Below are 57,180 nucleotides of genomic sequence, written 5' to 3'. Positions count from 1 at the left end.
TGGAAGGGTTCCTTTCCCCAACTGCTCCAGGTCTCTCAGATTGGAAGGGTTCCTTTCCCCAACTGCTCCAGGTCTCTCAGATTGGAAGGGTTCCTTTCCCCAACTGCTCCAGGTCTCTCAGATTGGAAGGGTTCCTTTCCCCAACTGCTCCAGGTCTCTCAGATTGGAAGGGTTCCTTTCCCCAACTGCTCCAGGTCTCTCAGATTGGAAGGTTCCTTTCCCCAACTGCTCCAGGTCTCTCAGATTGGAAGGTTCCTTTCCCCAACTGCTGGTCTGAGATCTCTCCACAGGAGCTCTATGGGATGGAGATCTGGACTCATTACTGGCCAGTTCAGTCCTCTCCAGCGCTTTGTCTGAAACCATTTCTGGGGACTTTTTGACGTGTGCATTGGGTCATTGTCCTGCTGGAAGACCCAAGACCTCTGATGGAGACCCAACTTTCTGTCACCGAGCCCCACATTGCACCCCAGTATTCTTTGGTAGCCGAAAAGAAAAATCGCATCATCTGTGGCTGGCTTTACAGGATGCAACCCAGGTGATCCGGGCACAAGAGAAAGGCAGGAGGGGCAGCTGCCCCGGGCACAGAGAAGCAAGGGGGCAAATAATAGATGAATGGTGGCACACTTATCCTACAGCATAAATTAATAGAGTAGGGGGGGTGCTGGACGACTTTATCCTGGTACTGGCTTTTCAACGTGTGCTTTGGGTCATTGTCCTGCTGGAAGATACATGACCTCTGAAGGAGACCCAACTTTCTGACACCGGGCCCTACATTGCACCCCAGAATTTTTTGGTAGCTGAAAAGAAAAATCGCATCATCTATGGCTGGCTTTACAGGATGCAACCCCAGTGATCCGGGCGCAAGGGATGGGCAAGAGGGGCAGCTGCCTTGGGCGCAGAGAAGCAAGGGGGAAATAATGGATGGTGGCACACTTCCTACGGCATGCATTAACCTCTTCACGCCGGCCAAACGCAAATGTGCGGCCTCCCGGTATCTGGGCCTCTAGACCCCGAGTGACTTCACATTTGCGTTCTATTGAAAAAGGACATATGTGCCGAGAGTGTGAGCCCTGCGCGTTCCCAGCACACATGTCCGGTACTCACGGAAAGGTCCCGATCGGGACCTTTCCTGATCACGTGACCGCCATGACGGCACGTCACGGCGGTCACATGACCCTAAGCCCGTCCCGCCTCCCGGCTTCCCGCCCCGCCTCCCGGCTTCTGAAACTCTTAAAGGGCCGGGAGGCGTTGGCATGAATGAGTTAATAGTGGAGGAGGAGGGGCGCTGGATGACTGTATCCTGGTACTGGCTTTTTGACGTGTCCTTTGGGTCATTGTCCTGCTGGAAGACCCATGACCTCTGACGGAGACCCAACTTTCTGACACCGGCCCCTATATTGCACCCCAGAATTCTTTGGTGGCAGGAAAGAAAATCGCAGCATCTATGGCTGGCTTTACAGGATGCAACCCAGGTGATCCGGGCACAAGGGAAGGGCAGGAGGGGCAGCTGCCCCGGGCAGAGAGAAGCAAGGGGGCAAATAATATATGCATGGTGGCACACTTATCCTACGGCATACATTAATAGAGGAGTGGGGGGGGCACTGGACGACTATCTCGGTACTGGCTTTTCGACATGTGCTTTGGGTCATTGTCCTGCTGGAAGACCCATGACCTCATTGTCCTGCTGTAAGTCCCATGAGTTCATTGTCTGGCTGGAAGACCCATGACCTCATTGTCCTGCTGGAAGACCCATGACCTCATTGTACTGCTGGAAGACCCATGACCTCATTGTCCTGCTGGAAGACCCATGACCTCAATGTCCTGCTGGAAGACCCATGACCTCATTGTACTGCTGGAAGACCCATGACCTCATTGTCCAGCTGGAAGACCCAAGACCTCATTGTCCTGCTTTAAGACCCATGACCTCATTGTCCTGCTGAAAGACCCATGACCTCATTGTCCTGCTGGAAGACCCATGACCTCATTGTCCTGCTGGAAGACCCATGACCTAATTTTCCTGCTGGAAGACCCATGACCTCATTGTACTGCTGGAAGACCCATGACCTCATTGTCCTGCTGGAAGACCCATGACCTCATTGTACTGCTGGAAGACCCATGACCTCATTGTACTGCTGGAAGACCCATGACCTCATTGTCCTGCTCGAAGACCCATGACCTCATTCTCCTGCTGGAAGACCCATGACCTCATTGTCCAGCTGGAAGACCCAAGACCTCATTGTCCTGCTGGAAGACCCATGACCTCATTGTCCTGCTGGAAGACCCATGACCTCATTGTCCTGCTGGAAGACCCATGACGTCATTGTCCTGCTGGAAGACCCATGACCTCATTGTCCTGCTGGAAGACCCATGACCTCATTGTCCTGCTGGAAGACCCATGAGTTCATTGTCCTGCTGGAAGTCCCATGAGTTCATTGTCCTGCTGGAAGACCCATGACCTCATTGTCCTGCTGGAAGACCCATGACCTCATTGTCCTGCTGAAAGACCCATGACCTCATTGTCCTGCTGGAAGACCCATGACCTCATTGTCCTGCTGGAAGACCCATGACCTCATTGTCCTGCTGGAAGACCCATGACCTCATTGTCCTGCTGGAAGACCCATGACCTCATTGTCCTGCTGGAAGACCCATGACCTCATTGTCCTGCTGGAAGACCCATGACCTCATTGTCCTGCTGGAAGACCCATGACCTCATTGTCCTGCTGGAAGACCCATGACCTCATTGTCCTGCTGGAAGACCCATGACCTCATTGTCCTGCTGAAAGACCCATGACCTCATTGTCCTGCTGAAAGACCCATGACCTCATTGTCCTGCTGAAAGACCCATGACCTCATTGTCCTGCTGGAAGACCCATGACCTCATTGTCCTGCTGGAAGACCCATGACCTCATTGTCGTGCTGGAAGACCCATGACCTCAGTGTCCTGCTGGAAGACCCATGACCTCATTGTCCTGCTGGAAGACCCATGCCCTCATGTCCTTCTGGAATACCCAGGACCTCATTGTCCTGCTGGAAGACCCATGACCTCATTGTACTGCTGGAAGACCCATGACCTCATTGTCCTGCTGGAAGACCCATGACCTCATTGTACTGCTGGAAGACCCATGACCTCATTGTCCTGCTGGAAGACCCATGACCTCATTGTCCAGCTGGAAGACCCAAGACCTCATTGTCCTGCTGGAAGACCCATGACCTCATTGTCCTGCTGGAAGACCCATGACCTCATTCTCCTGCTGGAAGTCCCATGAGTTCATTGTCCTGCTGGAAGACCCATGACCTCATTGTCCTTCTGGAAGACCCATGAGTTCATTGTCCTGCTGGAAGTCCCATGAGTTCATTGTCCTGCTGGAAGACCCATGACCTCATTGTCCTGCTGGAAGACCCATGACCTCATTGTCCTGCTGGAAGACCCATGACCTCATTGTCCTGCTGGAAGACCCATGACCTCATTGTCCTGCTGGAAGACCCATGACCTCATTGTCCTGCTGGAAGACCCATGACCTCATTGTCCTGCTGGAAGACCCATGACCCCATTGTCCTGCTGGAAGACCCATGAGCCCATTGTCCTGCTGGAAGACCCATGACCTCATTGTCCTGCTGGAAGACCCATGACCTCATTCTCCTGCTGGAAGTCCCATGAGTTCATTGTCCTGCTGGAAGACCCATGACCTCATTGTCCTTCTGGAAGACCCATGAGTTCATTGTCCTGCTGGAAGTCCCATGAGTTCATTGTCCTGCTGGAAGACCCATGACCTCATTGTCCTGCTGGAAGACCCATGACCTCATTGTCCTGCTGAAAGACCCATGACCTCATTGTCCTGCTGGAAGACCAATGACCTCATTGTCCTGCTGGAAGACCCATGACCTCATTGTCCTGCTGGAAGACCCATGACCTCATTGTCCTGCTGGAAGACCCATGACCTCATTGTCCTGCTGAAAGACCCATGACCTCATTGTCCTGCTGGAAGACCCATGACCTCATTGTCCTGCTGGAAGACCCATGACCTCATTGTCCTGCTGGAAGACCCATGACCTCATTGTCCTGCTGGAAGACCCATGACCTCATTGTCCTGCTGGAAGACCCATGCCCTCATGTCCTTCTGGAATACCTAGGACATCAGAGATGACCTCTGATGCATGGTGGCACACCTATCCTACGGCCTACGCTGGACATCTCTATTGGTGGACAGTCCTACAAAAAAAAAGACACATCTCCATCCATTGGGTTTTAAACGTCTGCTGAGGAAGTCGTCTTTATGTTGGATATTTGCGCTCCATCATATTTTTTGCAGCATGATCTGAGGATTGGAGGCGGCTTCCATTACTTAGCATGTCTCTTCTGCCACATGTCTGTTCATTAGACTGCAGTTCATGCTCAGCCGACTTCACGTTTGCCCCCCGCTGCGATACTAAACTGGATTTTCCCATTGTTACCTTTAGGCTTTAATTATTATGCATTTTAATTAAATCCTGCCTTTTATTCATAAGCTACCAATGTTCTGATTGGTTCGTTAGCCACCGGCGCGGGGGGTCTGAAGAGGCGAGCCGAAGCCCTTGACGCAGTTATTCCTTCCCCCATCGCTATCATCGAGTTTTTGTATTTCCCAAGGTATAGCGCGGCTCGTCTGCCATCAAGAAAAAATCGCAAGTGAAAGTAAAAACTTTTTTTTTTAGTTTTGAAAAGAATGGGAAAATATACACCCTCCTTCAGGTTTTTATCCGCGACGGACTTGCTGAAAATTCATAGTTACAGTCATGGCCAAAAATCCTGCCGCCCCCCCCCCCCACCCCCACCCGTGCATTTCCGTCAGATAATGCACCACTTCGCCCAGGAAATTGCTGCGATGACAAATGTTTTGGCATTCCCGTGTTTATTTCTTTTGTTTGTATTGGTGTCTCTGCTGTCTCTGTGCCGATGAGGAGGGAAAGAGCCGCTGCTCTCATGCACATCGCTGGATAGAGGTCGGGTTCAGGGAAGTATTAGGGCACTGGGGGGGGGGGGGGAGCACACAGATTTTTTTTACCTTCATGCATAGAACGCATTAAGGTTATAAAACCTTCAGCATTTGCAACCACTTTTAGAAACGAAAATAAATCTTTATTCCACAAGAAGAAGACATAACACAGCCAACGCATTTTGGGGGCCTCAAAGGGGCCCCCTTCACCCTGGATCAAATGTTGAATGTAGTTTGGGAGGACTTGATGGCAGGGGCAGACTGACAACTCATGGGGCCCCCCGGGCAATAGGGGATCATGGGGCCCCTGTGTCCTTGCCCAAACTCAAAAAAGCCTATGAAAAAGGTACCAGGGGCATCTCATGGGGCCCCCTACTGACCCCGGGCCCTCGGGCAGTGCCCGAGTTTCCAAATGGTCAGTCCGCCCCTGCTCGATGGCACAATCAACAGAAATGCGTATTTGAAAAACGAACCATTGTTGCACTGCTGCTGCTCTATTGTTGCGTGGTTCCTTCAGCCCTGAAGAAGCGGGGTGTCCTTTAAGGCCCTGAAACATGTAGATATTACTTTGTAGAAGTAGCGACATCACTGTGCAGTACGTAGCCTGCAGAGAGCAGAGCTGTGGGAGGGGCCCAGCAGGCTCCACCCCCAGTACAAAAACCTACAGGAAGGGGCGGAGACCAGACCAATTCCTCTGTTCAAGGAGAGAGAGCAACAGTGAGTGGTCTTAGAGGAAGAAAAAGTCTGGATGACTGCCGGATCTGGAAGAAATGGACAAAGTACACCGAGATTCGGGAATCTACTGCACAGGACTCTGGTATTTGGACAATATTTGCTTATCCTGGACTTCAGCTTTAATCTGGCGCCTCCCGGCCCTTTAAGTGATGCCAGGAGGCGGGGCAGGGTTTAAGGTCATGTGACTGCCGTGAGTGGCAGTCACAGAGGTCACATGATCTGGACCTTTCCGTGAGGCACCAGTAAACGTGCCGGGAGCGGGCAGTGCGCACACTCTCAACTCGTGTGTTTTGTTTTTTTGTTTTTTTTAAAACACCTCTCGGTGTCCAGGCCCAGCCAACAGGTTAAAAAAACATCCTTTACCTCCAGTCAGTGACTCTGCCAAGGCTGAGATGATGTCATCAGTCTGCTGCAGGCTGGTGGAAGCATTTCCTCAGTCTCCCCTCCCCCCGTGATCAGACTGTACATTGTAACTTTGTAGAAGGAGGAGGAGGCATTTTCTCAGTCTCTCCTCCCCCGTGATCAGACTGTACATTGTAACTTTGTAGAAGGAGGAGGAGGCATTTTCTCAGTCTCTCCTCCCCCGTGATCAGACTGTACATTGTAACTTTGTAGAAGGAGGAGGAGGCATTTCCTCAGTCTCCCCTCCCCCAGTGATCAGACTGTATATTGTAACATTGTAGAAGGAGGAGGAGGCATTTCCTCAGTCTCCCCTCCCCCAGTGATCAGACTGTATATTGTAACATTGTAGAAGGAGGAGGAGGCATTTCCTCAGTCTCCCCTCCCCCAGTGATCAGACTGTACATTGTAACTTTGTAGAAGGAGGAGGAGACATTTCCTCAATCTCCCCTCCCCCAGTGATCAGACTGTACATTTTATCTTTGTAGAAGGAGGAGGAGGCATTTCCTCAGTCTCCCCTCCCCCAGTGATCAGACTGTACATCGTATCTTTGTAGAAGGAGGAGGAGGCATTTCCTCTGTCTCCCCTCCCCCAGTGATCAGACTGTACAATGTAACTTTGTAGAAGAAGGAGGAGGCATTTCCTCAGTCTCCCCACCCCCAGTGATCAGACTGTACATTGTAACTTTGTAGAAGGAGGAGGAGACATTTCCTCAGTCTCCCCTCCCCCAGTGATCAGACTGCAACATTGTTGCTTTGTAGCAAGTCCCAAGTTGAGAGGTTGCAGGAGGGGGCTGATCTGTGTCAGACAATTACGATGACAGGTCCACTTTACCGTAGATATATATATATTTTTTGTCCTTTGAGGATTTCAAGAAGTCAGTTTTTCGATTTTCTGACATTTTCTCTGTAAATATAATGAAAGGATCATCTAAAGGAATTCATCGGCTTTCACTGTAAATGGGGCAAAGCCGTCCCAGGTGATGGAAGGAACGGGAGGCCTCTCCTGCCAAGGAAGGTCATGCGATTTAAATGGATGGCGGTGTCTTCAGAGTCGCAATCATCACCTTTGCGATAAAACAGGATTTTGATAAAAGTCCTTTGTGGATTCATCGCTTTGCATTACTTATAGGAATTGATCGCCATCCGCCGCCGGCGCTCGGAGCTGTGACAATGGCGAGCGCCTAATGTGAACAAACAGAGGGCTCAGGTGACGGCTCTGGAAACGCACGGTGACATTGACATATAAGGCAGATTAATTCTCATCAGCAATTAAGAATCTAATTAATTAGCAGCTGCCAGAACTGGTTTATTCTCAGCAAATGAGGTGTGCTCTACAAACTTTTTTTTTTTTGCCCAATGTCACCTAACTTGATGACAATGATCGGCTCTGGAGGGACAAGCAAGGGACGAAAGACATGGATCTGTTTATTAACCCGACCCGTTCTCAAGGTCCCACTCAAAGCCCACTCAAGGTCCTCCACATCAGAGGTTGAGGTCAGGGCTCTGAAGCCCAATCACGTTCCTCCACATCAAATTGGTAAAACCATATGTTTATGCAGATGTTGGATGAGAAGATCTGGCTTGTGCCAATTCATCTCAAAGGTGTTCAGTAGGGTTGAGGTCAGGGCTCTGAAGCCCACTCAAGTTCCTCCACATCAAGGGTTGAGGTCAGGGCTCTGAAGCCTACTTAATTTCCTCCACATCAAATTGGTACAACTATATCTTTATGGAGATGCTGGATGAGAAGACCTGGCTTGTGCCAATTCATCTCAAAGGTGTTTGGTAGGACTGAGGTCAGGGCTCTGTGCAGGACAATTGAGTTCCTCCACACCAATTTCATTAAGCCATGTCTTGATGGAGATGTGGGATGAGAAGACCTGGCTTGTTCCAATTATTCCCAAAGGGGACCAGTTGAGTTCAGACTCTAAAGCCCACTCAAGTCCCTCTACACCATACTCATCACACCATTTTTTTATGGTGATGTTGAATGAGAAGACCTGGCTTGTTCCAATTCATCTTGAAGGTGTTCAGTAGAGTTGAAGTCAGGGCTCTGTGCAAGACACTTGAGTTCATTCACACCAAACTCATCAAGCCATGTCTTTATAGAGATGTTGGAAGTGAAGTCCTGGCTTGTTCCAATTATTCCCAAAGGGGTTCAGTTGAGTTCAGGACTCTAAAGCCCACTCAAGTTCCTCCACACCAAACTCATCAAACCACATCTTTATAGAGATGTTGGAAGGGAAGTCCTGGCTTGTTCCATTTATTCCCAAAGGGGTTCAGTTGAGGTAAAGTCTCTGAAGCCCACTCAAGTTCCTCGACATCGAACCATGTCTTTATGGAGATGTTGAATGAGAAGCCCTGGCTTGTTCCAATTCATCCCAAAAGTGTTTGGTTGAGGTCAGCACTCTGAAGCCAACTCGACTTCCTCCATATAAAATTGGTTTAACCATGTCTTTATGGAGATGCTGGATGAGAAGACCTGGCTTTTTCCAATTCATCTCGAAGGTGTTCAGTAAGGTTGAGGTTAGGGCTTTTGTGCAGGCCACTCAATTTCCTCCACACCAAACTGGTCAAACCATGTCTTTATGGAGATGTTGGCCAAGCAGACCTGGCTTGTTCCAGCTCATCCCAAAGGTGTTCATTAGGGTTGAACTCAAGGCTTTTGAGTTCCTCCACACCAAACCATGTCTTTATGGAGCAGGCTTTGTACACAGGGGCATCATTGATCCCCTCTTCCCATTAGAGGCAACCCATCATACATAAGAGGCACCCATACGTGGGTCCCTCTCACCACAGAGCCCCTTCCCCCCCGATAACAGAGCCCCCCCTCCCAAATGACAACAGTCCCCCACCCTCCTGTACCATGGCAGATCATGATGCTAATCCAGGACAAACTGGGTCCCATCCTTGTTGCACCCCAGGGAACCCGGCTGCACTCCAGATTGCCGCAGCACCTTGGTTGAAACACAACAGTCTAAAATGTCTCTCAACAGACAGATAATTCCTGCACAGATAATGTGTGAGCGTTGTACACGGCAGCAGTACTCTGAGCCCAGGCTATTTGATGAAGTCGTCTAGAGGGGCCATCCATTTACATCCTGGGTTCAAAGGATGTGGGTTAAGTAATGTTGGCTTCAGCCTCGAAGACTGAGGACATCTAATGGCAGAAAAGTACTGTGGAGGATAACTCCAGACTTTTTATCTTTAAATTCGTTTTTATGGGTTGGACCAGCCATTCTTAACTAGGGTTCTTTCAGAGGTGTCTAGGGGTTCCTCAAGCTGTGGCTAGTTGACCTCCCATCTGATGATGCCTTCATAGTTTTAAAGCCAATGCCACTTGGCAGATCCAGCTGCATGAAACCAATAATCTTTTCAGCCATAAGAGGGGCATCTTGACCACCACTTTAAGAAGCATTCTTCTCACTGACTGCCACTATAAGGGGGGCATTCTTCCCACGGGCCACCAATGTAAGGAGCATTCTTCTCACTGACCACCAATGTAAGGGGCGTTCTTCCCACTGAGTGCCAACGTAAGGGGCATTCTTCCCACTGACCACCAATGTAAGGGACATTCTTCCCACTGACCCCCAATGTAAGGGACATTCTTCCCACTGACCACCAATGTAAGGGACATTCTTCCCACTGACCACCAATGTAAGGGACATTCTTCCCACTGATCACCAATGTAAGGGACATTCTTCCCACTGATCACCAATGTAAGGGACATTCTTCCCACTGACCACCAATGTAAGGGACATTCTTTCCACTGACCCCCAATGTAAGGGACATTCTTCCCACTGACCACCAATGTAAGGGACATTCTTCCCACTGACCACCAATGTAAGGGACATTCTTCCCACTGACCCCAATGTAAGGCGCATTCTTCCCACTGACCCCCAATGTAAGGAGCATTCTTCCCACTGACCCCCCAATGTAAGGGACATTCTTCCCACTGACCCCAATGTAAGGGACATTCTTCCCACTGACCACCAATGTAAGGGCCATTCTTCCCACTGACCACCAATGTAAGGAGCATTCTTCCCACTGACCACCAATGTAAGGGACATTCTTCCCACTGATCACCAATGTAAGGGGCATTCTTCCCACTGACCCCCAATGTAAGGGACATTCTTCCCACTGACTCGCAATGTAAGGGACATTCTTCCCACTGACCACCAATGTAAGGGACATTCTTCCCACTGACCACCAATGTAAGGGACATTCTTCCCACTGACCACCAATGTAAGGGACATTCTTCCCACTGACCACCAATGTAAGGGACATTCTTCCCACTGACCACCAATGTAAGGGACATTCTTCCCACTGACCCCCAATGTAAGGGACATTCTTCCCACTGACCACCAATGTAAGGGACATTCTTCCCACTGACCACCAATGTAAGGGACATTCTTCCCACTGGTCACCAATGTAAGGGACATTCTTCCCACTGACCCCCAATGTAAGGAGCATTCTTCCCACTGACCCCCAATGTAAGGAGCGTTCTTCCCACTGACCCCCCAATGTAAGGGACGTTCTTCCCACTGACCACCAATGTAAGGGGCATTCTTCCCACTGACCCCCAATGTAAGGGACGTTCTTCCCACTGACCCCCAATGTAAGGGACATTCTTCCCACTGACCCCCAATGTAAGGGACATTCTTCCCACTGACCCCCCAATGTAAGGGACATTCTTCCCACTGACCCCCCAATGTAAGGGACATTCTTCCCACTGACCCCCCAATGTAAGGGACATTCTTCCCACTGACCCCCCAATGTAAGGAGCATTCTTCCCACTGACCCCCCAATGTAAGGGACATTCTTCCCACTTACCCCAATGTAAGGGACATTCTTCCCACTGACCCCCCAATGTAAGGGACATTCTTCCCACTGACCCCCAATGTAAGGAGCATTCTTCCCACTGACCCCCCAATGTAAGGGACATTCTTCCCACTAATCCCCAATGTAAGGGGCATTCTTCCCACTGACCCCCAATGTAAGGGGCATTCTTCCCACTGACCCCCAATGTAAGGGGCATTCTTCCCACTGACCCCCAATGTAAGGAGCATTCTTCCCACTGGCCCCCAATGTAAGGAGCATTCTTCCCACTGACCCCCCAATGTAAGGGACGTTCTTCCCACTGATCACCAATGTAAGAAACGTTCTTCCCACTGACCCCCAATGTAAGGGACATTCTTCCCACTGACCCCCCAATGTAAGGGACATTCTTCCCACTGACCCCCAATGTAAGGGACATTCTTCCCACTGACCCCCCAATGTAAGGGACATTCTTCCCACTGACCCCAATGTAAGGGACATTCTTCCCACTGACCCCCAATGTAAGGAGCATTCTTCCCACTGACCCCCCAATGTTAGGAGCATTCTTCCCACTGACCCCCAATGTTAGGAGCATTCTTCCCACTGACCCCCAATGTAAGGGACATTCTTCCCACTGACCCCCAATGTAAGGAGCATTCTTCCCACTGACCCCCAATGTAAGGGACATTCTTCCCACTGACCCTCAATGTAAGGGACATTCTTCCCACTGACCCCCAATGTAAGGGACATTCTTCCCACTGACCACCAATGTAAGGAGCATTCTTCCCACTGATCACCAATGTAAGGGACATTCTTCCCACTGACCCCCCAATGTAAGGGACATTCTTCCCACTAATCCCCAATGTAAGGGGCGTTCTTCCCACTGACCCCCAATGTAAGGGACATTCTTCCCACTGACCACCAATGTAAGGGACATTCTTCCCACTGACCCCCAATGTAAGGGACATTCTTCCCACTGACCACCAATGTAAGGAGCATTCTTCCCACTGATCACCAATGTAAGGGACATTCTTCCCACTGACCCCCCAATGTAAGGGACATTCTTCCCACTAATCCCCAATGTAAGGGGCGTTCTTCCCACTGACCCCCAATGTAAGGGGCGTTCTTCCCACTGACCCCCAATGTAAGGGGCGTTCTTCCCACTGACCCCCAATGTAAGGAGCGTTCTTCCCACTGACCCCCAATGTAAGGAGCGTTCTTCCCACTGACCCCCCAATGTAAGGGACGTTCTTCCCACTGATCACCAATGTAAGAAACATTCTTCCCACTGACCCCCAATGTAAGGGACATTCTTCCCACTGACCCCCCAATGTAAGGGACATTCTTCCCACTGACCCCCAATGTAAGGAGCATTCTTCCCACTGACCCCCCCAATGTAAGGGACATTCTTCCCACTGACCCCAATGTAAGGGACATTCTTCCCACTGACCACCAATGTAAGGAGCATTCTTCTCACTGACCCCCCAATGTAAGGGACATTCTTCCCACTGACCCCCAATGTAAGGAGCATTCTTCCCACTGACCCCCCAATGTAAGGGACATTCTTCCCACTGACCCCCAATGTAAGGGACATTCTTCCCACTGACCCCCAATGTTAGGAGCATTCTTCCCACTGACCCCCAATGTAAGGGACATTCTTCCCACTGACCCCCAATGTAAGGGACATTCTTCCCACTGACCGCCATTGTAGGGACATTCTTCCCACTGACCCCCAATGTAAGGGGCATTCTTCCCACTGACCCCCAATGTAAGGGGCATTCTTCCCACTGACCCCCAATGTAAGGAGCATTCTTCCCACTGACCCCCAATGTAAGGGACATTCTTCCCACTGACCACCAATGTAAGGGGCATTCTTCCCACTGACCACCAATGTAAGGGGCATTCTTCCCACTGACCCCCCAATGTAAGGGACATTCTTCCCACTGACCACCAATGTAAGGGGCATTCTTCCCACTGACCCCCCAATGTAAGGGACATTCTTCCCACTGACCCCCAATGTAAGGGACATTCTTCCCACTGACCCCCCAATGTAAGGGACATTCTTCCCACTGACCCCCGATGTAAGGGACATTCTTCCCACTGATCACCGATGTAAGGGGCATTCTTCCAACTGATCACCGATGTAAGGGGCATTCTTCCCACTGACCCCCCAATGTAAGGGACATTCTTCCCACTGACCCCCAATGTAAGGGACATTCTTCCCACTGACCCCCAATGTAAGGGACATTCTTCCCACTGACCCCCCAATGTAAGGGACATTCTTCCCACTGACCCCCAATGTAAGGGACATTCTTCCCACTGACCCCCAATGTAAGGGACATTCTTCCCACTGATCACCAATGTAAGGGACATTCTTCCCACTGACCCACAATGTAAGGGACATTCTTCCCACTGATCACCAATGTAAGGGACATTCTTCCCACTGACCACCAATGTTAGGAGCATTCTTCCCACTGACCCCCAATGTAAGGGACATTCTTCCCACTGACCCCCAATGTAAGGAGCATTCTTCCCACTGACCCCCAATGTAAGGAGCATTCTTCCCACTGACCACCAATGTAAGGGACATTCTTCCCACTGACCACCAATGTAAGGGGCATTCTTCCCACTGACCACCAATGTAAGGGGCATTCTTCCCACTGACCCCCCAATGTAAGGGACATTCTTCCCACTGACCCCCAATGTAAGGGACATTCTTCCCACTGACCCCCCAATGTAAGGGACATTCTTCCCACTGACCCCCGATGTAAGGGACATTCTTCCCACTGATCACCGATGTAAGGGACATTCTTCCCACTGATCACCGATGTAAGGGGCATTCTTCCCACTGATCACCGATGTAAGGGGCATTCTTCCCACTGACCCCCCAATGTAAGGGACATTCTTCCCACTGACCACCAATGTAAGGGGCATTCTTCCCACTGACCCCCCAATGTAAGGGGCATTCTTCCCACTGATCACCGATGTAAGGGGCATTCTTCCCACTGATCACCGATGTAAGGGGCATTCTTCCCACTGACCCCCCAATGTAAGGGACATTCTTCCCACTGACCCCCAATGTAAGGGACATTCTTCCCACTGACCCCCAATGTAAGGGACATTCTTCCCACTGATCACCAATGTAAGGGACATTCTTCCCACTGACCACCAATGTAAGGGACATTCTTCCCACTGATCACCAATGTAAGGGACATTCTTCCCACTGATCACCAATGTAAGGGACATTCTTCCCACTGACCCCCAATGTAAGGGACATTCTTCCCACTGACCGCCATTGTAGGGACATTCTTCCCACTGACCCCCAATGTAAGGGGCATTCTTCCCACTGACCCCCAATGTAAGGGGCATTCTTCCCACTGACCCCCAATGTAAGGAGCATTCTTCCCACTGACCCCCAATGTAAGGGACATTCTTCCCACTGACCCCCAATGTAAGGAGCATTCTTCCCACTGACCCCCAATGTAAGGAGCATTCTTCCCACTGACCACCAATGTAAGGGACATTCTTCCCACTGACCACCAATGTAAGGGGCATTCTTCCCACTGACCACCAATGTAAGGAGCATTCTTCCCACTGACCACCAATGTAAGGGACATTCTTCCCACTGACCCCCAATGTAAGGGACATTCTTCCCACTGACCACCAATGTAAGGGGCATTCTTCCCACTGACCCCCCAATGTAAGGGACATTCTTCCCACTGACCCCCAATGTAAGGGACATTCTTCCCACTGACCCCCCAATGTAAGGGACATTCTTCCCACTGACCCCCGATGTAAGGGACATTCTTCCCACTGATCACCGATGTAAGGGGCATTCTTCCCACTGATCACCGATGTAAGGGACATTCTTCCCACTGATCACCGATGTAAGGGGCATTCTTCCCACTGACCCCCCAATGTAAGGGACATTCTTCCCACTGACCCCCGATGTAAGGGACATTCTTCCCACTGATCACCAATGTAAGGAGCATTCTTCCCACTGACCCCCAATGTAAGGGACATTCTTCCCACTGATCACCAATGTAAGGGACATTCTTCCCACTGACCCCCAATGTAAGGGACATTCTTCCCACTGACCCCCAATGTAAGGGACATTCTTCCCACTGATCACCAATGTAAGGGACATTCTTCCCACTGACCACCAATGTTAGGAGCATTCTTTCCACTGACCCCCAATGTAAGGGACATTTGTTCCACCGACCTCTATCAATTGATTTTAGTAGGGGTTCCCCAAGACCTGATAATTGTTTAAGAGTTCCTCTTTGGTAAAAATGTTGAGAAAAGCCGATCCTTCTCCTACTTCAAGTACTTCACCTTGTAAACCTCGTTATTACCCCCCACCGAGTCCCCAGCTAAACTCTTCTCTTGTCTTTTAGTTACTATTTCCCGTAGATCCTCTGGCGAATCACGTCGGTTTCACTGATTACACGATTGTTACAATGTCTCACTCCATCATTTCTCGCCTGTGCTCCCGCTGTTCTCATTGCAGCTCATTCTCCTCCAGCAGATTTCTTCTTCGATTTATTATTGATTCATTTTTATTTTTCATTATTTTAGATTGAATGTAATTCTTTTCTTTTTTAGCCTGATGAAAGGCCCCCTTAGGAACCCCCAGAAATGTGTCGGCCTTTCTTTATGGAATGCAAATACAGCGAATCTGGATGTTTGGTGTGGAATTATTTTCTGCTCCCCCATTATTACAAGAATATTGTGGAGGCTCCGCCTCACAGCGACCTTCCAAAGTGCGCAGAATCGAGAGGCACCCCGGAGAACGGTGATAAAAAAAATGAACGTTATCGGGAAACGTGAGATTGGGACAATGCAAACCACTGCTTTGATGTAATTAACTTCACATCAGAAGCCCCCCCCTTACGAACCCCCCCCTTTACATCAGAGTTCCCCCTTCACATCAGAGTCCCCTGTTTTCATGAGTCCCCTCATCAAATCAGAGGTTCCCCCATCACATCAGAAGTCTTCTCATCAGATCAGAAGTCCTCTCATCACAACTGAGGTTCCCCCATCACATCTGAGGTTTCCCCATCACATCAGAGGTTCCCCCTTTGCATCAGAGGTCTCCCCATCACATCTGAGGTCTCCCCATCACATCAGATGTTCCCCATCACATCAGAGGTTCCCCCATCACATCAGATGTTCCCCATCACATCAGAGGTTCCCCCATCACATCTGTGGTCTCCTCGTCACATCAGAGGTCTCCCTGGCAGAGGTCCTCTCATCACATCAGAGGTTCCCCCATCACATCAGAGGTCCTCTCATCACATCAGAGGTTCCCCCATCACATCAGAGGTTCCCCCTTTACATCAGAGGTCCTCTCATCACATCAGAGGTTCCCCCATCATATCTGTGGTCTCCTCGTCACATCAGAGGTTACCCCATCGCATCTGAGGTCTCCTCGTTACATCAGAGTTCCTCTCATCACATCAGAGGTCTCCCATCACATCAGAGGTTCCCCCATCACATCAGAGGTTCCCCCATCACTTCAGAGGTCTCCCATCACATCAGAGGTTCCCCCATCACATCAGAGGTTCCCCATCACATCAGAGGTCTTCCATCACATCAGAGGTTCCCCAATAACATCAGAGGTTCCCGATCACATGAGAAGTTCCCCCGTCACATCAGAGGTCCCCCATCACAACAGAGGTCCTCTCATCACATCAGAAGTTCCCCCGTCACATCAGAGGTTCCCCCCATCACATCAGAGGTCCTCTCATCACATCAGAGGTTCCCCCATCACATCAGAGGTCCTCTCATCACATCAGAGGTTCCCCCATCACATCAGAGGTCCTCTCATCACATCAGAGGTTCCCCCATCACATCAGAGGTCCTCTCATCACATCAGTTAAGGGGGGGATTCAGGTTTGTGTGATTTTGGACACGAAGGGGTTAAAAATGCACAATATCGCACCTCAACGAGCTGCACCTCCACAGACACCGCCTGCGTTTCTCCGAATTTCACCCAATTTCAGGCGCATGCTGCGAGTGAGAAGAAATCCCGCCGGGCCAGGGAAGAGTTCTGCGTTTTACTGCGATTCTCCTGCGAGGCGCAGCCCACGGAAGGAAGCAGAAGGTGGAGATGGCGGCCGCCCGCCTCGTCGCAGGTCGTTAGCAGAGAGAACGGCATTAGGGGGCTAATCAGCTGTTACACGGAGAATCGTCACGCCAGCCGAGCGGAACGCGGCACAGATGCTTCCCCGCCATCGCCTGGACTCCATCACCGGAACGACTCCGATTGTCTGCTGCGACTGACCCCCAACTGGGGGCGGACTGACAACTCATGGGGCCCCCGGGCAATAGGAAATCATGGGGCCCCTGTGTCCTTGCCCAAACTCAAAAGAGCCTATGAAAAAGGTACCAGGGGCATCTCATGGGGCCCCCTAGTGACCCCGGGCCCTCGGGCAGTGCCCAAGTTTCCAAATGGTCAGTCCGCCCCTGGTCTCCCATCACATGAGTCCCCCATCCCATCAGAGTCCACCTTAACACTAGTGTTCCCCCCCATTCATGAAAGTACCCATCAAGCCAGAGTCCCTCATCACATCACTTTAGAGTCTCCCATCACATCTGAGTCACCCCTATTCGTGAGCCTGGGACAATTCACACCTTGATGCAATTTATTTCATATCCAACCCTCCACCTTCACATCGCTGGTCCCCCCATCACATCAGAGCCCCCCCCCAACACAAGCATCCTACCTACTCATGAAAGCACCCCATCAAACCAGAGTCCCTCATCACAGCAGAGAGCCCCCATCACATCAGAAGTCCCCCATCATGTCAGAGTCCCCCTCTCATCAAAGCCCCCCCCCCCTTTTACACCAGGGTCCCTGCTGTTCATGACAGTACCCCATCAAATCAGAGTCCCTCATCACATCGGAAGCCCCCCTTTACATCAGAGTCACCCCTACTCATGAAAGTACCCCATCAAATCAGAGTCCCTCATCACATGAGAAGCCCCCTTTACATCAGAGTCACCCCTATTCATGAGAGTACCTCATCAAATCAGAGTCCCTCATCACATGAGAAGCCCCATTTACATCAGAGTCACCCCTACTCATGAGAGTACCCCATCAAATCAGAGTCCCTCATCACATGAGAAGCCCCCCTTTACATCAGAGTCACCCCTACTCATGAAAGTACCCCATCAAATCAGAGTCCCTCATCACATGAGAAGCCCCCCTTTACATCAGAGTCACCCCTACTCATGAAAGTACCCCATCAAATCAGAGTCCCTCATCACATGAGAAGCCCCCCTTTACATCAGAGTCACCCCTATTCATGAGAGTACCCCATCAAATCAGAGTCCCTCATCACATGAGAAGCCCCCCTTTACATCAGAGTCACCCCTATTCATGAGAGTACCCCATCAAATCAGAGTCCCTCATCACATGAGAAGCCCCCCTTTACATCAGAGTCACCCCTATTCATGAGAGTACCCCATCAAATCAGAGTCCCTCATCACATGAGAAGCCCCATTTACATCAGAGTCACCCCTACTCATGAAAGTACCCCATCAAATCAGAGTCCCTCATCACATGAGAAGCCCCCCTTTACATCAGAGTCACCCCTATTCATGAGAGTACCCAATCAAATCTGAGTCCCTCATCACATGAGAAGCCCACCTTTACATCAGAGTCACCCCTACTCATGAGAGTACCCAATCAAATCAGAGTCCCTCATCACATCAGAAGCCCCCCTTTACATCAGAGTCACCCCTATTCATAAGAGTACCCAATCAAATCAGAGTCCCTCATCACATCAGAAGCCCCCCCCTTTTCATCACAGTCACCCCTATTCATTAGAGTACCCCATCAAATCAGAGCCCCCCTTCCGTCACTTCCAGAAACACGATCTGCACTCTGTTAGTTTACCTGGAGAACAGGTGAGACATCGAGGGTCTTGGACCCTCTCTTAAAGAGAACCTGTCACCAAGATATGCATCACATAGGAGACTATCACTATGCGATAAAAACAACAAAAAAAATAATTAAACTGTAAAAAATGTAAGTTGCACCCAAGCACCTAAAATCCCCCTTAAAATGTTTTTTTAGCCCTCCCCCCACCCACTCCTTAATTCATGAATGTACCAACATAAATGCACACATTGGGGGTTCCTGTGTGCGCTACACATGCTACATATCGCCGCACACACCAGAGCAACAGCAAAGCTTCCCGGCCCATTATTCACAGGTAACTCCAAGCTGATGACCCGTAAGGGCTTTATAACCGCCACCTATGGAAAATATAGGGTACTGAAGTCCATCTCCCTTTTATGGGCACTCCGGGATGACATGTTTGGTATCCATTTCCTCGGCGTATGCTCATCTTTCATATGTCAAAAATTGAGTAATTTACTGCATTTGTGTGCCCTAAAATTAACTTTTGTGAATTTTTTACTGAAATTTTTCATAAACCGTTGCCCTCCTAAATGGGACATTAAAAAATTTGAACTGCTACCATTTTATTCTCTAGGGTACAGGTGTCAAACTGGCGGCCCTCCAGCTGTTGCCAAACTACAAGTCCCATGAGGCATTGCAAGTGACAGTTACAAGCATGACTCCCAAAGGTAGAGGCATGATGGGACTTGTAGTTTAGCAGCAGCCGGAGGGCCGCCAGTTTGTCACCCCTGATCTAGAGGGATCCCACGTGCCTGGTCATCTAAATGCATGGGCATGCCCCATGGGCCCCAGGTGCATTTGGACCCCATGATAATTTTGCCTTATATCATACTTTCCAACTGTCCCGAATTTGCTGGGCCAGTCACGTTTTTTACTAAGCTGTCCCTGGATGTCCATCCTAGGCAGCATCTCGGAACCTTCTCACTGACCACAAGTGTGAGGAGCATTCTTGTCACTGACCATCACACTAATGTATCAAGAGTTGTAGATTTGGACATTTTTCGCAGGGGTTCCCTGAGACCGGAATGTTGTTTCAAGGGTTACTCTGTGTTGAAAAAAGGATGATCTGGAGCACGGGTGTCAAACTGGCGGCCCTCCAGCTGTTGCCAAGCTACAAGTCCCATGAGGCACTGCAAGAGTGACAGTTACAAGCATGACTCCCAAAGGCAGAGGCATGATGGGACTTGTAGTTTGGCAGCAGCTGGAGGGCCGCCAGTTTGACACCCCTGCTCTAGTGTGTCTGCTTTCAGAAAATATTATTAAAAAATTTGGGGAGGGGAGGAGCTACATAATCTTCAGGTCTAAAATGATTTTTTTAAAACAAACACACAGCTCTGGCATCAAAACAGTTAAAATAACCCACAAGGAAATGATTTGCATGGCTCCGCCTCCTTTTTTTTTACGAGGAATAATTCTTCTATTTTTGGGATATGTGATGTCGGGATATTTTTTGGGATTATGTGATGAATACATTATGTTGTAAGAAGACTTCACTGCTCTAGACACTGTTTCGGTTGGAGGACTTTTTGACTCCATTAGTCCCCCCCTGCCGTCACCTGTAGGGTCTCATTGTCTGGCGGTATTATTCTCTAACATTTCATGGAAGATAATGTCTACGACTTTCACACCTCATGTCACACCGCTGTGTTTTCCAGATCCTGTTTCTTAAGGATTTCAAGTGCACCCTCAGGCAGTGCAATCACCACCCTTCCTGAACAGCTGCCGAGAAAAAAAATGAGCAAAAAGCCAAATTGTATATTGTTTTTACTGATATTCCCTTTCTAGTGTTCTCTCTGTAGATCTGCAATAAGACAAGAAGAGCGGTAAAGCGAATTATTTGCAAAATGTTACCAAGTAGAACGAACGGCGTACGAATGTGGTGTGAAAATATATGTACATTTTGTAAATGATTCTTAACTTGTTGGCGCCAATGCTAGGCAAATAGGCGGCCTTGGCACCGAGACGCCGCCTATACCCAATATAAACAAACACGTGCCGAGAGCGCGCTTCCGGCACATTTATTGGTGCAAGAGCGATCGGGATCTTTCTGATCATGTGACCACTGAGACTGCCCATCGCGGCAGTCACATGACCCTTAACCCCACCTCACCTCCCAGCATCACAAACCCCTTAAAGGTCTGGGAAGGCAGGCGCCAAGGGGTTAAATATGAATTCCAGGTATTTATTTCATTTTTATAGGTACTTATATAGCGCCATCAGTGTATGCAGCGCTTTACATATATATTGTACATTCACATCAGTCCCCGCCCCCAAGGAGCGTACAATCTAAGGTCCCTAACTCACATTCATACATACACATACTAAGGCCAATTTAGACAGGAGCCAATTCACCTACCAGCATGTCTTTTGGAGTGTGGGAGGAAACCGGAGTACCCGGAGGAAACCCACATAGGCACAGGGGGAACATGCAAACTCCAGGCAGGTGGTGCCGTGATTGGGATTCAAACCAACGATCCTAGTAGGGCCAATGTAGACAGGATCCAATTAACCTACCAGCATGTCTTTGGAGTGTGATAGGAAACCCACGCAAGCACAGGGAGAACATGCAAACTCCAGGCAGGTGGTGCCGTAGTTGGGATTCAAACCAACCACCCGAGTACTGCCAGGCGGAAGTGCTAACCATTTATGGATATTTTTGCCTAGTTCCATTCTTTCAGCTCGGTCCAATATATCTATGTACAGACCATACCTGTGAGCAGGGCTATCTCAGTGACATCATGGGCCCCTGGGCAAAGTAATGCACTGGGGTCCCTACTAGCCTTCCTCATTTTATGCACTTACTCTCAAGAATGAATGAATGAATATTTGATAGAATCAAACATATATTTAATAGTACTTTCAATAAAATCGATTTTAAACAAAAAGGAAAAATCAAATACTAATCAACACAAAGGGCACAGTTTGGTGGTGGGGGGGGGGCACAGTGCAGAGGGCATCGGAGGTCATAGTACGGGGGAGATCAGGAGGGCACAGTGTAGAGGGCATCGGAGGTCATAGTATGGGGGAGATCAGGAGGGCACAGTGCAGAGGGCATCAGAGGTCATAGTACAGAAAAGATCAGGAGGGCACAGTGTAGAGGGCATTGGAAGTCATAGTACGGGGGAGATCAGGAGGGCACAGTGCAGAGGGCATCGGAGGTCATAGTACGGGGGGGAGATCAGGAGGGCACAGTGCAGAGGGCATCGGAGGTCATTGTATGGGGGAGATCAGGAGGGCACAGTACAGAGGGCATCGGAGGTCATAGTACGGGGGGAGATCAGGAAGGCACAGTACAGAGGGCATCGGAGGTCATAGTACGGGGGAGATCAGGAGGGCACAGTGCAGAGGACATTGGAGATCATAGTACGGGGGAGATCAGGAGGGCACAGTGCAGAGGGCATCGAAGGTCATAGTACGGGGGAGATCAGGAGGGCACAGTGCAGAGGGCATCGGAGGTCATAGTACAGGGGGGAGATCAGGAGGGCCCAGTACAGAGGGCATCGGAGGTCATAGTACGGGGGAGATCAGGAGGGCACAGTGCAGAGGGCATCGGAGGTCATAGTACGAGGGAGATCAGGAGGGCCCAGTACAGAGGGCATCAGAGGTCATAGTACGGGGGAGATCAGGAGGGCACAGTGTAGAGGGAATCTGAGGTCATAGTACGGGGGAGATCAGGAGGGCACAGTGCAGAGGGCATCGGAGATCATAGTACAGGGGAGATCAGGAGGGCACAGTGCAGAGGGCATCGAAGGTCATAGTACAGGGGAGATCAGGAGGGCACAGTGCAAAGGGCATCAGAGGTCATAGTACAGAAAAGATCAGGAGGGCACAATGTAGAGGGCATTGGAAGTCATAGTACGGGGGAGATCAGGAGGGCACAGTGCAGAGGGCATCGGAGGTCATAGTACGGGGGGGAGATCAGGAGGGCACAGTGTAGAGGGCATCGGAGGTCATAGTATGGGGGAGATCAGGAGGGCACAGTACAGAGGGCATCGGAGGTCATAGTATGGGGGAGATCAGGAGGGCACAGTACAGAGGGCATCAGTGATCATAGTACAGGGGAGATCAGGAGGGCACAGTGCAGAGGGCATCAGAGGTCATAGTACGGGGGGAGATCAGGAGGGCACAGTGCAGAGGGCATCGGAGGTCATAGTACGGGGGAGATCAGGAGGGCCCAGTACAGAGGGCATCAGAGGTCATAGTACAGGGGAGATCAGGAGGGCACAGTGTAGAGGGCATCTGAGGTCATAGTACGGGGGAGATCAGGAGGGCACAGTGCAGAGGGCATTGGAGATCATAGTACGGGGGAGATCAGGAGGGCACAGTGCAGAGGGCATCGGAGGTCATAGCACGGGGGGGAGATCAGGAGGGCACAGTGCAGAGGGCATCGGAGGTCATAGTATGGGGGAGATCAGGAGGGCACAGTACAGAGGGCATCAGTGATCATAGTACAGGGGAGATCAGGAGGGCACAGTGTAGAGGGCATCGGAGGTCATAGTACGGGGGAGATCAGGAGGGCACAGTGTAGAGGGCATCGGAGGTCATAGTACGGGGGAGATCAGGAGAGCACAGTGCAGAGGGCATTGGAGATCATAGTATGGGGGAGATCAGGAGGGCACAGTGCAGAGGGCGTTGGAGATCATAGTACGGGGGGAGATCAGGAGGGCACAGTACAGAGGGCATTGGAGGTCATAGTAAGGGGGGAGATCAGGAGGGCACAGTGCAGAGGGCATTGGAGGCCATAGTATGGGGGAGATCAGGAGGGCACAGTGCAGAGGGCATCGGAGGTCATAGTACGGGGGAGATCATGTGACGATCCCCAAAGAATGGTTCGGATCTGCGGATTGAGAATAATAGATTGGAGTCCGATCCACTAAGCTCCCCAATCCGCAGATCCCATCCATCCTGCGGGGATCGTCGTCATGCAACCTATACGGGGTGACACCGGACCCGCTCCACGAAAAGGTAAGTTGTAAAGAAAGCCGACGATCCCCGCAGGATGGAACCGATCAATCTTGCGGGGATCGTCGGCTTGCTTTACAACTTACCTTTCCTTGGAGCGGGTCCGGTGTCACCCCGTGCGGTCGGTGTGGGCCGCATCCTCTGCACCTGCCTCGGGACGCCACTGACTGCAATATATTACATTTTTGGTCTTGGGTTTAGATGCACTTCACATTTTTTTTTAAATGAGAAATTAGAGTTTTATTTAAAAAGCCGATGTCCGTAATAATCCCACACAGGCCTCTTCTTTGACGTCGGTTCAGGTCCTTGTCCCTCTTCCTCCCTCCGAGCTTCTTATCTCCGCGCAGAGAGTGATGGCGATGTGATCGAGGAGTGAATCAATTACTATTTTTCATCTTTGACAAAGTAATTAAGACTGCGGCGGCTTGTTAATTCAGTGTGAATAGCCGAGCCGGTGATGGATGCAGATTTACAGCCAGTCGTTGTGAAGGAGATTACGGCGGCGAAGAGTCAGATGATGGAAGCTGCGGCCTCCCCTGGGACCTCATCCCTTCCTAAATATTATGGAGTACAAGCGCCCTGGGAAGACCAATCGGACTCTTGTTATACATTCGTCGGCTCCGCGGGGCGTCTTTCCCACGCCGTACGCAGGACGCCTCCTTGTTGTGGCAATATGTGCGTCAGCTGCTCTCCATATAGGAACAATGTTACCACATTAAAAGGGATGTTGTTACTTTTGTTCTTTTATCCTCCGTTGTTTGATAATTATGTGGTTAACATTTACAGGAAGAGTGGACCAAAATGCCTCCTGAGATGTGTGCAAACCTGGTAACCACCTACAGGAAACGTAGGGGAAATGATTTGATCCCCTTGCAGATTTTGTACGTTTGCCCGCTTACAAAGAAATGAAGGGTCTATAATTTTCATCATAGGTGTATTTTAAATGATGGAGACAGAATATCAACCAAAAATACAGAAAAAAACACAATACAAATGTTATAAATGGAGTTGCAGTTCAGGGAGTAAAATAAGTATTTGATCTCCAAGCAAAACATGACTTAGTACTTGGTGGAGGAACCCTTGTTGGCGAGCACAGAGGTGAGATGTTCCTTGTAGTCGGTTCCCAGGTTTGCAGACATCTCAGGAGGCATTTTGGCATTTTGGTCCACTCTTCTTTACAGATCTTCTCTAAATCCTTAAGGTTTCTTGGCTGTCGCTTGGCAACTCGAAGTTTCGGCTCCCTTCATAAATGTTCCATAGGATTAAGGTCTGGAGACTGTTATAAATGGAATAAACACAATACAAATGTTATAAATGGAGTTGCAGTTCAGGGAGTAAAATAAGTATTTGATCCCCAAGAAAAACATGACTTAGTACTTGTACCACCAGCCCCTCCCTCCTAGATTGTAAGCTCCCAGGATCAGGGCCCTCCTATCCCTCTTGTATTGAACTGTATTGTTGCTGTATTGTCTCCCGTTATATTGTAAAGCGCTGAGCAAACTGTTGGCGCCATAAATCCTGTATAATAATAATAATACTTGGTGGAGGAACACTTGTTGGCAAGCACTGAGGTGAGACATTTCTTGTGGTTGGTTCCCAGGTTTGCACACATCTCAGGAGGGTATTTGGTCCACTCTTCTCTACAGATCTTCTCTTAATCCTTAAGGTTTCTTGGCTGCCACTTGGCAACTCAAAGTTTCGGCTCCATCCATAAATGTTCTATAGAATTAATGTCTGGAGACTGTCATAAATGGAGTTGCAGTTCGGAGAGTAAAATAAGTATTTGATCCCCAAGCAAAACATGAATTAGTACTTGGTAGAGGAACCCTTGTTGGCGAGCACAGAGGTAAGACGTTCCTTGTAGTTGGTTGCCAGGTTTGCAGACATCTCAGGAGGCATTTTGGTCCACTCTTCTCTATAGATCTTCTCTTAATCCTTAAGGTTTCTTGGCTGTCACTTGGCAACTCAAAGTCTTGGCTCCCTCCATAAATGTTCTATAGGATTAACGTCTGGAGACTGTTATAAATGGATTTGTAGTTCAGTGAGTAAAATAAGTATTTGATCCCCAAGCAAAACATGACTTGGTACTTGGTGGAGGAACCCTTGGTGGCAAGCACAGAGGTGAGATGTTCCTTGTAGTTGGTTCCCAGGTTTGCAGACATCTCAGGAGGGATTTTGGTCCACTCTTCTTTATAGATCTTCTCTAAATCCTGAAGGTTTCTTGGCTGTCGCTTGGCAACTCGAAGTTTCAGCTCCCTTCATAAATTTTCTGTAGGATTAAGGTCTGGAGACTGGCTAGACCACTCCATGACCTTAATGTGCTTCTTCTTGAGCCACTTCTTTGTTGCCTTGGTGGGTCATTTTCATGCTGGAAGACCCATCCATGACCCATCTTCAGTGTTCTGGCTGAGGGAAGAAGGTTCTCATCAAAGATTTTACAATACATGGCCCCGTCCATTGGCCCCTCAATGCCCAAAGTCGGCCTGTACCTTTAGCAGAGAAACAGCCCCAAAGCATAATATTTCCCCCTTCATGCTTGACTGTAGGGATGGTGTTCTTAGGGTCATAGTCAGCATTTTTCTTCCTCCAAACACGGCGAGTCAAGTTAATGCCAAAGAGCTCAATTTTGGTCTCATCTGACCACAGTACTTTTTCCCAATCCTTCTCTGAATCATTTAGATATTCATTGGCAAACTTCAGACAGGTCTGTACATGTTCCTTCTTGAGGAGGGGGACCTTGTGGGCGCTGCAGGATTTCCAATCCTTCTCGCAGGATTTCATGTTTTCTCTTTGTTCTAACTTGTTGTCAATGATGAAATAGCAGACATGGTAACACGCATGGTCAGAATAGCACCAGTTGTACAGCTCCCGGTGTACACAGGATGGTCTTTTGGCACACTGACTTATGAAGGTCGGTGCTTCCTGTGACTGTGCTTGCAGCCTTGTGGCCCGGGCAAATATGAAGATCTTTATATATATATGTATATATATATTATATAGGAAATATATTTTTTTAAATATATTTTTTTAAATATATTCTTCAGATTTTTTTAATATATATATATATATTAAAAAAAATCTGAAGAATATATTTAAAAAAATATATTTCCTATATACAGTGGGGCAAACAAGTATTTAGTCAGCCACCAATTGTGCAAGTTCTCCCACTTACAAAGATGAGAGAGGCCTGTAATTGGCATCATAGGGAGACCTCAACTATGAGAGACAAAATGAGAAAACAAGTCCAGACAATCACATTGGCTGATCTGGAAAGAATTTATTTGCAAATTATGGTGGAAAATAAGTATTTGGTGAATATGAAAAGTTCATGTCAATACTTTGTTATATATCCTTTGTTGGCAATGACAGAGGTCAGACGTTTCCTGGAAGTCCTCACAAGGTTGGCACACACTGTTGCTGGTATGTTGGCCCATCCTCCATGCAGATCTCCTCTAGAGCAGTGATGTTTTGGGGCTGTCGCTGGGCAACACGGACTTTCAACTCCCTCCAAAGGTTTTCTATGGGGTTGAGATCTGGAGACTGGCTAGGCCACTCCAGGACCTTGAAATGCTTCTTACGAAGCCACTCCTTCGTTGCCCGGGCGGTATGTTTGGGATCATTGTCATGTTGGAAGACCCAGCCACATTTCATCTTCAATGCCCTTGCTGATGGAAGGAGGTTTGCACTCAAAATCTCACGATACATGGCCCCATTCATTCTGTCCTGTACATGGATCAGTCGTCCTGGTCCCTTTGTGGAGAAACAGCCCCAAAGCATGATGTTGCCACCCCCATGCTTCACAGTAGGTATGGTGTTCTTTGGATTCAACTCAGCATTCTCTCTCCTCAAAACACGGCGAGTTGTGTTTCATCTGACCATATGACATTCTCCCAATCCTCTTCTGGATCATCCAAATGCTCTCTAGCAAACTTCAGACGGGCCCAGATATGTACTGGCTTAAGCAGAGGGACCCGTCTGGCACTGTAGGATCTGAGTCCCTGGCGGCGTAGTGTGTTACTGATGGTAGCCTTTGTTACGTTGGTCCCAGCTCTCTGCAGGTCATTCACTAGGTCCCCCTGTGTGGTCCTGGGATTTTTGCTCACCGTTCTTGTGATCATTTTGACCCCACGGGGTGAGATCTTGCGTGGAGCCCCAGATCGAGGGAGATTATCAGTGGTCTTGTATGTCTTCCATTTTCTAATTATTGCTCCCACAGTTGATTTGTTCACACCAAGCTGCTTGCCTATTGCAGATTCAGTCTTCCCAGCCTGGTGCAGGTCTACAGTTTTGTTTCTGGTGTCCTTCGACAGCTCTTTGGTCTTCACCATAGTGGAGTTTGGAGTGTGACTGTTTGAGGTTGTGGACAGGTGTCTTTTATACTGATAACAAGTTCAAACAGGTGCCATTGATACAGGTAATGAGTGCAGGACAGAGGAGCCTCTTAAAGAAGAAGGTCCAGGTCTGTGAGAGCCAGAAATCTTGCTTGTTTGTAGGTGACCAAATACTTATTTTCCACCATAATTTGCAAATAAATTCTTTCCAGATCAGCCAATGTGATTGTCTGGATTTGTTTTCTCATTTTGTCTCTCATAGTTGAGGTCTCCCTATGATGCCAATTACAGGCCTCTCTCATCTCTGTAAGTGGGAGAACTTGTACAATTGGTGGGGACTAAATACTTGTTTGCCCCACTGTAATATATATATATGTGTGTGTTAAATATGTTATATTATGGTATATGTTATATTATGTTACATATGTTTTTTAACATATATATATACTGCATGTTGAAATGAGTTTTTTTATATACGAAAAATATTTTTTTAAATATATTTTTTTAAAATATATTATTCAGATTAACATATAAAAGAATAATTTAAACATATATTTTTACATATATTTGTAAATGCATTCCAAAAATGTAGATTACATGTATTTTTAAAAACATTCAGTATATTTGAAAATGTGTTTTTAAAAATATTTTTCATATATTTTGTTATAAAAATGCATTTCACCAACAACGGGGCGCTATTCCCTCTACTGATACCAACCATGGGGCACTATTCCCCCACTAACACCAATCAAAGGGCACTATTCCCCCCACTGACACCAAATCAAAGGGCACTATTCCTCCCACTGACACCAACAGAGCACTATTCCTCCCCCAGTACCAAAGATGCACTGTTTACTCCCACTGATATTTCTACTCCCAATGGCCACAGTCCAGCACCCCCCCCCCCCCAAAAAGTCTGAAGGTCAGTAAACTGGGCCTTTGTTAAGAAAGTTCGGAAACCCCAAATAATCTAAATAATCCACAGTCAGCACCTCAAGTGAGTCCCTCCAGCATCTCCCACCACCAGTCCGTGTGACGTTCTTTACGTACCTTTCTAGGCTCTTAGCAGTGGTGTATTTAGGTTTTGAGCTGCCCCCCAACACAAAATTTGCCCCCCCCCTTGCCGAGAGATCCTGACATTGACCAATAAAACCCCTGCCCCACCCGAGAGAGCCTTCCACTACCATCGCCCCCCATACACCGGCCACCCCCCTCCCAGCTCTGGACATCCCTGGGAAGGAGAGTCAAGCAGCTCGCAGCCTCTCTCAGATCTCATCCGGTCCCCAAGCCGCATGTGTCCCTTCTTCCATCCCTACTTCCAGGAGGGTGGTGCTGCCCCCCTGAAAAATGGTGCCCTAGGCAAATGCCTTGTTTGCCTTGTGGTAAATACACCCCCAGCTCTGAGGATCATTTCATGCAGATAAGTCACTAAGTGAGTTTAATTACCACCACAATCAGCCCCAGAACCCGTGTCATTCATATGCAGTGGCGTCCCGAGGCAGGTGCGGGGGGTGCCGCCCACACCGGGTGACACCGACCGCATGGACCTGCTCCATGAAAAGATAAGTTGTAAAGCAAGCCAACGATCCCCACAGGATGGATCCGATCCATCCTGCGGGGATCGCCGGCTTTCTTTACAACTTACCTTTACGTGGAGCGGGTCTGGTGTCACCCCCGTATAGGTTGCATGCCGACGATCCCCGCAGGATGGATGGGATCTGCGGATTGGGGAGCATAATGCATCAGACTCCAATCCATTATGCTCAATCTGCAGATCCAAACCATCCTGCGGGGATCGTCGGCATGCAACCTATACAGGGTGACACCGGACCCGCTCCATGTAAAGGTAAGTTGTAAAGAAAGCCAACGATCCCTGCAGGATGGATGGGATCTGCATGAATGCACAGAGCAGCCCTGATCCTCCTCTTCTGGGGTCCCCCCACTGGTTCTCCTGACTCCTTCCCACCAAGTGCCCCTATAGCAAGCCACTTGCTATGGGGGCACTTGTGCATGCTCACTCCTGAGCCGGCCATAAGGCACACAGAGCACAGCTCAGCCCTGGCCCCCCCAGGCCCCTCCACACTGGCTAAGTGACAGTTGCCATCTGATCATTAATTGTAACCCTAGGACCGGACGTGTGTTAGTGGCAGGATCACCAGGTGACAATAAAGGGGAAAAAGCCTATAAACATAAAAACGAATGCAGCCGCCACCTCCAATGACTGGTAAGCTGCGTCTCTAGGGTTGGTGTCACCCGGTGCGGTAACACTTGGTGACACCCCCTCCGACGATCCCCGCAGAATGGATCGGATCTGCGGATTGAGAATAATGGATCGGAGTCCGATCCATTATGCTCAGTCCGCAGATCCGATCCATTCTGCGGGGATTGTCGGAGGGGGTGTCACCAAGTGTTACCGTACCGGGTGACACCAACCCTAGGGACGCCTCTGTTCATATGTGTTCGGGTTTCTAAAGGGATGAGGTGGCAATCCTAATATCAGGCGTACCGGCCCTTTAACCTGTTTCTGGGAGCTGTCATCAGCCCAATCAGCATTTCACATTTTTGGTTTTCAGGTTCTTTAACTACCGGATTTTAATAAGCAGGATTTATTTTTCATATGGCCGTGTCTCTACGTCTCTACATAGAAGACCTGCCCCCCCTCCCCCCCCCCCACACCGAGGAGATGAATATCTCTAAAAACATCATCTCCTTCTCATCATCGGTGTGATCATTATTATTATTGGTTGTCCTCCTGCCTTCCGGAGATAATGCCCGACCTCCGTCTCTGGGGGGTCATTCATTTTACACTCTGTCACTTCATTGTCTGTGGTAAATGAAGATTCACTAAACAGTCTCATTATCCCAGCACATGTCCCGCATGCCCAGTCCTCAATAAGCGCAATGACATGCCGTGGTGTCACTGGGACTTTAGAATGGAGCCAAAACCAGGAAAACACAGTTGTTGGCTGAATAAAGGAAGAAGTCTTCTGAGCTGCCAAAAAAAAAATATCCAGTGGGGATAATAATTGTTGGATCCCCTGCAGATTTTGTATGTTTGCCCACTTACAAAGAAATGAAGGGTCTATGATTTTTATCATAGGTGTATTTTAAATGATGGAGACAGAATATCAACCAAAAATCCAGAAAAAACACAATACAAATGTTATAAATGGAGTTGCAGTTCAGGGAATAAAATAAGTTTTTGATTTAAAAGCAAAACATGACTTGGTACTTGGTGGAGGAACCCTTGTTGGCGAGCACAGAGGTGAGACGTTCCTTGTAGTCGGTTCCCAGATTTGCAGACATCTCAGGAGGCATTTTGGTCCACTCTTCTTTACAGATATTCTCTAAATCCTTAAGGTTTCTTGGCTGTTGCTTGGCAACTCGAAGTCTCGGCTCCATCCATAAATGATCTATAGGATTAAGGTCTGGAGACTGTTATAAATGGAGTTGTAGTTCAGTGAGTAAAATAAGTATTTGATCTCCAAGCAAAATATGACTTGGTACTTGGTGAAGGAACCCTTGTTGGCGAGCACAGAGCTAAGACGTTCTTTGTAGTTGGTTCCCAGGTTTGCAGGCATCTCAGGAGGGATTTTGGTCCACTCTTCTTTACAGATCTTCTCTAAATCCTTAAGGTTTCTTGGCTGTCGCAAGGCAACGCGAAGTCTCGGCTCCATCCATAAATGTTCTATAGAATTAAGGTCTGGAGACTGTTATAAATGGAGTTGCAGTTCAGGGAATAAAATAATATTAGATCTCCAAGCAAAACATGACTTGGTACTTGGTGAGGGAACCCTTGTTGGTGAGCACAGAGGTGAGACTTTCCTTTTAGTTGGTTCCCAGGTTTGCAGAGTTCTCAGGAGGCATTTTGGTCCACTCTTCTTTACAGATCTTCTCTAAATCCTTAAGGTTTCTTGGCTGTCACTTGGCAATTTGAAGTCTCGGCTCCCTTCATAAATGTTCCATAGGATTAAGGTCTGGAGACTGTTATAAATGGAGTTGCAGTTCAGGGAAAAAAATATTTGATCTCCAAGCAAAACATGACTTGGTACTTGGTGGAGGAACCCTTGTTGGCGAGCACAGAGGTCAGACGTTCCTTGTAGTTGGTTCCCAGGTTTGCACGCATCTCAGGAGGGATTTTGGTCCACTCTTCTTTGCAGATCTTCTCTAAATCCTTTAGGTTTCTTGGCTGTCGCTTGGCAACTCGAAGTCTCGGCTTGCTCCATACATTCTCTATAGGAATAAGGTCTGGAGACTGTTATAAAAGGAGTTGCAGTTCAGTCAGTAGAATAAGTATTTGATCTCCAAGCAAAACATGACTTGGTACTTGGTGGAGGAACCCTTGTTGGCAAGCACAGAGGTAAGACATTTCTTGTAGTTGGTTCCCAGGTTTGCACACATCTCAGGAGGGATCAATGAGTAAAATAAGTATTTGATCCCCTACCAACCATCAATGATTCTGGCTCCCGCAGACTGGCGATGTGCTTATGTGGTACACAGATTAGTCCTGTCAATGTAAGAAGGTGTTCCTAATGACAACTCACTGTGTATAAAGGACACCTGTCCACAGAATCTCTTTCTTGGACACCACCATGGGCAAGACTAAAGAGCTGTCAGAGGACATCAGGGACAGGATTGTAGACTTGCACAAGGCTGGAATGGGCTACAAGACCATCAGCAAGAAGCTTGGTGAGAAGGAGACAACTGTTGGAGCGATTATTCACAAATGGAAGAAATACAAAATAACCATCAATCGCCCTCGGTCTGGAGCTCCATGCAAGATTGCGCCTCATGGGGTAAGGATGATCATTAGAAAAATTAGGGATCAGCCCAGAACTACATGGGAGGAGCATGTGAATGATCTCAAGGCAGTTGGGACCACAGTCACCAAACAAACCATTGGTGACACAATACGGATTGAAATTCTGCAATGCCCGCAAGGTCCCCCTCCTCAAGAAGGAACATGTCCAGGCCCATCTGAAGTTTGCCAATGAATATCTAAATGATTCAGAGAAGGATTGGGAAAACATGCTGTGGTCAGATGAGACCAAAATTGAGCTCTTTGGCATTAACGCGACTTACCATGTTTGGAGGAAGAAAAATTCTGACTATGACCCTAAGAACACCATCCCTACAGTCAAGCACGGAGGTTGAAACATTGTGCTTTGGGGCTGTTTCTCTGCTAAAGGTACAGGACGACTTTGCTGCATTGAGAGGCCAATGGATGGGGCCATGTATTGTAAGATCTTGGAGGAGAACCTTCTTCCCTCAGCCAGAACAATGAAGATGGGTCGTGGATGGGTGTTTCCTCCATGACGCTGGCATCTCTACTGTGGGCACCAGGCTGTCACAGCTTGCGGCTTCACAGCCAGGTGCCCACTGTGCATGCGCGTGTCATGCTGCACTTCCTAATTGGTCAGGCAGTCTCCTGGGACCTGTGAAAGTTCCGTGGAGACTGCAGGATGGAGGAGGGGGCCGAACATCTGGCTCACTTCACCGTGGCATACTGAGCTGGAAGTGGGAGCGGATACCTGTCAAAACCAGGTACCCGCTCCCACCCAAAAGGTGCCAAATATGGCAGTGGAGGGGGGGAGGAGGAAGCAAATAAGCGGAGCTTCCACTTTTGAGTGGACTTGCCAGTCTCCAGACCTTAATCCTATAGATGATTTATGGAGGGAGCTGAAACTTCAAATTGCCAAGCGACAGCCAAGACACAGGATTTAAAGAAGAATATGGCGGGAATATGACATTTTAGGGGTGTGGCGTAGCATATTCCCTTTGCACTGATTGGTGGATTTTTTTTTTTAAATAGTTTCTCTGTGTTAACACAACTTGTCACATGCCTGATGAAGGGGTTGCTTTTGCTGTAATTGATTGCTTATTAACAGAGGCGTCACTAGGGTTGGTGTCAGACGGTACGGTAACACGTGGTGTCACCCCTCTCCCGGGCCCTGTGTTGGCAGACGGAAGGATGTCCTGTTCAGGGCCCGGCCAGTGATGTGTGATGCAGAGGGGCGGGCTCTGGGCGAGGTCATTACCATTCATGGACTGACATGTAGAGTAGGAACTGTCCAATCAGAGGGCCTACCCCCTCTGCCGAATGGCACAGCTGTTCCTGGGGCTGCAGGAGGGATGTCACCCTCTGTGATGGTGTCACCCGGTGCAGCTCGCACACCCCGCACCCCCTAGTGACGCCACTGCTTATTAAAGCTTTGGACCCATATTGGAAAACATTGGTGTGCTGGTGACATGCTTTTCAGTTCCAGATGATGATCACTGCAGCATCCACCTACACGCATAGCTACTATCTGATGCAGGAACGTGTGCATTGGGGTTTTGGAACTGTGTTTGGAAAGAGTCGGGGACTTTTTAAAAAAGCAAAAAAGTTTTTGCTACAATATTATTATTATGCAGGATTTATATAGCGCCAACAGTTTGCTCAGCGCTTTACAATATAAATAAAAAAAGACAGCAAAGTTTGAAAACTTTTTTGTGTGAAAGTTATAGCATCTACAAACTATGGCACTGGAATTTATGCAGATTTAAGAAGCTCTGACTTTCTGACTGCCATCACATTTCTTGAGGTACTAAAATGCCAAATGATCTCTTTTTGTAAAGTACACAGCCCAAGGTAGTTGCTGGGAAGCAGGTTAAGTCCATGGAAGATTTTATATTTTGGAAAATGACAAAAACATTTTTTGTTTTCATTTTTTTTGTCCTTTTAATGAGATTTATTTTTTTCCACAAGTTTTTGGAAAATGATAAAAACATTTTTTTTTTCTTTTAACACAAAGTTGTTATTAAATGATATATTTTTCTCACACATGCCATGGGTATATGTGGAATAACACCCCAAAACACATTTTGTTACTTCTCCCGATCATAGGGATACCACATGTGAGACTTTTTGAGAGCCAACTGCATATGGGGACCCAAAATCCAATGGGCACATTCAGGTTTTTAAAGGACGTAACTTGCACACTTGGTTTCTTGAGTTCCTATCACAATAGAGTTCAATGGAGAAGCTGCTAAAATGCATGGCGGTGTGTTTTTGCAGCATTTTGCATTTTTCTTCTGCCCCCAGCAACAAATTCCACTTTGACAAAAAAAAAAGAGCTGAACAAAACGCAAAACGTGGTAAAAACTTGTATAGAAAAATGGAAAATAAACTGCAAAAAGAACTGGAGAAAGCATCAAATGCAAAATGCATATATGCAAAAAAGAATAAAACAGGGTGCAATCTCCTCATGCATTACCGTGATATATGGGAAATGTATTATAAAATCACAAATGCATGCTCACTAACCAAAAATGTCATAAAAACAGAGACAAGGAGCCAAAGACGACAATCGCAGACAGCGGAGGTCTTTGGGTGAGATGTGCTAACAACTTTCGGGAGTTGAACTCCCTTCCTCAGAGCAGTTCGACCTCAGAGCAGGTGATACACAGAGATGAAACACACATCCTCCTACATAAGTTGTACCTGTTTATCTGCAGCCATCTCTTCTCTGCATTGGTTCACAGGGGATCTCTCAGCTCTGAATACTGGGAGGGGGGGGGGGGGGTTCTGAAGTTACACTCATTGCCCAGAATTTGTAAAGCTTGTCTGAGCTGTCAGGAAAAAAAGGGGCAGAGAGCTGGAGTCTCTGCTGAGCTCAATGGGAGAGCTCTGAGAGCTGATTGGAGGGAAAGGAAAACCCCCCTTCCCTTCACACAGCTCACAGGAACAGAGCTGAGCTTGTCAACCGGCTGTGTGCTGGAGCTCCCTCCCCATCACCATTTTTATTTTGGTGTCAGGAAAACTGGTCAGAAGTGACTCATACTGACAGCAGACGGAAATGACACTTAGGGGGAGATTTACTAAAACTGGAGCACTCTGGGGAGTGTAGAATCTGGTGCAGCTGTGCATGGGAGCCAATCAGATTCTAACTTCAGCTTGTTCTATGAAGCTTTGGCAATAAAACCTGGAAGCTGATTGGATTTTATGCAGAGCTGCACCAGATTCTACACTCCCCAGTTGTAGTAAATCCCCCATAGTTTGGATTGGGACAAGTACACACTATAGAGGGATATGCTTTGTTCATATTTCATGTCTGAGGTTTACAACCACTTTCATTTCTGTCTTAGCTGAAATTGCTAAATTATTCTCCCCCCCCCCCCCCCTCTCTCTCTCTCTCCCTCTCCCAGTCCCTTTTCCTCCTTTTTATCTCTCTCCCCATTTCTCCCCTTTTTCTTTCTTCTCTCTCTTTCCCAAAACTCTCTTTATTTGATTTTTCTCTATCTACTTAGAAGCTCCTTCATCAGTTTCTTCATATATACATACAATATACAATCAAAGCCTGTAGTGACTTAAATCAGACACTTTCCATGTTTCTTGCACTCCCCCCCCCCCCCCCCCCCCCCCCAGCATTGGCCACAGTATATAAATTACCCACAGAGTGCCATATATACTGATAATAACCAATACCTGCACATATGACTGAGGGCTCCCTGGCAGGCAGAGGGTTAACTATCTGTGACGTCACTTTTTATAGTAGATGCAGTTTGTAGTATAGCCTCTTATTAATGGCACTTTAAAGGGAAAAAAATATTGAGTCGTTTGCTGGGACAGCAAGTGACGCAAATCCTGAATCTAATGAGTCAGCGTTCAAATAAAATAGGAGGAAAGTGTTAACCACTTCACTGCTGACACACACATACACACTGATATATATATATACATATATATATGATATATATGTACCTAAATAATAAATGTTGACTTTAATTTCATTGAACTAACAAAAAATATGAGTGAAAGAAAAAAATATTAACAAAAAGTTATATATATATAAATCATATCTAACTCTATATATTTTATTTTAGTTCAATAAAATTAAAATCAATAGTCACTATATGCATATTATTGGTAATCTCAGAAAATTTACATATGGAAGAATAAATTCTATCAGTTGTGTAATGACCTTTGATCGGATATGTCAGTCTAACCCCCCCCCATAGTCGGATAAATCTGCTCCTCTTTACACATGTTGTTTGCTGGGATTCTATGACTCTTCCTGGTGAATTTCCTCCTGCTTTGAATTCACGAATATTATTTCCTACAAAAGAAAGAAACGAATTTGATACCTTTATATCTTGTTAACGCTGTGCTGGGGAGGAAGAGTCCATAAACCCAAAAAGAAGCATTGCGATACCAGATACAGGATTACTATTGTCTGATCCGAGGACGGAATGAGCAGCTAAAACCAGAAAAGGGTGATGGAATAAAATATTGAGAACATAAAAAATCAGGAACAGCTATAAAACCTAAAAGGACAGAATCCATTACAGGTATGTATTAGAAGAGCAAATTATAAAAATAAATATATATATATATACACACACACATATATATATAATATAAGGTAAAGCAGATATTTCTTAATTCAGCACCATGGGACATCTCCTCAAATACTACATAAAGTTCAGGATCCCGAATAAAGAATGACAATACATGTTTTCATCTACATATGTATGTATGTATCTATCTAGCAGCTATCTCAATCTGTATTTTGTATCTACATATGTATGTATGTATTGGTCTAGTCTATCTCTGTATCTAAAAATGTTATAAATAAATATATACACACACATATATATATATACATCTGTCTATACTTTATGTATCCATGTTTATATTTTCTTACGTTATATACAAGTATTTATGTATCTATATATCCAGCAACTATATTTATGGATTATTGTGTGTATGCATGGATCTATCTATTCATTTATGTATCCATCTGTTTATTGATTACATTATATATATGTGTGTTTCTATATCTATCTATTAACTTTCTGTATGTATGTATATATCTATTTATTAAATATCTATCTGTCTATCCATATGTGTATCCATCTATTTATTGACTTTATATGTGTGCCTGTATGTATATATTTATCTATCTATCTATCTATCTATTATCTATCTATCTATCTATCTATCTATCTATCTATCTATCTATTATCTATCTATCTATTATCTATCTATCTATCTATCTATTATCTATCTATCTATTATCTATCTATCTATCTATTATCTATCTATTATCTATCTATCTATCTATCTATCTATTATCTATCTATCTATCTATCTATCTATTATCTATCTATCTATTATCTATTACTATCTATCTATCTATCTATCTATCTATCTGTCATCTATCTATCTATCTATCTATCAACTTTGTATATGTATGCATGCATGTACGTATATACATATTAATTAAATCTAGCTATATATCTCTCTATATCTATATCTATCTATCTATCTATCTATCTATCTATCTATCTATCTATCTACTTTGTATATGTATGCATGCATATGTATATACCTATTAATTAAATGTATCTCTCTCTCTTTCTCTATCTATGTATCTATCTATTTAATAACTTTATACTTGTATGCATGTATGTTTCTATTACCTTTATATATCTATGTTTATATAGCTATCTGTCTATCTATTATTTATCTATCTATTATCTATTATCTATCTATTATCTATCTATTATCTATCTATCTATCTATCTATCTATTATTTATCTATCTATTATCTATTATCTATCTATTATCTATCTATCTATCTATCATCTATCTATCTATCTATCTATCTATCTACCTATTATCTATCTATCATCTATCTATCTATCTATCTATCTATCTATCTGACTGTCCATCTATTTATTAACTTTATGTATTCATGCATGTATGTATGCATCTATTTATTAAATCTCTCTCTCTCTCTCTCTCTCTCTCTCTCTCTCTCTCTCTCTCTCTCTCTCTCTCCTCTCTCTCTCTCTCTCTCTCCTCTTCCTCTCTCTCTCTCTCTTCTCTCTCTCTCTCTCTCTCTTTCCATATACCCATATATCTGTCTATAGGCATGTCCATCTGTACACATCCTTGAGCTCTCTATTATGTGAAAGACACTTCTGTGAACTATAAAGACCAGGGCACATCCCAGTATATAGTGAATAGTAAAGTGAATAGTAAATCCTTTTAATGGGCTAATTAGAGAATTTCTAAGTACAGAGAAACTCTGAAGATCCACCAATTAACCCTTTGTGGCTCAGCCCTGGGAAGCAGCCCTGCAGCAGGACAGTCCCTGCAGAGTCCCAGCCAGGCACTTGAATGCGAAGTGAATAAAGAACATGCTGGAGCTGACAGGGACTCATTGCTGGCTGAGTATTTAATGCAAAAGGACGTGGTCCTGGCGTGCCCCCTCTAATTACTGATCCCCCCACCCCACCCTCCTATGAGTCACATTAACTAACGCCATCTCCCGGATGACTGACAGCTCGCTGGGATCTGGGAGGACGCGGCCCCTTTAAGAAGTGAATGTAAAAGTAATGATTTATCAAACTCTTATTATCAAGAAAATGTCACAGGAAGGGCACCTTGTTCTGTACTGACGCAAAGCCGACTCTTTTCCACGAAGCTATAGAAGCCTAGCCTGCTCTCAGCAGCCAATTCAGTCTATCCGAGTCGGCTGTGTGGATTATCTGCTGTGGATGCTCTCCTGGAGAGAGGTGAGTGGGGGGTGGGGGTCCTGTGATCTGGGGGGGGGGGGGGAGGGGGGTCACCTCATTCTACAGCTATCCTTTTCTACTTAACCCGACCCCAATGTCTGCCTGTACTCAGGGAACTGTCCCAGTCCTGAACCTGACCCCCAATATCTGCCTGTACTTAGTGGACTGTCCATGGTGCTAGTCCCGACCCCAATGTCTGCCTGTACTCAAGGCACTGTCCCTACTGCTGGACCTTACCCCACTATCTGCCTGTACTCAGGGAACTGTCCTGGTGCTGAACCTGACCCCCAATATCTGCCTGTACTCAGGGGACTGTTCCCATTGCTGAACCTGACCCCCAATATCTGCCTGTACTCAGGGGACTGTTCCCATTGCTGAACCTGACCCCCAATATCTGCCTGTACTCAGTGGACTGTCCTTAGTGTCGGACCTGACCCCAAAATCTGCTTGTACTTAGGGAGCCGTGCCCATTGCTGAACCTGACCCCCAATCTGTCTGTACTCGGGATTGTCCCTAGTGATGGACCTGACCCCCAATATCTGCCTGTACTCAGGGGACTGTCCATGGTGCTGCACCCGACCCCCCAATATCTGCCTGTACTCGGGGACTGTCCATGGTGCTGAACCTGACCCCCCAATATCTGCCTGTCCTCAGGGGACTGTCCATGGTGCTGAACCTGAGCCCCCCCAATATCTGCCTGTCCTCAGGGGACTGTCCATGGTGCTGAACCTGACCCCCCCAATATCTGCCTGTCCTCAGGGGACTGTCCATGGTGCTGAACCTGACCCCCCCAATATCTGCCTGTCCTCAGGGGACTGTCCATGGTGCTGAAACATTTTTTCAACTAAGCTTGCTGAAAGGACTGTTTTGAGACCTATGGCCATGTCTGTCTGTCTGTCTATTATCTATCTTTCTATTTTTGACATCTACAAGATTATTATTACCTGCTTCTGACAAACAATTGCAAACATTTCTATATAGATAGAGAATATAAAAACAATGTATCTATTTAGAAAATATTTTGAATTAAGTTTCTTTATGTAAATGTTTTTACACCGAGATTGTCCGCCCATCCCTGTCCCACACAATCTCTCTCCGGATCTCACACACATTCTCTATCTCTTTTCTTTCCTCTGTCTCTTTCTGCCTGTTTTCTCTACTTTTCATACACACAGTCTCTTCTCTTTTTCTTTTCTTTTCTTCTCTTTTCTTTTCTTTTCTTCTCTTTTCTTTTCTTTTCTTTTCTTCTCTTTTCTTCTCTTTTCTTTTCTTTTCTTCTCTTCTCTTCTCTTCTCTTCTCTTCCCTTCCCTTCCCTTCCCTTCCCGTCCCTTCTCTTTTCTTTTCTTCTCTTCTCTTCCCTGTCACCTCTATTAAATAGTGTCCCTGTCTGTCTCTCTTCTCTCTTTCCTTTTATCTCTATCTCTCTTTCTCCCCATCCTCTGTCTCTCTATTTTTCTCTTCTGTCTTTATTCCTCTGTCTCTCTCTCTACTTCTCTCTCTCTCTGTCTCTAACTCTCTTTCTCTTCTTTTCACTCTGTCTGTCCCCCGGTCTCTTTCCTTTTGTTTTTATCTCTCTCTCTCTACTCTGTTTCTCCATCTCTGTCTCTCATTCTCTCTCCTTCTTTCTTACCTTCTCTCTTTCTTTCTTTATCTCTGTCCTTCCTCCTACCTCCCTACTCCTCTCTCTCTTTCTCTCTCTCTCTCTCTCTTTCTCCTTCTGTCTCTCTCCTTCTGTCTCCCCACATCAATTCTGTCTCTTTTCTTTTTCTCTTTCTCTTTCTGTCTCTACTCCTCTGCCTCTTTCTCTCTCTGTCTCTCCCTCTCTCTCTCCTTCTAATTCTGTCTCTCTGCTTCCTTAAACCCCCCTCTCTATTTCTCTCTGTACCCCTCTCTATCCTTTTTCTGCCTCTCTCCTTCCTTCCCTTCAATTCTTCCATATCTCTATCTCTCTTTCTTTATTACCCTCTCTTTTTCTCTTTCCATCTGTCTTCTCTCCCCCCCCCTTACTCCTCTGTCTCTTACTCTCTTTCTTTCTCTCTCCATTTTTCTTCTCCCTCCCCCACTCATTTGTCTCTTTCTATCTCCATCTCCCCCCCCCCCCCCCTCATCTGTCTCTCTCTGTCTCCTTTTCTCCCCCCCCCCCCCCACTCATCTGTCTCTCTCCTTCTCTCTCTATCTCTCTCCATCTCCCCCCCCCCCACTCAGCTGTTTCCTTATCTCTCCATCTCCCCCCCCCCCACTAATCTGTCTCTTTCTCTCTCCATCTCTCCCCCCCCCCCCCCCCACTCAGCTGTCTCTTTCTCTCGCTTTCTCTCTTCTCCCCACTCATCTGTCTCTTTCTCTCTCCTTCTCTATCTATCTCTCTCCATCTCTCCCCCCCCCCTCTCTTTCTCCCTTGATATCAGACAGATTTCCTATATAGCCTGGTGTATAATAAGTGTAGGCAGCTGATCCCTGGCTTCCTATAAAGGTAACTACCTACCTTTCCTGATTACCTGGGGCCCCTCACACATGGGAATGGGGGTAGTATTTGCAGTTCCCACCCCCCTCTCTTTTTCTCCCTTGATATCAGACAGATCTCCTATATAGCCTGGTGTATAATAAGTGTAAACAGCTGATCCCTGGCTTCCTATAAAGGTAACTACCTACCTGTCCTGATTACCTGGGGCCCCTCACACATGGGAATGGGGGTAGTATTTGCAGTCCCCCCCCCTCTTTTTCTCCCTTTATATCAGACAGATCTCCTATATAGCCTGGTGTATAATAAGTGTAAGCAAACTGATCCCTGGCTTCCTATAAAGGTAACTACCTACCTGTCCTGATTACCTGGGGCCCCTCACACATGGGAATGGGGGTAGTATTTGCAGTCCCCCCCCCTCTCTTTTTCTCCCTTGATATCAGACAGATCTCCTATATAGCCTGGTGTGTAATAAGTGTAAACAGCTGATCCCTGGCTTCCTATAAAGGTAACTACCTACCTGTCCTGATTACCTGGGGCCTCTCACACATGGGAATGGGGGGTAGGTTTTGCAGTCCCCCCCCCCCTTCCTCTGTGGATCTGCAGCCTGTCTATAGAATCAGGCAGTGCTGTGTGCTGCAGAGTGACACAGAGCAAATGGGGCGGAAAATTAAAGAATCTTTGTACAATAGTGAGAGGAGCAGGGAGCCTGTTCCAGCCGTGATATGAAATCCAACTAGGCTGGGGGGTGTCCTGCATTCCCCCCTCCCTCCCTACCATTCTGCATTCTCTATCCTCAGGCTTGTCTCTTCTGTGCACCCCATGGCCTGTGTGTTCCACACAAACACTTTAACACTGGAACATAATTAAATCTTCCTATAGCATTGGGTACTAGGCTTAGTCAATGCTACGCTGCTTCCCACAAGCCATTCAATGCTGAGGTGCCATTACACACCAAGCTGAATCAATGGAATTGGGCTTCCAGGGGACAGGAAACTAGGCTTGTTGCAGCCATTGTGATAGGAACCTCATTGCTCTTTTTATAGGACTTCGTGAACCCAATGGACTTGGGACAGAAGACAGTGAACAGTCCAGAAGGTGCTGGCCCAGGACTTATTGGAAGCACCAGGCAAAGTCCTGACAATGACCTCCCTCTGCAAGCCTCCTCCAAGCTGGCCAGGTTGTCTCAATCAGCCTCCAACGATGGCAAGAGCTTTGCAGCAGAAGAAGTGAGACCCTGCGCCCTGGAGCGCTCCAGAACCGGGGGTTCCTGCAAGGTCAACAGCACCCAAGCCACGGGAGCTTCGCCCTGAGGAAGGACTCTGCAGAGAACTTTCCTTTGAAGAACCAGGTCATGGCTGACCTCAATGGGCAGAGCAACTCGGTGCCATGCAGGATTGTGCCCCTCCAGAGCGCAGAGGGGGACAGCCAACAGGCCTTTGGGAAGACCACACTGGAGCAGAACAATGCCAAGGGGGGCTGGGTGCCCCTGAGCCAGAGCACGGTGGTGCTGGGCGCAGATGGCAACACGTCTGTCCTGACTGGCAGCCTGACTGGGGTAAGTTCCTGGGGTTTTCATATGCTAATTGTCCTCAGATCCCCAAAGTCTGGCATGACCACATGTGCCCATTGCAGGATTTCCCATAGTCATGGTACAAGCCATTTTTATTTTTCTCTGTTTTTTTTATGGGAATTTATAAAATTATTTCACATGAATGTTATTAGCAGATCTAAAATGTTTAGTTTTGCCTTGATGTCTTCCATTTTCAGACACTTACCTGCAGAATCACTTCCCTGGGCCAAAGCTGGCCATACATTATACAATTTTTTCAATTTCCTTTAGATTTACCTTCAACTGTGCAGTGCAAGGGCCGGCCTGACTGCAGACAAATGGAAAGTGTTAGGTTCGACCTCAAATTATGTGGATTTTGGTCAATCTAAATCAAAATTGTGCAAGAAAATTGCATCATGTATGGCCAGCCTTAGGATGTGTGAAAATCCAATTTACAAAAACATTCTTCCCAACCAGCATCAGATGCTTCACACATCAGTCTATCTATCTAACTATCTATCTATCTATCTATCTATCTATCTATCTATCTATCTATCTATCTATCTATCTATCTATCTATCTATCTATCTATCTATCTATCTATCTATCTATCTATCTATCTATCTATCTATCTATTATCTATCTATCTATCTATCTATCTATCTATCTATCTATTATCTATCTATCTATCTATCTATCTATCTATCTATCACCTATATATCTTGCTTAATCATAGGCCCCTCATGAGAACATTTGGCCACAATTTAAAGTTGTAGGAAAGGAGTTTTAAACTTTATGGTCAAAGCAGCAAAGTGGGACTTTTTTCCCCATAAAGTGGTATCTGCTGGGAGCAAAGACAAATTCAAAACTACTTCTAGATATTCATATCTATCTATCTATCTATCTATCTATCTATCTATCTATCTATCTATCTATCTATTATCTATCTATTATGTATCTATCTATCTATCTATCTATCTATCTATCTATCTATCTATCTATCTATAATATATATATATATATATATATATAAACAATTTGAGCTGTATTTCAGTTAATTATTTCCTATTTATATCATAAGGCAACATATACATACTGTATGAATAATAAAAATGGTATACTGATTGATAAAGGCCTTTTTCAATTCAATCCAAATCTATTAAAGGTTTTCCACAGGGTACAAAAGAATCAACATAAAATAACAATTAAAAACACGAACACACATGCAATTTATATACTGACTGATAAAGGCCTCCAGCAATGTGGTTTTGATTTTAAATGTGAAAATCTTTTTTTTTTTTTTTTTAATTCAAACAACCTAAATTATTAAATGTTTTTTGCACAGGGTACAAATAATCAACATAAAATAACAATTAAAAACATGGACACACATGCATATTATTTACTGATTGATAAAGGCCTCCAACAATGTGGTTTTGATTTGAAATATGAAAACCTCTTCTTTTTTTAATTCAAATAACTGAAATTATTAAATGTTTTATGCACAGGGTACAAATAATCAACATAAAATAACAATTAAACACACAGACACACATGCAAATTATATACTGATTGATAAAGTCCTCCAACAATGTGGTTTTGATTTTAAAATGTGAAAACCTCTTATTTTTTTTAATTCAAACTGGAATTATTAAATTTTTTTTTGTACAGGGTACAAATAATCAACATAAAATAACAATTAAAAACATGGACACACATGCAAACTATATACTGATTGGCAAAGGCCTCTAACAATGTGGTTTTGATTTTAAATGAGAAAATCTTTTTTTTTTGTAATTCAGACAACTGGAATTATTAAATGTTTTTTGCACAGTGTACAAATAATCAACATAAAATAACAATTAAAAACACGGACGCATGTGCAAATTATATACTGATTGATAAAGGCCTCCAACAATGTGGTTTTGATTTTAAATGTGAAAACCTCTTCTTTTTTTTTTTTAATTCAAACTGGAATTATTAAATGTTCTTTGCACAGGGTACAAATAATCAACATAAAATAACAATTAAAAACATGGATACACATGCAACCTATATACTGATGGATAAAGGACTCCAACAATGTGGTTTTGATTTTAAATGTGAAAATCTTTTTTTTATTATTATTCAAACAACTGACATTATTAAATGTTTTTTTTGCACAGGGTACAAAAAAAAACAACATAAAAAAAACGCAGACATATATGCAGATGATATACTGAATGATAAAGTCCTCCAACAATTTTGATTTTAATTGTGAATACCCTTGTTTAATACTTGGCGTTTGCTGCTGATGAACTTCAAGACCCACAGTGCCCACAGCATCTTAACTGGACAGTTTAGGACTACTTTTGCATAACTTTTCTTAATTATTATTTGTTTTATTTTATTTTTAATCTTATTTTTATTAATAAGGTCCAACTCACATGCCAGAGATGTGGATGTAATAAGAGAAAGCTGTCACTCACCCTTAGATGTGGATATAATACATGATAACTGTCACTCACCCTTAGATGTGGATATAATACATGATAACTGTCACTCACCCTTAGATGTGGATATAATACATGATAACTGTCACTCATCCTTAGATGTGGATATAATACATGATAACTGTCACTCACCCTTAGATGTGGATATAATACATGATAACTGTCACTCACCCTTAGATGTGGATATAATACATGATAACTGTCACTCACCCTTAGATGTGGATATAATACATGATAACTGTCACTCAGGTATACATGGTAGCTTTCTCTCACTCATAGATCAGGATATAATGCAGACTAGTTCTCACTCACTCATAGATATGGATACAATATATAATAGCTCATTCTCTCATAGCTCAGGGTGTCATACATGAAAGCTGCCTCTCGCCCTTAGATATGGATATAATACATGCTAACTGTCACTCAGATATAATACTTGATAGCTTTCAATGACTTATAGGTCAAGATATAAGACAGTAGAGTTGTCACTCACTCATAGATATGGATACAATACATGATAGCTGTCATTCCCTCAAAGATCAGGATATCATACATGCTAACTGTCACTGAAAACATTATAGTTGTCACTCACTCTTAGATATGGATACAATCCATGATAACTGTCACTCAGATATAATACAGTATATGAAAGGTGTCACTCACTGATAAGTCTGGATTTAAGACAGGACAGCCGTCATGTAGTTATTGATCAGAATATCATAGATAACAGCTGCCATTCACTCATAGACCAGGATATAATATATGACAGGTGTCACTCACTCATAGGCCAGGATATAATATATGAGAGGTGTCACTCACTTATAGGCCAGGATATAATATATGAGAGGTGTCACTCACTCATAGGCCAGGATATAATATATGACAGGTGTCACTCACTCATAGGCCAGGATATAATATATGAGAGGTGTCACCCACTCATAGGCCAGGATATAATATATGAGAGGTGTCACTCACTCATAGGCCAGGATATAATATATGAGAGGTGTCATTCACTCATAGGTCAGGATATCATACATGACATGTGTCACTTATAAATCAGAATATCATTGACAACAGCTTTCGTTCACCCATTGATCAGGGTATAATACATAACCGTTGTCACTCAGGGTTTAGATTATAATATATGACAGCTGTCCCCACTCATAGGCCAGGATATAGTATATGACAGGTGTCACTCACTCCAAGATATAATATATGGAAGGTGTCACTCACTTATACACCAAGATATAATATATGGAAGGTGTCACTCACTTATACACCAGGATATAATATATGACAAATGTCACTCACTCATACACCCGGATATAATAGATGGCAGGTGTCACTCACTCATACACCCGGATATAATAGATGGCAGGTGTCACTCACTCATACACCAGGTGTCACTCGCTATAAGTTGTCACTCAGAGTTGTGCTATATCCCTGACATCTGATTTCTGCTCTCTAGGACGATGATGGAGATGAGAATAAAGCCAGAGGAAACTGGTCCAGCAAACTGGATTTTATCCTGTCTATGGTGGGCTATGCGGTGGGTCTGGGCAATGTCTGGCGGTTCCCTTACTTGGCTTTTAAAAATGGCGGAGGTAATGTGTGTGCAGACAGGCATGGCTGTGTGTACAGGGCTGGGAAGCCCCATCACATCCCACACATCTCATCCTCCTTTCCGAAGGTTCAAAGCATGCACTGTGCATGGATCTCATGGTCACAATCCATTCTATTGTTACAGTTTGTGAATCGCTGATAAAAATCGATACAATTATTATTGTGTGCCTTTTTCACTGCAATGTCAAGGTGTAACGTGTGCTAGTCTGCCATCTGAACTTTATCATTTTGTGTGCTCTTTTTCATCATTTCCTAAAATCCAACTGCAGTTATTATGTAATTTTGTGACGTAAGACAATCATTGTGGTTTTCATTGCATTACACACAGTCACATAATCATCAGCAATATATTGATACACAAAGTCACACAATCATTAGTAATATATTGATACACACAGTCACATAATCATCTGCAATATATTGATACAGAGTCACAAAATCATCAATAATATATTGATACACAAAGTCACACAATCATTTGTAATATATTGCTACACAGTCACATAATCATCAATAATATATAGATATACACACAGTCACACAATCATTTGTAATATATTGATACAGAGTCACAAAATCATCAATAATATATAGATACACAAAGTCACACAATCATTTGTAATATATTGATACAGAGTCACAAAATCATCAATAATATATAGATACACACAGTCACACAATCATTTGTAATATATTGCTACACAGTCACATAATTATCAGTAATATATTTATACACAAAGTCACACAATCATTAGTAATATATTGATACAGAGTCAAAAAATCATCAATAATATATAGATACACACTGTCACATAATCATCAATAATATTTAGATACACACACACAGCTACACAATCATTTGTAATATATTGCTACACAGTCACATAATTATCAGCACTATATTGATACACAGTCAAATAATAATCAATGATATAGAGATATACACACAATCACACAATTATTAGTAATATATTGATAAACATAGTCACACAATAACTAGTAATATATTGATATACACAATCACACAATCAGTAATATATTGAAACCAAGTCATATAATAATCAATAATATATAGATATACACAGCCACACAATCATTAGTAAAATACTGATATACCCAGAGCAACACGATCACCAATAATTAATATGTCCACAATCACACAATCATCAGTAATAAATTGATACACACAATCATTAGTAATATATTGATACGCACAATCATTAGTAATATATTGATACACACAATCATTAGTAATATATTGATACACACAATCATTAGTAATATATTGATACACACAATCATTAGTAATATATTGATATACCCAGAGCAACACGATCACCAGTAATTAATATGTCCACAATCACACAATCATCAGTAATATATTGATACAATCATTAGTAATATATTAATACACACAATCATCAGTAATATATTGATACAATCATTAGTAATATATTACTACACACAATCATCAGTAATATATTGATACAATCATTAGTAATATATTAATACACAGTCACATAATAATTAGTAACATATATACACAGTCAAATAATAATCAATGATATATAGATAGTCACAGTCACACAATAATTAGTAACATATTGATACACACAGTCATTAGTATTACTGTATACTGATATACCCAGAGCAACACGATCCCCAGTAATTAATATGCCGACAGTCACACAATCATCAGTAATATATTGATACTCACAGTCACACAAACTTTAGTAATATTTAGATATACAAGAAGTCACACAATCATTGGTCATATATTTCTGCACACAATCACAAGCTTGTATATTGCTACACAGTCACACCCTCATTAGTATTACATTGTTACACACAAATACACAATCATCGATCATATATTGTTACACACAAATACACAATCATCGATCATATATTGTTACACACAAATACACAATCATCGATCATATATTGTTACACACAATTATTCGTTTTATATTGCTACTCACAATCACAAGTAATACATTGCTACACAACCACACAATCATTGGTCATATATTCACACATATATTCACACATATATTCACACATATTCACATATATACTCACAATTACAAGTAACACATTGCCACACAATCATTGGTCATTTCTCACTACACACATTACTACTTCGCATCGTTCTGCTCCACACAATCATTCGTATAATTGCTGCCTGGAATCATTGTTCCTATCTTTCTGCACACAATTATTAGCACTCTATTGCTGCACACACACTCATTAGTGAAATGTTGCCACTCACACTCCACACTCCATGCAGTCTGTATAGGACATGGTGTTAGTCCGCATGCGAACCCATTTAAAAAAAAATAAAGTTGTATTTCTTCAGCTGTGCACTCATTTGCTTGTAACCCCCCCCCCACCCCCAAATGATGATGTATTGTTACAATGTAATTATGTTGTGTCCTTATATGTTGTACAATGTGCGATGTGATGTTTCGGTCCAGTGGTGGGATTATTGCACACATTGCAGTGGATGCTTTGCAGTCCAGTGTTGTCGCTCAGCAGTCGGATCTGCATTGTGCAATGCGGTGTGCGGGGGCTGCAGAGCACACTTGGCTGTTCATAAATCACACGAACAAAGTCCTGCTGGGAAATGGATATTTATTTTTTGCTCCATTTTTATACATATATGATAGAGTTTTGTGTTGGAATACACATCCCTGCGTCGTGTCATGTAAGAGATACAAGGTCACCATCCAGCGAAGTCCTATTGCTAGGTGAGGTGTCACTTGTATAAGGACAGATGAGAGGACACACAAAGAATACACCCCCCCCTCCCCCCAATACCCCCCCCCCCCCCCCCCGCACACACCTGCAGTATTTCAGACCAGGTTGCTGTGTATCTGAGTTGTGCTTTTAGCTGCGAATATTCATTATTATATCATTACTGCTGCAGTTATGCAGAACCCCGTGTTAGTGACACCATGAAGCCTCAAATCTGTGCAAACAAAATGATTTACAACATTTCCGAACTGCAGCGTATAACAGGAAATACAGAGTGCAATAATACCGCCGGATATTCGCTGCTGGATCGTCTGAGGTTCCGTCCATGTGGACTGTACGATGGTGACATCGAATGTGATTCCTCTTATTGTTGTAGCTCGGTATTAAATGGTTCGATACATTGTATAACATGTATGTTCGGTATACAGGCAATGTGCAATCGTGTGTTCATGAATACAGTCATTACATGCATCACTGCTGTGTAATACAGTCACACAAACATACATAGTACATGCTACATGCATCCAGACAATATCATACACTCCAAATTATTACATACAATATACAACTTCAAGCATCACATATACTCACAGATTGTACTACATTGTGCAATATTACATACAATACACTGCACTGTGCAATATTACATACCCTAAGGGCACTGTTCAGTATTACATACACTCAGAGATTGCACTGCATTGTACAACATTACATACCCCAAAACACTGTTCAGTATTACATACACTCAGAGATTGCACTACATCGTTTAATAGTACATACGCTAAGACACTGCTCAGTATTACATATACTTGGAGATTGCACTACATAGTACAATAGCACATACACTCAGAGATTGCACTACACTGTACAACATTACATTCCCCAAGGGCACTGTTCAGTATTACATAAACTCAGAGATTGCACTGCATTGTATAACATTACATACCCTAAGACACTGTTCAGTATTACATACACACAGAGATTGCACTATATTGTACAATATTACATACCCTAAGGGCACTGTTCAGTAATACATACACTCAGGGTTTGCACTACATTGTGCAATATTACATATACCAAGGGCAATGTTCAGTATTACATACACACAGAGATTGCACTGCATTGTACAACATTACATACCCCAAGGGCACTGTTCAGTATTACATACACTCAGAGATTGCACTACATTGTACAACATTACATACCCTAAGACACTGTTCAGTATTACATACACACAGAGATTGCACTATATTGTACAATATTACATACCCTAAGGGCTTTGTTCAGTATTACATACACACAGAGATTGCACTACATTGTGCAATATTACATACCCCAAGGGCAATGTTCAGTATTACATACAATCAGAGATTGCACTACATTGTACAACATTACATACCCTAAGACACTGTTCAGTATTATATACACTCAGAGATTTCACTGCATTGCTTAATAGTACATACCCGAAGACACTGCTCAGTATTACATATACACAGAGATTGCACTATATTGTACAATATTACATACTCTAAGGGCACTGTTCAGTATTACATACACTCGGGGATTGCACTACATTGTACAATATTACATACCCTAAGGCACTACTCAGTATTACATATACACAGACAATATGTTACTCTGTACATTATAGGACTCAGGCAATATATTACACTGATACAGTCAGACAATGCACTACACTGTGCAATAATACACACACTCAGACAGTTTAATACATTGTACAATATTATATACAATACGACAATCTAATACACTGTGCAATAATACATACGCTTTGAAAAGTTTCTGCAATATAGAACATTAGGTGGTATGACACCCAGACAATATACTACAATGTGGTATATTACATGACATTATATTGCACTGTCTTCCATACCCTCAGAAAGTATACCGCAATGTACATGACTACACAGCCAGACAATATACTATACTGTGCAATATTACATACACTCAACTGACTACTACTATACTACATTGAACGACATTATATACACTCAGGCAATATACTCACCTTGACAATTTACTGCACTGTACAGTATTACTGACACCCAGACAACAGTCTGCATTGCACAATGTTACATACACTGAACGACAATGTACAGTATGACATACACTGACAATATATTGCACTGTACACTTTTACACACACAATTTACTGCAATGTCACGACATTATATTGCACTATATTACATACACGCAGACAACGTGCCACAACGTACATTATTACATACAGTCGGACAATATACTGCACTGTATATTATTACACATATTTAGACAGTTTACTGCAATGTTACATGACATTATATATTGCACTACATTAAACACAGAGAATATACTGCATTGTATTATTAGACAATTTACACCAATGTACAATAATTATATAACATTATATTGCACTGTCTTACAACATACCACTACTCACATCGTTACATACAACACAACAAACTACTTTAGCAGTCTTACATACAATGAGACCATATACTGCATTGCACAATATTCGACAATTTACTACAATGTACATTAATTATATGATATTATATTGCACTGTCTTACAAACAATCAAACCATATACTGCATTGTATTATTAGACAATTTACACCAATGTACAAATATTATATATTGCACTGTCTTACATACAATGAGACCATAGACTGCATTGTACAATATTATACAATTTACTACAATGTACAATAATTATAGGATATTATATTGCACTGTCTTTCATACAATCAGACCATATACTGCATTGTATTGTTAGACAATTTACACCAATGTACAAATATGACATGACATTATGTTGCACTGTCTTACATACAATGAGACCATATACTGCATTGCACAATATTATACAATTTACTACAATGTACAATAATTATATGATATTATATTGCACTCTTATATACAATCAGACCATATATACTGCATTGTATTATTAGACAATTTACTACAATGTATAATAATTATATGATATTATATTGCACTGTCTTACATACAGTCAGAATATTTATATACTGCATTGTATTATTAGACAATTTACACCAATGTACAAATATTATATATTGCACTGTCTTACATACAATCAGACCATATACTGCATTGCACAATATTATATAATTTACTACAATGTACAATAATTATATGATATTATATTGCACTCTTACATACAATCAGAATATTTATATACTGCATTGCACAATATTAGACAATTTACTACAATGTGCAATAATTATATGATATTATATTGCACTGTCTTACATACAATCAGACCATATACTGCATTGCAAAATATTAGACAATTTACACCAATGTACAAATATTAGATGACATTTTATTGCACTGTCTTACATACAATCAGACCATATATACTGCATTGTATTATTAGACAATTTACTACAATATACAATAATTATATGACATTATATTGCACTGTCTTACATACAATGAGACCATATACTGCATTGCACAATATTATATAATTTACTACAATGTACAAGAATTATATGATATTATATTGCACTCTTACATACAATCAGAATATTTATATACTGCATTGTATTATTAGACAATTTACTACAATGTGCAATAATTATATGACATTATATTGCACTGTCTTACATACAATGAGACCATATACTGCAATGTACAATATTAGACCATTTACACCAATATACAATAATTATATGACATTATATTGCACTGTCTTACATACAATGAGACCATATACTGCAATGTACAATATTAGACCATTTACACCAATATACAATAATTATATGACATTATATTGCACTGTCTTACATACAATGAGACCATATACTGCATTGTATTATTAGACCATTTACACCAATATACAATAATTATAGGACATTATATTGCACTGTCTTACATACAATGAGACCATATACTGCATTGTATTATTAGACCATTTACACCAATATACAATAATTATATGACATTATATTGCACTGTCTTACATACAAGGAGACCATATACTGCATTGTATTATTAGACCATTTACACCAATATACAATAATTATAGGACATTATATTGCACTGTCTCACATGGTTACATACACCACAACAAACTACTTCAGCAATCACAATTGCACATGTTGGTACTTCCTCGTGACATTGAGCACCTTTCAGCACTTCTGCTTTCTATATACATGTGAAGACATAAGTAACACACACAAATACATGAATACAAATAAATACACAAACGAATTCATACAGAAATATATAACAAAACACAAGAAATAATGATAAAAAAAATACAGACAAACGACTACCGAATATTGGACTCCGGAGCTGGGTGACGGCGGAACACGAAGCCCCGGAACGCCATCTCACTGCAGCAGTTTGCAGAACATTTTGCACACAGAATCTTCGGAATATTGCGGCGGATGGTTTTGCTCGGATCGGTTTGGTGTCGTTGCTTTGGTGTCGTTGTCGGCCAGCATGCTGTTCTGCGTCGGACACTTATTGATTGCACGGGCTCTATGTATTGTCGTACTACCAGACAATTATATATATATACAGAGGACGTCACATTCAATTTGTATTTAAAATTGTGTTTTATTGCTCCGGTAATTGCACAGAAAAGTTGTATTTTCACCCGCCCCCCCCCCAGAGGCTTTATCTATAGACACCCCGATAAATGTGATGACGGAGTATGATTATGAAGGCAGGGATTGCTGAGCCACCACCCCCCCCCAATCTGTCCCAGAGAACTCAGCAAACTGGAGTTTGATTGACAGCTGTCACCTGCAGCGTTCCTCTAAATCCTCCTGACACCCACACATCTCTGCTGCGTGCTGTGCCCGCTCGGGAGAACCACAAGTCCCAGCAAACACTAGTCTATGAACAGAAATATGTCATTCACACTTATCACCCATGACAAATAATGACATGTTTATCCAGGAACTTGTACTGCAGACAGGGCCGGGACAAGGGGTGGGCAGGAGGGGCAGCTGCCCTGGGCACTGTGGTATCATGTGAGGTTGGGGGGGGGGGGGATTTGTTTTGGAAGGGAGAATTTGGAGAAAGAAAGAGAGAAAAAAAATTGGGGGAGGTCAAAGAGTTGTGCTGGGAGAGGGGGGAATTTTTGCTGACACACAATGCTCACACATCTTGAGATTGTGGGGGGGGGGGGGGGTGCGCAATTTGGCATGTTCGCCCTGGGCTCTAGATGACCTTGTCCCAGGGATGACTGCAGACACATACAGATTGCAGTGGTGGGAATAAAAGGCGTTTATTTCTATAATCCAGGATATTTAAAAAAAAAATAAAATTCACCCTCTGGAACTTTTGTAAATAAAGACGGAGCAAATGTCTACAATAATCATACACTATTAAATACATTGGGGAAATGACACCCCTTCCAAGGAATATATCAATGGATTAATACAAGATATATATATATATTAGAATAGACATTGTGTGTTGGTGTGAATGCAGAGTTCTCCATGAAGGCACAGCCATTGTCACCGACACAACAATCCTGCTGGAAATATTATTATTATTATTATTATTATAATACAGTATTTATAGAGCGCCAATAGTTCGCTCAGCGCTGTACATTACAAAGGGGGACAGAACATGTGACAGAACAATACCAATACAATGTGATACACGAGGGGATCGAGGGCCCTGCTCCTTGGAGCTTACAATCTAGGAATATTATAGTTTGAAGGAATTGTTGCGCTGATAAAACACAATCATGATAGAGCATGGGATTATATAGAGACTGTAGATAGATAGACAGATAGATAGATAATAGATAGATAGATAGATAATAGATAGATAATAGATAATAGATAGATAATAGATAGATAGATAATAGATAGATAGATGATAGATAATAGATAGATAATAGATAGATAGACAGATAGATAGATAATAGATAGATAGATAGATAGATAGATAATAGATAGATAATAGATAGATAGATAGATAGATAGATAGATAATAGATAGATAATAGATAATAGATAGATAATAGATAGATAGATAAATAGATAGATAGATGATAGATATAGATAGATAGATAGATAGATAGATAGATAGATAGATAGATAGATAGATAATAGATAGATAGATAGATATAGATAGATAATAGATAATAGATAGATGATAGATAGATAGATGATAGATAGATAGATGATAGATAGATAATAGATAGATAGATAATATAGATAGATAGATGATAGATAGATAGATAGATAGATGATAGATAGATAGATAGATAGATAGATAGATAGATAGATAGATAGATAGATAATAGATAGATAGATAATAGATAGATAATAGATAATAGATAGATAGATAGATAGATAGATAGATAGATAGATAGATAATAGATAGATAGATAATAGATAGATAATAGATAATAGATGATAGATAGATAGATAGATAGATAGATAGATAGATAGATAGATAATAGATAGATAGATAATAGATAGATAATAGATAATAGATAGATAGATAGATAGATAGATAGATAGATAGATAGATAATAGATAGATAATAGATAATAGATAGATGATAGATAGATAATAGATAGATAGATAAT

General features: G+C 44.1%; 1 long non-coding RNA gene across 1 annotated transcript; it reads left to right on the top strand.

Annotated features, from left to right (window-relative positions):
- Nucleotides 1-39,576: 39,576 nt before the first annotated feature.
- On the top strand, nt 39,577-48,041 carry LOC149427663 (uncharacterized). The gene is made up of 3 exons (XR_016311237.1): nt 39,577-39,712; nt 43,218-43,729; nt 47,684-48,041. It is a non-coding gene; the product is annotated as an uncharacterized LOC149427663 (long non-coding RNA).
- Nucleotides 48,042-57,180: the final 9,139 nt, after the last annotated feature.

Source organism: Staurois parvus, unplaced genomic scaffold (genome assembly GCF_062004578.1).
Source record: "Staurois parvus isolate SC_StPar_1 unplaced genomic scaffold, SC_StPar_1.0 ptg003595l, whole genome shotgun sequence".
Lineage (NCBI taxonomy): Eukaryota > Metazoa > Chordata > Amphibia > Anura > Ranidae > Staurois > Staurois parvus.
Note: the sequence above shows the minus strand (reverse complement) of the source record. Positions and strands in the feature narration are given on the sequence as shown.